Genomic DNA, 72,089 nt, shown 5'->3' with positions numbered 1-72,089 from the left:
TTTGTTGAAGTGTAGCTGGGGACTATCTTATGCCTCCTTTTCATTTTATTTTTTTCAAACTACAATCCATTGTTAGTTATGAGCACTTTTAGTTTAGTCCTTTGTTGATTACCAATCTGGGGTGCCACTCTTTAAATCTCTGAAAGTCTTAATCTTTTGAAGATATAAATCCACACTGTCCATGGGTAACCGTCTATGACAGTGAGGAAATAAAACCCTCCGCCGTAAGTTTGAGTTAGTGTTGAGCACCACAATGTGCATGGCCATACTCAAATAGTATAATTAGGAATGACAATTTGGGACCAGCTAGGTGGGCTTGCCTCTAGAAAAACGTGGGGCGACCTTGGATAATGAACTCGTTGACCCACACAAGTCTGCAACTTACACAGGCTAAAGGCGGGACGGGATGTGTTAATTTTCAAATGGTGAGTTTAGTCAAGAAGGGGGAGGGGGTTTAATTGGCTTTATAAAACTTTTTCGAAAGCTTAAACCTCTTTTCAATTGAATCTAATGGACTGAAAGTTTGGATGTAAATGCAGCAGACCAGTACACTTTCAGTCGATTAAAATATAGAACAACAGACTAAATTGTTCTTGATGCTATGAAATAGTTGATTAAAAAGACAAATCAGTCGGCTAAAATACTGGAGAATTATGCAGAATGCAGAATTTGCGAATTCAACTCAAACAACAATCTTTTACATACAAGACTTGTTCCAATAAGTATTTATAACAAGTCACACAAAAATCTAGACACACAAACTACAAGAATCACACTTGCAGACCTGAAATCACATCAGGCAAACCATCCAGAGACACAAGAACATCCAAACTTGATGGTGGTTGTCCCTAGCCAACCATACATGTGTTCTTAAAGCTACTCAGAAGCCAAAATGCCTCCAAGATCAACCAAGATCTTCAAAATACGAGTTCTAGTTGTGTATTGCAGAGAGAGAACGCTTCCCAAAGATGAATGACAAGGTTTCGTTCAGAAAAACTCATATTCGCACCTCTGCTCGCAGCTTATATAGTCTGGTTTAAGTGAAAACAGTCGATTGAATTTTCCATACAGTCAGCTGATTTCACCTGACTTAAGTGAAATCAGTCGATTGAAAAATAATTCAACTGACTAAATGCATTCATACCAGAAACTATATACAACAAGCCTTTTAACCTATTAAAACCCATTTTAACAGATTAAAAGAGACACACTGAGGCACACAAGACATCTAACCTATGTCATATAGCCTATCAACAATGTATAACATTAACACATTACATTTAACATGTTATATACAGATTTAACACACTAAAACTTAATCTTCAAGAGGATCTTCATCAATCTTCATCAAATACTTAATATCTTCATGCACATGGCTTTATCAATTCTTTGCTTCAAGCTTGCTTGTGCCAACAATCTCCCCCTGAATTGATGAAGCCAACACCCTCGAGTTGAATTGATGAGCTAAGATCCATAGAGAAACTTGAAAAAGCTTTTGCATACAAGATACAAGTATTCCAAATATACAACCAAGCAAAAGCACACAAGCATACATACATATCACATATGCATATGCTCCCCCTATCACTAATAATATGATTTAACTTCAGATTTTAGATTAAGTTTGCAGTATTATATGATTCCAGTAGATTTATTTCAGGTTTTCCAAATCTAACACACTTTTACTCATTTTAACTCATTTTTCTTCCCCTTTGGATTCATCAAATGAAAGTAAATGCATAAATCAATTTGGAAAGATGAAAATTTTCATTAAAGCAGTAACATAGGCACTAGTGCATTTTAGAGTTTTTACATCGCAGTATATGCCTCGGTTCCTGCACACCCGCTGCATATAAACATGCGGTGGCATTTTTGTAATTAAAGGCACCTTTTATGCCTCGGTTAGTATAACAAAATTTTACGAATTCGCGCTATCCACAAAATTTGAAATTTTTTAACTGCTGTTATGCCTCGGTTACCATAGAACCGAGGCTTAATAGCTTTTTTGCTTCAGGTTTTTTTTACCCGATATAGTTACTTGGTTGTATTTAGAATATGCCTTGGTTCTTTTATAACCGAGGCAGTAAGGACCTTTTTGCTTCGGGTCTATTGCCAACCGAGGCATATAGTAAGACAATATGCCTCGGTTTCAAATTAACCGAGGTAGTATGGCTTCGTAGGGTTAAAAAACCCTAAATCCTTTTGCAACCGCACCAACCATCTCGATTGTCTTCTTCTCCGAGCATCCCCACACAGCATCCAAATCTTTTCTTCTTCTTCCACTACACCCCAGCCTTCGTTCCAGCTTCACCACTACTGCACCGTGGAGGAGGTGGTTTTGTGGCCGCCGCTACATCTTCTTCATTTTTGAGCAACTCCACTATGCCGCTACTGCGTCATTCCACCAACGTCGCTGCTGGGTTGTTCCACCAGCGCCACTGCTGCGCCGTTTCACCAACGTCGTTGTTGTGTCGTTCCGCCTGCACCGCTACGCTGCCACTTCACCGTCGACGAGATTGTTCCAGCGTTGCTCCTTCTTCGTCTTCTCCAAGCAACCATCACGAAGGTTCTATTGCACGCAACCCTTCATTCCGCCTGCACCGCCATTTCACCGTCGAGGAGGTTGTTCCGACATCGTCGACAATATTTTTTTTTAATTTCTGATACACAATTAGGTAGTAACTACTTTTTCTGCCTCGGGTTAATAACCGAGGCATAAACGAGAGTCTTTTGACCTCGGCAGTATATGCCTCGGGTGCGAACCCGAAGCCAAAAGTGCAAAATAACCCCTGTCGTTTGCCTTCCCTGCACCAGTGAGGGGTATACCAGGGCACTTGGTACGGATACAAACACACCAAACCAGAAACAGAAATGACAGATACATCATGAAGCTATCGTCATGGCCTTCAAACCATATCTCAAGTCTTCCTTGATTCATAGCATTTGAAGAGGATGGAGTAGGTGGAGTTGAACTTTCATCATCTGAGGGGGCAACTCGTGATCTTCTAGACATGGTGAAAAGTAGGTTTGGCTCTTACTAGCAAATGAGAATGCCAATGCATGATGCTTATACAAGTATTTATAGAAGCAACATGTTGATTTCAGATTTCACAAAATTCACACCAGATCAATTTGAATCAAATGTATGTGCTATTTTGTGAGATTTAGCAGATTGAAACAGTTCCAGAACACAGATTATGCAGATTTTGACATTTTAAATGAAATCTATGTGTTGAAATTATAAATTTAGCTGACTGAAATACTAGCAGTTTTCAAATTATGCAGATTTCACCACTTTATAATGCAGCACACACATGATCTAATAAGATTAACAAGTCAAACAGATATCAACATACATTCTTCATGTCAAGAATACCTAATTCAGTTCTAAGCTTATTGAATCTATCACGTGCAAGTGGTTTAGTGAATAAATTCGCCAATTGATTTTCAATTTTCACAAACATGATTTCAATATCACCTTTTTGAATGTGATCTCTTATGAAATGATGCTTGATTTCAATGTGTTTAGTTTTAGAATGATGGATTGGATTCTTGGTTAGGTTGATTGCTGTTGTATTATCACAATAAAGAGGTACCTTCTCTAGCTTTACACCATAATCCATAAGTTGATGCTTCAACCATATGCTTTGAGCACATGCATGTCCAACTGCTATGTACTCAACCTCAGCTGTAGAGAGTGCTACACATGATTGCTTTTTGCTATTCCACGAGATTATGCTTGATCCAAGTAGATGGCATGTACCACTTGTGCTTTTCCTATCCAATTTGCACCCTGCATAGTCAGAATCTGAAAAACCACTAAGAACAATGTTAGATTCATTAGGATACCATAATCCAACATCAGTTGTACCTTTCAGATACTTGAGAATCCGTTTTGTAGCTTTGAAGTGCGATTTCTTTAGATTGGATTGAAACCTTGCACACAAAGCAAACATCAAACTGTATATCCGGTCTACTAGCAGTTAGATATAGCAAGAAACCAATTAACCCTCTATATTTGGTTGAATCAACTTGGTTTCCAGCCTCATCTGCATCCATAAGGCAGTTTGTAGCGATTAGAGTGGCAGCCTCTTTGCAATCCTCTATTTTGAAATCAAAACAATATTTTGACTGGCTTAAAAATGTTTCATGCTTGAGTTGCTTCACTTGCAGCCTTAGGAAGTAGGTTAGCTCAACCATCATACACATCTCAAATTCTCCCTGCATAGCTGCAACAAACTCTTCACACATGGAGTTATTATTTGATCCAAAGATTATATCATTTACATATACTTGAACAAGTATTACATCACTTGCATGCTTTCTAATGAAAAATGTTTTATCAACAACACCTCTAATGAAAAATGTTTCTTAACCTCTCATACCACTGTCGTGGTGCTTGCTTCAATCATATAAAACCTTTTTCAATTTGAAAACATGATTAGGATAGAGGTGATCTTCAAAACCAGGAGGTTGTGATACATACACTTCTTCATTTAAGAAACCATTCAAGAATGCATTTTTCATATTAATTTGAGAAAGCTTGAAATTACACATGCATGTATATGCTAACAATAACCTTACAGCCTCTAGCCTAGCCACATGTGCATATGTTTTATCAAAATCAATGTCTTCCTCTTGATTATAACCTTTAGCAACTAGCCTAACCTTATTTCTAACTATATTACCATTTTCATCCATTTTATTCCTAAACACCCATTTGTACCAATCATATTCATTGCATCAGTTTTAGGAACAAGAAACCATACATCATTCCTAGTGAATTGATTAATTTCATCTTGCATAGCAACAACCCAATTACTATCACACAATGCATCATTCACATTCTTAGGTTCAATTTGAGAAACAAATGCAACATGTTGAAAGAATGCAAGCTTGCGTCTAGTGGATACTCCTTGTTCTATGTCACCAATTATGTTGTCCTTTGATAATCCTATGGGTTCAATCCACTCCTTAGGTAAGTTATTGTCTACAACTTTTTCAGTCGACTGAATTTCCTTTTCAGCTGACTGATTTCCTAGAACTGATTCCAATTCTGCAGCATATTTCTTTTCCAATGTTGTTTCTTCTTCATCTTCAATCTTAGGCACATGATCTTGCAATTTTGGGTTAGTTTCATCAAATATAACATGCATAGACTCTTTAAAAGTCATCAATCTCTTATTATAGACTCTATATGCATGACTTTGTGTAGCATAGCCTAGAAAAACACCTTCATCCACTTTTGCATCAAATTTTCCAAGACTTTCTTTGCCTTTATTTAAAATGAAACACTTCCAAATACTTTTAGCTGACTTAAAACAGGCCTCCTCCCTTTGAAAAGTGCATAGGGTGTTGTGTTCAAAATTGGCCTAATCAACACTCTAACAGGCCCGATGACCCGTACGGACCCTACGACCCGTACGGGCCCGATGACCCAAATGGGCCCGATGACCCAAACGGGCCCGACGATCCAACCAGGCCCAACGACTCGGATGGGCCCGATGATCTAGATAGGCCCCACGACCCGAACAAGCCCCACGTCCGGGTCATCGGGCCCATTTGGGTCATAAATCTTGTCTGGGTTGTCGGGCCAGTCCAGGTCGTCTGGCCCGTCTAGATCATCGAGTCCGTCCGGGTCGTCAGGCCCATCCTTGTCGTCAAGCTCGTCCGTGTTGTTGGGTTTATCCTAGTTATCAAGCCCGTCTGGGTCGTCCGGGTTGTCCAACCCTTCCGGGTTGTCCGACCCGTCCGGGTCGTCGGGCCGTTCGGGTCGTTGGGCCTGTTTGGATCATCGGGCCCATTCGAGTCGTCGTTCTTGTCGAGGTCATCGGGCAGGTCCGGGTCGTTCGACCTATTCGGGTCGTCGTGCTTGTCCGGTTCGTTGGGCTTGTCCTACAGATAATAATATATTTTAAAAAATAATATATTTTTCATGTGGAAGATGAAAGCCCATGGGTTGGCCCTGACCCACAGGACTTTTGTAGGGTTTTTGGCCCCATGGGCTTCTTTGCTGGGTCAAATTGACACCTCTATTTATTATTATTATTATTATTATTATTATTATTATTTTATTATTATTATGTGTAATCATTGTACATATAAGATAATGATTTTAGTTCTCGAATATGGAATATCATTTTATGTATTTTTAGGTTAACAAATATATATGTCTTGTAAGGTGATATATTGTTAGTGTACTTTAGTTATAATCTTTGTTGCTATTGTTTCTTGACTTTGATTAGTTAGATTAATTGAAATTATTTCGATAAAAAATGAATATCAATTATTATGAGAAGATAAAAAAGTTTTTATTTTGCTCATCACAAAGATTTTATTTTACTCATCACAAATGCGGATCAAACCACGAGATGGGACAAACTAGAAAAATAAACCTCATTTTAAACGGAGGCTTACTCGATCCTCACTTTGCATGCCAAAATGCAGGGCGAACCCCACTTTGCCATCTCTAAGTATAATAGACTATCATTACTAGCCTCAAACTTCAATCTATGAGACTTTTCAAGTACACAATGATAAAAAAACTTCAACTAATTTAACCTTATCATCTCCTAGAAAACATACTAATTGACAAAAGATTATTCTTGATCTCTTGAACGTACCTCACATATTGCAACAACGTCTTCATGTTCTCAAACATTTACACTCAACACATGTAATAAGTTCATCTTGGGTCCATGATCCAACTTCTCTGTGTGTCTAAAACCAACGTCACCAACACTCCAATATTAACACAACAAGCACTCCTTTTCAACTTCTTTAAATCCATTATCCTTATTTTTATCTCCAAAGACGGCGACAAATGTTGGATAAGTCAAGTGGACATATTCGAAAGAGTTGGTACCTAATTGATGAGATTTAAATCTCAGAAGTCACTCGAAGAGCTCCAAACTAAAACCTTGAGATAATACATTTGAATTTTTCTCTTTAGATATGGTTTAATCTTTTCTCCATTCAGACACACAATACGACACTTAAATTTCTCACCTTCGTATTATTATTATTATTATTACACAATCCAATGTTTCATATGATGTCATAGAAAGTAATATAACAGTGATTAAATTATGGTGCCAATTATCTTATTATCCGTACCAAATAAGTCTTTATGTCAAGAGTTTGTACAGGATAAAGTTTCTTAAAGAGACCACAATGGATAAGAATGTACAGGACAGTGAGTCATAAAGCACGCTCTTCCTATTTCATTGTTAACACATATTTTCGTAGGAACTGCTCTTTTAATCCCTCTCAAAAGCGTCTATGTTTGTCATCTTTCTACAAATTACAAATTTTAAAGAATTTTATATTTTTATTTTACATTACTTACAACATTTCATATAAATTATTGTACATGCAACATTGTTTTTAATAATGGAGACTTTATGTTTTTTTTTTCTCTCGTGTCTATTCTTCGGATGAGTGATCACAATTGCCCATTAATTTTCTAACTTTGGTTGTTGTTTTTGTTTTTTTTTATTCTTTCTATAATTATTAGAAAAAAATCTTTATAAAAATAAGATTTTTTTTTAATTAAGATTATCTTAAACACATTTAAAATAAAGAATGTAGAGAAATTATATACAATAACTTTTCCAGGTTACTTTATATATAAGTCAATCTTAATTGATAAAGAAGTCAATTTTGAATTTTGTATTTTAGAAATGGTTAAATAAAGTCGCCCAAAAAGTGTAAAGTTAATTTTGTTGGGGTTTAATTTCCACCTTTGGCTGTTGTCGTTCCTGTCTTGGCTTTATTAAATTTACCTTTTTATTTTTTAATGCTTAGTGTTGCATATCAAAGTGGCATCACTGTGTGGTTCTGCATTATATAGCTGAGGATACTTTCTGCACGTCATTTTCTCTAGCAACTCAAATAAAATGTCATTGCATAACAATTTCCTTTAAATAATATGGTTTAAAATTTGCACCACAAATTCAAGATTGCAGATCTTGATACCACTGAGTGGTGTGTGTGTGTGTGTGTTATTGGAATATGTAGAATATAGGATTATCCAATGCAACTTAGTTTTCAATCTCATAAAACCAACTTAACTATTATCTCATCCTATTTTTATCTTTCCTTAAAATAAAAAAAACATCCTATTTTATATCTGTAGTTGTTTTTTTATACCTGTCAGCCTTATCTAGTACAATAGTACAACTATAGAAAAAGTTATTCGAAACCACTGAAACTTGAGAACAAATGAAGTTAATGCTTCTACATTTTGCAATGTGAATTCAATATTATGTTTTTTTTTTTTTTTATCAACAAATATTAATTGTGAGTTGTTAGTATTACGTACGATTGGATTTGTGGTTGAGAATTACAAATTCGAAAACTTGGTTATATATATTTTGATCATTTTGGTGGTTGAGTTCTTTATAGAGTTTCATCCTACGATATTTTGGAATCGATAACACACTTAGGAAAGGTATAAAGAAAAAAAAAAAAAAACTTAGAAGATCAACTCAATTAGGCTTATAATAAAATAATAAAGGCTTCATAGAATATTTTATCCTTATATTTATAGAAATAAGTTTATGTTTTTCCTCTATATTTATTTTTTACTTAATGTGATTCCTATATTTTTAAAAATATTTAATGTTGTTTCTAACGTTAGAGCAATGTTAACGTTGTTTAGATGATATAACATCTACTAATACAATCATCCACTTTTTTATACGTTTATTGTCCAATCATAGAAGCAAAATGGAAGAAGTGGCCCTAATCTAACGGAAGGAATAATTTTCTTTACGTTGAGTCAAAAACAAATAAAAGAAAAACACTGAATCATTGCTACAAATATAGGAACCAAAAATATTATTAAGAAAAATACAATATTATAACTTAGATGTTAGGATATTTTATTCGAAGTAATTCGGGGAAATTCACCACTTATTAATTCTACTAATTGCTAGCTTTTAATCATAACCTAACCTAGTCTCTTTTGAAGTATTTTACGGGGAAAAGATTCGAAAAATTCTCTGCTAATAACTGAAAGTAAACTCATAAAATATTAAATAACATTTTCAACATAAAACTTTACAAAGTATAATGTTTGTGTGTTTTTTTATAAGCCACTCAACTTTCTTATTTTTTATACTTAAATCTTTATCGTTATTTTATGTTTGATTATTGCTTATCTTTTATTGTTTTTATTTTATTTTATTTTAATGATTGTGCATGGTTGAACGTGCGAACAAGGACAAGCCTCGGATCACATGCATGGTTGATTTCTTTGATGGTGATGTAGATTAATGTAGAGCTGGTATATAGAAACTGGTGGATATAAGAAAATGCAAGTGTTCTTTCTCTTTTCACCACTTACTCAGATTTTAGTGTTGAATCAAATTAATGGTTTGTAATGTAGTGCAGAAACATCCGTTATAGATATGCATGCAACTGGGTAGTGTTTCTCCACCTCAAATAACAAATTTCCCTAATATTTACTCAAATTTTACGACCTTTATCTACACTAAAAACATATCACTACAAACTCACAACAATTCAAACTTTAGGCTGGGTTTCTCAAACATAAGATACACTAAAAGAAAAGAAAAAAGTAAAAATGTGTTTTTGTTTCTGATTTTTGAATTAGAAAAAAAAAATATTGTCGTTCTTAGATTTTACATGCTTGAGTCCATATTACATTGATTTCGTAAAATTGCAATAAAAAATAGTGCGATAGATTTTGTAAATAAATATTTCATATACTATATATTGTTTATAATATATATATATATATATATATATATATATATATATATATATATATATATATATATATATATATATAGTGTGTGTGTGTGTCCGGTTAATAATATTGTACTATCAGAACCAATGTAATTTGTGCTATTAATATGGAAAATCTATTTTACTTTATTAAATAATATCATTTAAGTTTAATTGATTTGTATAAAAATATGATGATATATTGAAATTATCAACAACTCATTTTATATTATTTTCTTGGATGAGCCACAGGTTATTCGCTTTTTTACAAATTTGGTATAATTCCACGAAGAAAAAGCCGTGACGAAATGAGACGACTTCATATTCAAGAAGTCGTGCCAAAATGAGAAGATTACTATTAGATTGAACTAAAGTCATGCTAACAGGACAAAATTTTGCTATAAAAATAAAGTCTCTCCATATTGATAAGATTTCAATTAAATTAATACTTGCTTAAGTAAATTCGTGCCAACACGGCACAACTTCAATTTTAAAATTTTATAAAGAAGTTGTCTGAAGATTGCACAACTTCAACTCCACTAATTTTTTTTTTTCACATTCTGAATTGTTACTATTAAAAAATTTAGTTGAGTAATTAATTGAAGAATAAAGTAAATATGTAGATGAAAGAAAAAAAGATTTCTTTAATAATAAAAAGATTTTCCACCATATATGGACGCATCACAACCAATGTCTTCATAAACTCCATTCCAGCAAGTTCCATAAACATATGTCTTTCCTCAACAACTAGATACTTTTTTTGGTCCTATACAAAATTTCTTTGGAACTTCATCATCAACACCTTCATTCGCATATCCCACATCCTTTTAGCGATATTATTGGCCTACCTCAGCCACAAATGTCGGAAGATGTCAACCAAACGCAATAACATGAATATAATGATGATGACCATCAACCTCAAGCCCTTCAGATTACACCTAGATGACAAAAAAAAAAAAAGACCTCCTTGTGGCATGGGGTCTCATAGATAGCTTTTACGCCATTTTGTGAAAAACAAATCTTAATAAAAAATTTCAATAATTATATTTTAGATTTAGTGAATATGCTTTATTATTTTATTTTATTATTTAACTAAATAAAAATATTTCATTTTTAGAATTTTCTAATTTTCTGACACTAAAGTCATGCCATATTCAGATGACTTCATAAAATTTTAAAATTGAAGTCGTGCCATGTTGGCATGACTTTACTTAAGGAGGTATTAATTTCATTAAAGTCGTATCAATATGGAAAGACTTCATTTTTTATAGCAAAGTTTTACCATGTTGGCACGACTTCAGCTCATTTTAATAGAAGTCTTCTCATTTTCGCAAGACTTCTTCGTAATGAAGTCGTACCATTTTGCCACGTTCCCTCTTTGTGAATTTTTTAAAAATCTGCGCCATTTTTGGAATTCCAAGAGTGAATTGCACCAGATTTATAAAAAACCCTAGGTTATTCCTACTGCTAGAACACGTAGAGCGTCTACTTATTTAACCTCACACTAGCATAACATTAAACTATATAAAGTTTTTATCTATATAATAGTTTAAAGAGACTTTATTTTTTATTTTTTAAATTATATATGCTCCTGCAGACATGTGAATTAGTCCGGAGTCATATATTAAAATTTTAAGATCAATAATTTATTTTGACAATTTTTTAACATGTAGATGATAAAAGATATTCATATTGCATTAATTACTTTTTACCAATCAATTTTTAAAATTTTCTCTAAATTTTATATCGTAATCCCACAAAATTTGAAATAATTTCTTATAGTAATTACTCAACGGAAGGTAAATTTCTATAAATTTGAAAGTGTTAGTCATCAAATATGTTCTCTTCAACATTATATTACACCATCAGAGGTCAAGGGTGTAAGGGTTTAAAAGTAAAAAACACAAAGCTTCTCGTAACAATGACAATGGTTGGAGGTTAGGGTTTATTTCTTTTTTCTCTTTAGGTTTATCGCAAGGTATCAAAGCAAGGTTAAATACCTTTTCCTTTTTTTCATATGTCACAGTTATCCTTTTCGACTCTTTACTTGTGTTTCCCTTACGCTTATTGTTGGACTAACATTGTAACATTCCGATCGGATATTACTAATTTTAATGAAATAATATAGAATAAATAATAAGATTGCATTAATTTCAACTACCTTTCCCAAAACGTGGAAAAAAATTAAACATTTATTAAACTCGTATATTTAAACTCATAAACCAATTGAAATACTGTTTACAAAAAACATAAAAGAAAATCCCTAAATAAAAGCTTTCCCAATATAGCCCTTCTCCAACTTTATGCCTCACAACACCATATATATATATATATATATATATATATATATATATATATATATATATATATATATATATATGTGTGTGTGTGTGTGTGTGTGTGTGTGTGTGTGTGTGTGTGTGTGTGTGTGTGTGTGTGTATAGAAAATTACAAATCAATGTACACACACACACACTCATCAGAGAACACTATCCTCTGATTCCATAAACCTTGGTCACCACCATGTTTATCCACGTTCTACGTCTTTGAAATGATAACCTTAAGATATTCTTTGCTGCCTCCACCAACAAACCCCAACTTGTAGAACACGTGAGGAAATCATGGTATGGACAACACTCCGCAACGCTAGGTGGAGTTCCCAATATGAACCACAACTCGTACTCTCGACACAAGATTAACACATCACCGGCCACAACCTACGATTGCTCAATCGAGTGGATACCCTCTATATGAGCCACAACTCGCACACTTACACCAGTAACTCAAGGAATGTCCAATGTTCATGCTCCATCCCGAGCCACAACTCAAGAATGTCATTCCGAGCCACAACTCAAGAGATGCCATTCTGAGCCACAACTCAAGGAATGCCACGTGTTTACCCTCCATCCTGAGCCACAACTCAAGGAATGTTCCAGCAAAGTCCATCCTCAAGGTATCACCCAAAGCCTTATAGACCATGCACATCCAAAGAAACAAGCCACACAACGTGTAAAACTCTAAATCTCCTTTTGCACATGAAACCATTATTCCAAGCATACCATACAAATACTTGACCATGGACCCAGGATAAACATGCTTCCATGAATCTGCCTGCTCGTGGTCCTGGTTCTAGAACCTCCCCGCTCATAGTCCAACTCTATGGACCTCCCCGTCCGTAGTCCAACACACATGATCCAAAAGCTACGAACCTCCCCACTCGTAACAACCTTCAAGTGTGAGCACAGAACATATGAACCTCCCCGCTCATATCCTCACACGAGAACATCATAATATGAACCTACCCGCTCATGACACAGTCAAGCATCTCCTGGTCCAAGCTTAACATCACAAACATGCAAAACAAGAGCCAACAAAATACACTGCTATCTACTCTATCACTTGGCGCTGCCTAAACGCCACCAGGTGACATTCCAACGTAGATCACCTAGTGGAACTCTCTCGTTGCCAAACGCTAGATAGATTCCAGAGCCACTGTTTAAAGGCTATCGCTTGGCGGTTCGCACCTCACCGCTAGGTGCCACTCGCTCCAAGGACATCCCTGGTACTTCTATCGCCTAATGGCCTTCCCCGTGCTGCTAGACGCTATACCAATAACGTGCCAGCTACTAGTTTAGCACCCCAAACCATTTTTATATCCTCAAACAGTCCACGCATAAGTCTAGTTTACTATTTTACAGGTCTATATTTAGCAACTTAACTCAAGATTACACTCCAACATATTATATAGTTCAATAATATAAATTCACAGTATGCACAACCATGTACTCTCATGCCAACACTTAAGTGAAACCAAAATCATCATGTTCTGATACTTGCCCAAAACCCATCATGATCATGCAACACTCGATCATTGTGATATCATCATTAGTGACTTTTTTCACACACTTATAACATCATACATTCAAGCTAACATATATAAATTTATATATTCAACATGGCTCAGTTGTAACATCCCGTTAGGATATTACGGGTTTAAACAAAAAAATAAAACAAGAAAATAAAAACCCATTAATTATAAATCCATTTCCCAAAAACGCGGGAAATTTCAAATAATTTATTTCATAATAAAGATAACTCTGAGTTCAAATCTTCTCAAAATTCAATGAAATACCAAAACAGTCTCATAATAGATGACATCTTTAATCCAAAACCATAAATGATAAAATTCTATAAAACTATTCCCATGAGTTTTCCCCACTCCGCTGCTAAGCCTCACCAGATCCACCTGCAACATCATCTGCTCCCGTGTACCGCGTACACGATCATCGCCAAACACAAGCAGATAGGGTGAGCTAACAAAATAAACATATATATATATATATGACACAAATATACCAATCACACAATCACACCAAAGGAATTCCATCCTTTGATATCACATCACATGGCCGCCACCATGTTATTCGTGTTCTACATCTTCTAGTGGGTACCTCAAGGTGTCTTGCTGCCATACCTATCAGCCACAACCGATAGAGCACGTGCGGGTAACCATGCTACGGATCATACACCGTGACGCCAGGTGTAGTTCCCGTATACGAACATAATTCGTAACGTCCCAAGACTACCAAACTCGTCAGTCAACTACTGAGGAGGGCAATCTATCTGGACCCATCCGTACTGGCCACAACCAGCACACTCATACCGGCAACACTCGCCAACCCGAGCTCAACTCAAGGGTTCCTCGTGTTCATCTGCCATCCCGAGCTTAACTCGAGGGATGTCATTTCAAGCTCAACTCGAGGAATGCCACATGCTTAACCCCTATCCCGAGCTCAACTCAAGGGATACGTTCCGAGCTCAACTCAAGGAACACCAGCAAGCCAACCTTTAAGATATCCTAGAAGCCTTGTAGATCACACACATCATAGCAAGCATAACACCAATCTGCTACAGCAAAATCGCCTGGCGGGGGACACATACCGCTAGGCGCTGCTGCTTCCAGATTGCCTGGCAAGGGACACGTACCGCCAGTCGTTACACCAGTACTTGCACATTACTGGTTTTAGTTCAGGTTCAAGCACACCTCACATAGGTTGCTCTCATTTGCTCTCATTCTAGAGTACCCCTAATGAAAAGCATTGCCATCTATAATGTTCTAGGCCTTATAGCATCTCACATGTGCATTCATCCCCTAGTTGTATAGACCATCCCAAGCATGCTCAAACAAAATATAAGCAGCGACACTCTGACAATTTTAAGCACATGATCTTATGCACCGATGCAATTTAATATTGACACCCATGTCGTCACCAAACCAATTCTCCAAATGTGACTAACCCAAAGGAACATTCAAATTGATAGAGACTTACCACATAACCAAATTATGCTTCATTAGAAGTTACTTGAACTAATCAAGGGCTTATTCGTGTATTTTACAAACTCCAAAATTAGCAATATTAAGTAATGTATATCTCTAGCTACTGACCTCCAAATCCAATCTGCACAGTTCAAAGTGAAGAACCACATGTTATGGACCACCTGTCAAAATTTTCACCTAAATCGGACGGTTCACGAACCCGGGAAATGCAGTTTTACGAAAACTGCGCGAACCAGAAAAATTGGTGGCGCATAGCGCCCAGAATTAGACGACTAGCACCCGGCGGGACTAAACTACCGCCCGGTGGTTACTGTTGCGCGAAAAGTAGGAAAAACAACGTTTTACATGAATCAACACACCACGCACCTCTGGTGTGGTGCCTGGCGGCCAATTCGGTGTCGCCAGGCGGTTCCTGCAGTTCCAGGAACCCAGCAACTCTTCCCTTGCGCCTACGAACCTCAACTAGCCCAACCATCCCGATTTCCTTTAGTTTCGACTCAATACTCACCACTCAAAGGTTTAGGATCACAACTCATCTAATAAGTTTGTAGTTTATTACGCAATTTGTTATACAATTTCTGAAAACCCCAATTCTTCCATCCTAACATTCATTCATAGCCAATCTCATTTGATTCCTTCGCAGTACCATGACTTTTCACAATTAATCCCTCTCTTTTGGTCCAAATGTTGTTAAAATTCCTTTTCCACCGAACCAAAGCAACCCAGAACATGCAGAACCCGAAAATCGAATCAAAACGAAAAGCATCGCCTGGCGGGTGTTCTTCACCGCCAGGCAATTCATGATCAACCCAGAAAACTGGGTGGCGGGGCTTGCGTCGCCTGGCGGCACTAAGCTCACCGCCAGGCGGTTCCTATTAGGAACCCAGAAAAATAGGCAAAATGCATGTGTCGCCTGGCGGCAGTTCATCACCCGCCAGGCGATTTCTGGAAAAATTCCCAGAAACTCGAAATTCAACAAAAATAGACATTGATCATGCAATAACATACGATACAACATACATTTAATTATTAACCAATTAAAACGACGTTAATCATCTCTCCTAACCTGGACTCCTTAGCTTAATTTAGAATTGTTGTGAATTCTTTCTTGATCACCAATGATCTCCCTTTTGCTTTCTCTCCCAATTCAGCTTCAAAGCTTCACTCCAAGCTCCCTACTCTCAAAATTCGTGCATTGTTTTCTGAGTGCACTCACAGCTTGCCAAAACCTTCTTCTTACCTCACTTTGGCCTTTTAAAAGGTGCCTTAAAGCTAAGTAATTACCCAAAAACGAATTTAAGGTTTAATGGTAATGTTTATTACCATTCATCGTTTCTTCATGGTCCATTTTGCAACCACCCTTGGCTGCCAGTGCATCTAGGGTTTACGTTAACCCTTCACATTCAAGCCAAAACCAAAAATAGCAAAAATAAAGTTTAATTTGGGTTCTCCAAGGCATGAACCCATAACCATACCAATGTCAAATCAATGCTAAACCATCATGTCAATTCATGTTTCTTACTAATTAATATAATTCAATTATTATATTATTCCAAAACATGATCAACATATATTTAAAACAATAACAAACAAAATAACACACAATTAGCATAAATAAGACTCAAACCCAAGTCCTCTCACATAATTAAAGTACTCTCAACCACTTGAGCTAGTACTTTTCCACATCATCAAGTTAGAAGTTAATGCCATAAAGGCTATCACTATCCGCATTTATTAATTAATTAATTAATTTTCCCAGATCTTACATTTCCCCCACCTTAAAAGTTTTCGTCCTCGAAAAGTAGGACTTACCAGGGAAAAGGTGAGGATATGGCTTCCTCATGACATCTTCCATCTCCCACATCATTTCTTGAGTTGCCTCGTTCCAAAAAAACCTTCACAGTCCGGATCTCCTTCCCTCTGAGTTGCTTAACTTGAGAATCCAGGATTCTCACTGGTCCAACTCTGATAATGAAGTATTCACGCACCTGAACATCATCCTCTTACAACACATGAGTGGGATCCGCAATGTACTTCCTCAACTGTGATACATGGAAGACATTGTGTAGGTTTGCCAGGTGGGGTGGCAAAGCAACCTCGTACGATGCTGGTCCAATCCTCCTCGTGATCTGGTACGACCCGATGAATCTAGGAGTCAGCTTCCTCAACTCGAGAGCTCTCCTAATACCTGCGGTCGGGGTGACCCTGAGGAATGCATGATCGTCAACTTCAAACTCAAGTGGCCTTCTCCTCTTATCTGTATAAGACTTCTACTGACTTTGAGTTGCACGCATTCGATCATGTATCACCTCCCTTACCATCCAATGCCCCTTACGGTACCAGTTCTGCCTTTGTCAAAATACTTCACTTGTATGGTTTACTCTCTGACTTCTCCTTAGCGATCCATTAGGTATTGCAATCCTTCTAGTGTTTACATTGATTCTTTATCATTATGTCTTCGAGATCTTGTTTCACCCACTTCTCTTTCTTCTCCTTTTCATTTCGTTTTGTTCAACTCTACGCTCCTTTTTACTCGGTCATACCATGGAATGGTTTAACATATCACTACCCTTTTTGTTTTAATCTTCGCTTCATACTTTTCACCACTTACTACCTCCGACTTTAGACCTATGCTAGGATGTAGTACCAATTTAACTTCCCAAATTCACGATGCTAGTAGTCGTTTGAACACCTCTCCTCATTCTAACCTTTGAATTCAATTCCTCTCGCAAAACTTGTGTTATTAGTCCCAAGAACTCATCCTTGAAGATCCCCTTGCCTAACATGTTGCTTCTGGGTTCCAACATCGCTCTTAAGGCTCATCAAACCAACTTAGCTTTCCTTGCCTACTGGGATATCCTTATATGACTCGCATCTTCAAATTGCAAAACAAAGAGATCAAGGTTATCCTTGATTCTGTAGTCAACCACTACAGATAACACACACAAATAAAAAAAACACAAACTTAACAAGAAAGGTATAGGAGAAAAACTCAACCTATCACCTTTCTCTCTTTTACCAAAACCTTTAGAATTAAGAAAGGAAACTATCTCAGATATAGTCATGAGTGTGCACCCTCATCACTCTACCAAGACATTTTCTGTTCTTAATACTTCTAGTTCACAAGTTCCTTTCCTGCTCACCAACGCTTCTTGGAAAGAACCTCTCCCCTTGCGCACCAACACATCGGGAAAGACAAGTAATACCCCTTACTTGCTCGCCAAAACCCGGTAAGAGCATTACTTTCCTTAGGTCTTATAAGCAAATTCCCTTACTTGCTCACCAAAATCCAGCAAGAGTACCACTCTTACCTGCTCACCAAAACCTAGTAAGAGTGTTGTTTCTACTAAGACTCGTAAGCAATAACTCTTGTCTGCTCATCAAAACCCAGCAAGAGTATCACCCTTACCTACTCACCAAAACCCGATAAGAGCGTTGCCTATCCTGAGACTCAAAAACAACAACCCTTGCCTGCTCATCAAAACCCAGCAAGAGCCCACCTCTTACCTGCTCACCAAAACCCGGTATGAGTGTTGTTTTCCTTGAGCCTCACAAACACAACTCTTGTCTGTTCAAAAAAACCTAACAAGAGCCCCACCCTTACCTGTTCACCAAAACCCGGTAAGAGCATCACATTTTCCTAAGCCTCACAAGCAACATTCCTTGCCTGCTCAACAAAACACGGCAAGGACAATGATACTAAGCTTAGCAATATAGAGTTAAGCATTAGAACTTAACCACAACACACAAGTTACAACCGAAACGCGTCAAGCTCACTCCCCGAGGCCCAAAAATCTTTGGAAAACCATTGCTTTGATACCAAATGTAACATCCCGTCCGGATATTACGATTTTAAATAAAATAAAATAGAAATAATACGTCAGCATCATTTATTAAATCTCATTTCCCAAAACGTGGGAAAATTCTGAATACTTCATTACATAGTCAAATAAACTAAATCCAAATCATAAACTTGATTAAATCATAAGTATCACAAAGTGTTTACAAAATTATTCCAAATCATAAAACAATAAAACTCTGAGAAAACTCTTTATCCCAATCTAGCCCCGCTCCGGCTCTATGCCTCACCAGATCCACCTAGAACATCATTTGTTCTCGTGTACCACGTACACGATCATCGCCAAACACAAGCAGATAGTGTGAGCTAACAAAATAAACATATATATACATATATAGTACAGTTATATATAATACAATCACACCAAAGGAGTTCCGTCCTTTGATTTCACATCACATGGCCACAACCATGTGAACCGTGTTCTATGTCTCCTAGTGATTACTTCAAGATGACTTGCTGCCATACCTATCGGCCACAACCAATAGAGCACGTGCAGGAAACATTGCTACGGATCATACACTGTAACGCCAAGTGGAGTCCCCATATACGAACATAGTTTGCATCGTCCTAAGACTACCAAACTCGTCAGCCAACTACTAAGGAAGGCAATCTATCTGGACCCATCCGTACTGGCCACAACCAGCACACTCACACCAGCAACACTCGCCAACCCGAGCCACAACTCAAGGATTCCTCATGTTCATACGCCATCCCAAGCCACAACTCAAGAGATGTTATTCCGAGCCACAACTCAAGGAATACCACGTGCTTAACCCCTATCCCGATCCACAACTCAAGGGATACGTTCCGAGCCACAACTCAAAGAACACCAACAAGCCGACCTTTAAGATATCCTAGAAGCCTTGTAGATCACGCACATCATAGCAAGCATAACACCAATCTGCTGCAGCAAAATCGCCTAGCGGGGGACACGTACCGCTAGGCGTTGCCGCTTCTAGATCGCCTGGCGGTGGTGATCGACCCGCCAAGCGAAAATGTACAAACATGGGGTTCTAGATCACGGTGGCTCCTGGCGATAAGGTACGGTGCGTCAGGCGGAGTCTGTAGTTCAGTAAATACTAAGGCACGTGGCGCCTAGCGGCAAAGGAAGTTCCGCTAGGCGATAGTTGCAGTGGCAGTGAAGACTAAGGCACTTAGCACTTGGCTCTTGGCGGTACGTGTCCCCCGCCAAGCAATTTTGCTGCAGCAAATTGGTGTTATGCTTGCTATGATGTGCGTGATCTACAAGGCTTCTAGGATATCTTAAAGGTTGGCTTGCTGGTGTTCCTTGAGTTGTGGCTCGGAACGTATCCCTTCAGTTGTGGCTCGAGATAGGGGTTAAGCACGTGGTATTCCTTGAGTTGTGGCTCAGAATAGCATCTCTTGAGTTGTGGTTCGGGATGGCGGATGAACACGAGGAACCCTTGAGTTGTGACTCGAGTTGGCGAGTGTTGCCAGTGTGAGTGTGCTGGTTGTGGCCAGTACGGATGGGTCCAGATAGGTTGCCCTCCTCAGTAGTTGTGTTTGGTAGTCTTGGGACGATGCAAACTATGTTCGTATATGGGGACTCCACCTAGCGTTACGGTGTATGATCCGTAGCAATGTTTTCCGCACGTGCTCTATCGGTTGTGGCCGATAGGTATGACAACAAGTCATTTTGAAGTAATTACTAGGAGACGTAGAACACGGTTCACATGGTTATGGCCATGTGATGTGAAATCAAAGGACGGAACTCCTTTGGTGTGATTGTATTATATATAACTGTACTATATATATATATGTTTATTTTGTTAGCTCACCCTATCTGTTTGTGTTTGGCGATGATCGTGTATGCGGTACACGGGAGCAGATGATGTTGCAGGTGGATCTGGTGAGGCATAGAGCCGGAGCGGGGCTAGATTGGGATAAAGAGTTTTCTCAGAGTTTTATTGTTTTATGATTTGGAATAATTTTGTAAACACTTTGTGATACTTATGATTTAATCAAGTTTATGATTTGGATTTAGTTTATTTGACTATGTAATGAAGTTTTTAAATTTTCCCGCGTTTTGGAAAATGAGATTTAATAAATAATGCTGACGTATTATTTCTATTTGATTTTATTTAAAATCGTAATATCCGAACGGGATGTTACATCAGTAAGTAGTAACAAAAAATATACTTATCAATCACACACACACACACATACACACACACACACACACACACACATATATATATATATATATATATATATATATATATATATATATATATATGCATTCACTAATGAAGGCCATACCAACACTTAAGCATCCAATATTAATCATACTCTTAGGGAAATCAAACCAACAATCATGAGTAACATATATCTCTAGCTACAAATCTCCAATTCAAATCTCCACCGTTCAAAGTAAAGAACAATATGTTATGGTTAACAACCAGGAAACACAGTTTTACGAAAACTACGCAAACAAGAAAAATGTACTCGCCCAACAACTAGATCTTGCTGCCTAGCGAAACAAAATTAGAGACGTAGCGCCTAGCGGTAGGAAACCACCGCTCGACAGTCCCTACTGCACAAAAAAATACCAAAAGCAATGTATTTGCGCCTACTTTGATCAATTTAAAGGCACTCAAACATGTAGAATTTAACAAAGGTTCATCTATCATGCATAAAACTATCCAAAACCAAAGGTGTGCGTTCAAACAGAAACCACAAAGTCATAGAAAACGAACCAATCTAGTTCGTATTGCCTGGCGGGCCTTCATTGACGCAAAGCAATTATTGGGCAGAACCTAAAATCTTAGTTCAAACATCATGCGTCGCCTAATGGGCCTTCATTGCCGCCATATGGTCTTCGGAAAATTCCAGAAACACGAAAAATCTATAAACTTGGAAGAAAAAAAACACACAAATGTTATTTTGTTATTAAATAGATTTTCTTGTGTCCAATTGCATGCATCTAAGAATTTCTATTTTATCTTTTCTTTATATAATTGTGCTCTTATTTTTTTTATTCTAGTTGTTATTCCACTCTCCTATGCAAAACTTACACTTAATCTTATGAATTAAATCTATGTTTAGTGGTGAGTATCTTTGATATTCATGTCGTTTATTTTATAATTTTGAAAATATAAGAAAATTGAAGTTTCAATACTAAATCATGATAAAACATATTTAGACAGTCGTAAAGAAAACTCCGCCTATAATACACCGTCAACCCAAACCTTATTCTCCAATAACAAAAATTCATTTTATCAAACAACTCTGAAATCCACCCATCATATCACAATTAACACAAAAATATTGCTTGAAAATAATAAGAGTTATTCCATCTCATACATACCAAGGATGGCTTACTTGAAACTTGAACCAACAATAGTGGAAAAAGAGTAACCTGTATCAGAAAAGTATTGTCTAACACAAAAGAACATCACTAAAAAAATGTGTACTAATATATGTTGTAATTAAAATCAATTTTTTTACATCCGTCGTCCTAGCATTCGATAAATATTTTAAATATACATGATGTAACATTATTGTTTGTCTTATATTTTAAGATTTACTTCAGAAGTCTGGCCTAAATTTGTTTATATCTTTGGATGAAACTCATTTCCGACTCATTTCTCCCTCGCGTTGTCGACATTTTGGCTATCTTCCTTGGTTATTGCTCCGACGAATGTGCTCCTTAGTACATTGGTCATCTATAGTGTATTTTTCTTTCCTTTCAGTGAGTGGTTGTTTCTGTTCGTTTGGGTTATAGGTCAATAGTTTTCATCGAGGTTAATGATCTAAACCTCCATTTAGTATTTTAAATTTATATTGCGGTTGTTTTAGGGGATCGCAATCATGATAATGTATAAATGTCTTTACTAAATTGTTGTTGATTTTATAACGTGTTATATAGATGTTTATATTTGATATCAAAATTAATTGCTAAAATTAAGTTAAATAGATAAATGAAATTAGATTTTTAAAATTTAAATTCAAAATATTAGGATAGTAAAAATTAAAAGGACTACTTAATTATGTAAGTCCTTAGGAGTGATAATTAAAGTATCTAATTTGTAGTAAGAATATTAATATATGTGTGTAGTTTCAATACGTAAGATAAATAATAGAAAGTCTTGCAACATTATAAATTTTTATAAAAAATTAAATAATTCAATTTGTTATATAAATCAATATCAATATTATTATACATCAAAATTATTGTTAACAAAAAATGCATTTATTTAGATAGATGTGCACAAAACAATATTGAGCTTTCATGATATAGAGGATGATTGATTCATATTCAATTTTTCATTTATTTCTTTTTTCCTAATGTTCATTTTGGTGTGATTTGCAACTCACTCTACACAAGTGTTTTTATTGTTCTGGAACTCCCATGGACACTTGATTCACAATATCTTTTAAATTATAAGCTCAATTAGTAGACCGCATTTTCTTAGTGTATTCTTAGCATGACAATAATTATATATATACCAAACAATGCATCAATCAAATACTACAACACAAATAAAACCATCATAAACTAAGTGGTGGTTAAAAGTAAAATAACAATAATACTCATAATAATAATAATAATTTAGAAATGATATTTATGTAATGAACCTATTTTTCAAATTAAATATGCAAAAACTAAACTTAGAATTGATGCATTAAGGTAGCTAATTTTTTAAAAGGATATAGAATTTATTAAGAAATGTATTACTAATTAATAGAAGAAGTGCAAAAGGTTTAACGAAACTTTATCAATAGGAATAATCATCCTAGATATTTTGATTTCCCTTCTACAAAAGTGACTTGTAAGGATCTCTACATGGATGTAATAACAATTAGCTTGCATAATACGAGAGAAAAATTACTATTTTCCACTTTTCTTGCTTATTCTTTTCTTTTAATCTTCACTTTGGTGTGATTTGCATTTAACTTTGCAAATTCTTTTGTTATTAATAGATCCAATTTGAATAGGAATAATCATCCTAGATATTTTGATTTCCCTTCTACAAAAGTGAATTGTAAGGATCTCTACATGGATGTAATAACAATTAGCTTGCATAATACGAGAGAAAAATTACTATTTTCCACTTTTCTTGTTTATTCTTTTCATTTAATCTTCACTTTGGTGTGATTTGCAATTAACTTTGCACATTCTTTTGTTATTAATAGATCCAATTTGACACTTGGTTCACAAAAATCTTTATTTTTAATTTATGGACTCAATTAGCACAAAAATGATTGTATACCATATAACTCACCAAGAGAACACAATCATAAATCAAGTAGTGGATTAAAAGTAAGACAACATCGTTTATGTTGTCTTAGATTGTAGGTTAACGATTTTCGTTGAAGTTAATATTATCTATGGGAAAAATCAACCTCGATATTTAGATTTCCCATTTAAAAAGTGAATTGTATAGATCATTTCGTGGATGTAAAAAAAATAGTTTCCATAACATAAGAGAATATCTATTCATTTTCAACTTTTTTTTTCTTTTATTCCTTTCACTTCATTTTCACTTTAGTGTGATTTGCAATTAACTCTACACATTATTTTGTTATTAATGGATTAAATATTACACACAGTTCACAAAAATCTTTATTTTTAATTTATAAACTCAATTAGCCTAAAAACGATTGTATATCATATAACCCACCAAGAGAACACAATCATAAACCAAGTAGCGGATTAAAAGTAAGACAACATTAATACACGTAGTGATGATTTGGAATTGGTATTGATGTATTATAGTTATACTACAAATTATACAAGTCATTTAAGAAAGACGTGTAAGTAGTTTTACATCAAATTTCCTTCAAATACTTGTTTGGTATTTGTTCTGCCAAGTAAATGTAGAAATGCCCCATAGCTCCGGTACGAAACTTGTTTTCATATACGGATTCTAGTGTTAGAATTTCACCATCTTCGATCTTGATAGAGCCGGGTTTAGGATAACAAACTGACATCCCAACTAGGTAACCCTTTTCATTTCCTGCTTCTTTTCCAGTTCCGTATTTTGGATTTGAAGTGCATAAAACCCTTCCATCCTAAGTTAAGCATAATCATAAATACAGAGATGATTCACTAAACCTTTTAATTCCTTATAAATATATAGAAGTACCAACAAAATTTATTCCTAATGAATATATGAATTACACAAAATTTAACGTTAGTTTATCTACATGATACAACTTATATGGGAACAGAAAATATCAAATATTACCTGTCCATATAGAGTAATATTGACAACACCAGTGTGCATATGAGCAGTGCCATATATAAGATAACCACCTTTTGTCATTGGAATGTTTGCTTTCTTAACATGAGGGAAGTCATTGTGATGATTTCTCGGGATCTTATACTCTGCCTATAACAAATTGAGAAATTTATTTTACTCACATACCGGCGAAAAAAGTAATTAATAGCCTAATACTTTTTTTTTTGGAAAATAAATGAATTTCAAAAGTTTGCTTATGATTTGTAAAGTATTGTATGTATTGAACAAATCATCTACCTGACAATCATGAATTAGTGTAGAACCATTTGATCTTACACGATCAGTTGAATCAAGTATATAGAACTTAAGAGGCACTTGGTGTTCATCCCAATCAACCCACTTTATTTTGTATCTTAGGGAAAGCTTTCTTGTTGGGCCACGAAAACCATTTCTTAATTTGCATTGTACGTTATCTTGACAACAAAAGAGTCCTCCTTTATAATTTCTAGACAACAATTGACCATTAATGCCCGTTGTGACATTGTAAAAGTCGTTTGGGAGATTCATAAGCTTACACCTACACTCTGTACAACCTTTTCTATCTTGTGTTCCACGTGTATCAATAACCATGATGCTAAACAACCATTTTTCTTTAAACCCATGCTTTATTTTTGTAGGATTACCTAATTCAACTGCAAAAGGATCTGGAAGATTTGAAGATGTTCCTCGCGATTCTGCTCCCAAGCCCCAATAATGTGGAAGCAAAAAACCTTGGCATGCACCATCATTTCTTTCGAATTCGATACCATTGCGAAGGTCGTGGGATTGTTTAATGTACTGTGACATGGTAATGTTTTCAATATATTTTACAGCAAACCAATGATGAAGGTAAGTTTCATACAAAGGTACTGAATTACCATCTTCATCAACTACTTCAACATCAAAACTCTTGACCCCAATGTGACCTCTTGGAAATTCAATATCTAATAATGTTTTCACCACAATTTTTCCAGGCCCCACTTCAAAATTTTCAGACAAAAAAGTAGCTGACTTTATATGATTTTGATCAGACTCTACAACAACTGAGACAGTTGTGTCAAAGAGCAGCATCATTATTGATAATAAAATTATTGCTCCTTTAGAGATAGTCCTCATATGAACCTACAAGAAAATCGTTGCCATTAGCCATGAAAATATGCATGTAGGGTCATTCATTTGATAATCTTGTAGATGATTTAAAATGTAGTGAAAACATGGGAATTCGATGAAAAGAAAAGGTAAAGTAATAGAACGTTGATAATAAAAAGTTCATACCATATAAGAAAACGATAATGTGTTGATCATGGTGATGATTCGTTCTTAGATGGAGATGTATGATGGTTCAAATGTTAAAGCAGGTAAGTTTATACATAGATGAAATTAATTGCTAGTTTTATATATGGGGATCACTAAATGATGATTAATCTGGCATAACTAAATTTAAATGGATGTTAGTTGTCTCTTTTTAGTTGGTTGTACAAGGTGTTTCGTAATGTATTTAAACCTAAATTAACATGTATTGACATAGTTTTACAAATCTACAAAACTATTTGAAAACTTTGTAACTGTTTGTAGATGTAAAAACAACTTGATTAATGATTTGTTTGGGCAAACTTGACATGGTTTCACTTTTATAGGTTTTTTTTTTTTTAAATAGCAACATTCTAATATTACATGATAATAAATTTTGGGTTAAATTATGCTAAAAAGATGAAAATAAAAAATACCAATCATATAAATTTAACCAAAAGAGGTTTATTCAAATAAACAACTAAGAAATAGAAAAAAATATAATTTTAATAACATTAATTAACACACTTAAGACATAGAATATATTAGAAAAAAACAATTGTATATGGTGATAATTATAATATATAATGTTGATTGAGTATGCATGGTATTTCTATTATCACTATTTCATAGTATTTTAGTAAGACATGAAGTGATATTTCTATATGATTTAAAGATATTCTAAATACCTCATAATTTATATAAGTTAATTATATTTTAATATTGTGCTTTAGAAGTTGATTTTTTGAATGATAAATTATTAGAAATAAAAATGTTTACAACGTAGCTATTACAAACAACATAACTCATCTTTTATAATCACAATAAACAAGTAACTCATCAGTGGAAGGTTGTGTACTTTTTATTATGCAAATTTTACGGTTGTGATATCATTTGTATCAAATACTGAAAAGTTAACTTCTGAATAATCCAATGGAAGAAAGATTATAAGGAATTTATCATCTTAAAAACACATATGCATGTTGCTCAATGTAATGCGACTCAACAAACATGGACAACATATGTATAAACTAAAACGAAAAATTGTGAATGTACGTCAACAAATTTATTTTAATAGTTTTATTCTTATAAAACATAAGCATGCAAAAAAAAAATCATTGGCATCTTATTATTAAGAAAAAATGGGTTATTCAAAGAGAATTGCAATCTTCATTAAAGAGGGACCATATGAAGATTTGAAAATCAATCGTATAAAAACTACATTGAATCTAAAACAACATCACTCTTGTTCTTGTCTAAAAGCTTATGAAAAAGGAAGAAAAAAACATGATTCTTTATTCCTAGAATTTATACTCATTTGATGTTGACTTTTGTTTGGAGTAAAGTGTCGAAAATCAAATTAAAACAATTTGTTGGTCTATTGACTCTAGTGTTATCATCATCGTGCCAAAGTAATTTCTTTGCCAACCAATCAGGGGTACCTATAAAAGTTGCTCTGATGCTAAAGTCAACTCAGGTTCCAACTATTTAAACAATTAATGCTATAATAAAAGCATGATGATTGTTCGAACAACCATACCTTTGATCTGTATTTATAGTTTTCTTCATGGGCTTTTAATTAGATATGACTTAATTACAACCCAATTCTCTTTAAACTTGCTTATTGGCATGTTTATGTTAATTAAATGTTTAGCAAATTTTAGTAATAACCGATCCGTTTTTTCAACATTCGAACAGTTGGTTATACTTCATTGTGCAAGGTTTGTACTGTTGATACATACAATACAATGTTATTCATCTATTAAGACGCTTATTGGTATTTACAAGAGAAAGAAATTTCTATTCGTACTTGAATCTTATCCTGAATCATATGATCAAGGGCCTACTAAATGTACCTCTTATCTTTAAACATCTTCAAGTGGCATGGCCTCTACCATTGAATCATAAGTTCTTCCCCTTCATATTATCTTCTCTCCCTTTCAATTTTTTAATTGAATTGTTGTTTCCCTTTCAAATTTTTGATATTCTTTTACCATGTACACACACATAATACATATATATATACATACATACATACATACATACATACATACATATATATACATATATATATATATATATATATATATATAATTTAAGTTCTTCCACTCTTTTAGGTAAGCTTTCACATTAGTATAATTAAATCGATTTAACTTGTGTCCAATTGCATGCATCTAAGAATTTCTATTTTATCTTTTCTTTATATAATTGTGCTCTTATTTTTTTTATTCTAGTTGTTATTCCACTCTCCTATGCAAAACTTACACTTAGTCTTATGAATTAAATCTATGTTTAGTGGTGAGTATCTTTGATATTCATGTCGTTTATTCACTACAAAAAAATATTTCATTAGTAACCAATTATAGTGACAAAAAATTGTTAGTCACTATAGTGACCAATTTATATATCAATTTAAAAAATAAAAAATTATTGGTTACTAAAATAGTCACTATTATAAATAAAAAATTATAATTGGTCACTAAATTTATCATTAATTAATTAGAGACCAATTTAGAAACTAAGTCATTTTGGTAGCCAAAATCTAGGTAGCTAATTTTTAGTAACCAATTTCCTTTGGTAGCCAAAACCACGGTAGCTAATTTTAAAGACCAATTTAGTGATCGATTATATTTTTTTATTCATAATAGTGACTATTTTAGTAACCAATAATATTTTACTTTGTGAATTGGTATCAAAATTGGTCACTATAGTAACTAATACCTTTTGATCACTAAAATTGGTTACTAATGAAATATTTTTTTTGTAGTGATTTTATACTTTTGAAAATATAAGAAAATTGAAGTTTCAATACTAAATCATGATAAAACATATTTAGACAGTCGTAAAGAAAACTCCGCCTATAATAACACCGTCAACCCAAACCTTATTCTCCAATAACAAAAAGTCATTTTATCAAACAACTCTGAAATCCACCCATCATATCACAATTAACACAAAAATATTGCTTGAAAATAATAAGTGTTATTCCATCTCATACATACCAAGGATGACTTACTTGAAACTTGAACCAACAATAGTGGAAAAAGAGTAACCTGTATCAGAAAAGTATTGTCTAACACAAAAGAACATCATTAAAAAATGTGTACTAATATATTTTGTAATTAAAATCAATTTTTTTACATTGGTCGTCCTAGCATTCGATAAAAATTTTAAATATACATCGTGTAACATTATTGTTTGTCTTAAATTTTAAGATTTACTTCAGATGTCTGGCCTAAATTTGTTTATATCTTTGCATGAAACTCATTTCCTCCTCATTTCTCCCTCACGTTGTCGATATTTTGGCTATCTTCCTTGGTTATTGCTCCGACGAATGTGCTCCTAGGTACATTGGTCATTTATAGTGTATTTTTCTTTCCTCTTAGTGAGTGGTTGTTTCTGTTTGTTTGGGTTGTAGGTCAACAGTTTTCATCGAGGTTAATGATCTAAACCTCCATTTAGTCTTTTAAATTTATATTGCGGTTGTTTTGGGGATCTCAATCATGATAATGTATAAATGTATTTATTGAATTGTTGTTGCTTTTATAACGTGTTATATAGATGTTTACATTTGATATCAAAATTAATTGCTAAAATTAAGTTAAATAGATAAATGAAATTAGATTTTAAAATTTAAATTCAAAATATTAGGATAGTAAAAATTAAAAGGACTACTTAATTATGTAAGTCCTTAGGAGTGATAATTAAAGTATCTAATTTGTAGTAAGAATATTAATATATGTGTGTATTTTCAATACGTAAGATAAATAATAGAAAGTCTTGCAACATTATAAATTTTTATAAAAATTAAATAATTCAATTTCTTATACAAATCAATATCAATATTATTATACATCAAAATTATTGTTAACAAAAAATGCATTTATTTAGATAGATTTGCACAAAACAATATTTAGCTTTCATGATATAGAGGGTGATTGATTCATATTCAATTTTTCCATTATTTCTTTTTTCCTAATGTTCATTTTGGTGTGATTTGCAACTCACTCTACACAAATGTTTTTATTGTTTTGGAACTCACATGGGCACTTGATTCACAACATCTTTTAAATTATAAGCTCAATTAGTAGACCACATTTTCTTAGTGTATTGTTAGCATGACAATAATTATATGTATACCAAACAATGCATCAATCAAATACTACAACACAAATAAAACCATCATAAACTAAGTGGTGGTTAAAAGTAAAATAACAATAATACTCATAATAATAATAATAATTTAGAAATGATATTTATGTAATGAACCTATTTTTCAAATTAAATATGCAAAAACTAAACTTAGAATTGATGCATTAAGGTAGCTAATTTTTTAAAAGGATATAGAATTTATTAAGAAATGTATTACTAATTAATAGAAGAAGTGCAAAAGGTTTAACGAAACTTTATCAATAGGAATAATCATCCTAGATATTTTGATTTCCCTTCTACAAAAGTGACTTGTAAGGATCTCTACATGGATGTAATAACAATTAGCTTGCATAATACGAGAGAAAAATTACTATTTTCCACTTTTCTTGCTTATTCTTTTCTTTTAATCTTCACTTTGGTGTGATTTGCATTTAACTTTGCAAATTCTTTTGTTATTAATAGATCCAATTTGAATAGGAATAATCATCCTAGATATTTTGATTTCCCTTCTACAAAAGTGAATTGTAAGGATCTCTACATGGATGTAATAACAATTAGCTTGCATAATACGAGAGAAAAATTACTATTTTCCACTTTTCTTGTTTATTCTTTTCATTTAATCTTCACTTTGGTGTGATTTGCAATTAACTTTGCACATTCTTTTGTTATTAATAGATCCAATTTGACACTTGGTTCACAAAAATCTTTATTTTTAATTTATGGACTCAATTAGCACAAAAATGATTGTATACCATATAACTCACCAAGAGAACACAATCATAAATCAAGTAGTGGATTAAAAGTAAGACAACATCGTTTATGTTGTCTTAGATTGTAGGTTAACGATTTTCGTTGAAGTTAATATTATCTATGGGAAAAATCAACCTCGATATTTAGATTTCCCATTTAAAAAAGTGAATTGTATAGATCATTTCGTGGATGTAAAAAAAATAGTTTCCATAACATAAGAGAATATCTATTCATTTTCAACTTTTCTTTTTCTTTTATTCCTTTCACTTCATTTTCACTTTAGTGTGATTTGCAATTAACTCTACACATTATTTTGTTATTAATGGATTAAATATTACACACAGTTCACAAAAATCTTTATTTTTAATTTATAAACTCAATTAGCCTAAAAACGATTGTATATCATATAACCCACCAAGAGAACACAATCATAAACCAAGTAGCGGATTAAAAGTAAGACAACATTAATACACGTAGTGATGATTTGGAATTGGTATTGATGTATTATAGTTATACTACAAATTATACAAGTCATTTAAGAAAGACGTGTAAGTAGTTTTACATCAAATTTCCTTCAAATACTTGTTTGGTATTTGTTCTGCCAAGTAAATGTAGAAATGCCCCATAGCTCCGGTACGAAACTTGTTTTCATATACGGATTCTAGTGTTAGAATTTCACCATCTTCGATCTTGATAGAGCCGGGTTTAGGATAACAAACTGACATCCCAACTAGGTAACCCTTTTCATTTCCTGCTTCTTTTCCAGTTCCGTATTTTGGATTTGAAGTGCATAAAACCCTTCCATCCTAAGTTAAGCATAATCATAAATACAGAGATGATTCACTAAACCTTTTAATTCCTTATAAATATATAGAAGTACCAACAAAATTTATTCCTAATGAATATATGAATTACACAAAATTTAACGTTAGTTTATCTACATGATACAACTTATATGGGAACAGAAAATATCAAATATTACCTGTCCATATAGAGTAATATTGACAACACCAGTGTGCATATGAGCAGTGCCATATATAAGATAACCACCTTTTGTCATTGGAATGTTTGCTTTCTTAACATGAGGGAAGTCATTGTGATGATTTCTCGGGATCTTATACTCTGCCTATAACAAATTGAGAAATTTATTTTACTCACATACCGGCGAAAAAAGTAATTAATAGCCTAATACTTTTTTTTTTGGAAAATAAATGAATTTCAAAAGTTTGCTTATGATTTGTAAAGTATTGTATGTATTGAACAAATCATCTACCTGACAATCATGAATTAGTGTAGAACCATTTGATCTTACACGATCAGTTGAATCAAGTATATAGAACTTAAGAGGCACTTGGTGTTCATCCCAATCAACCCACTTTATTTTGTATCTTAGGGAAAGCTTTCTTGTTGGGCCACGAAAACCATTTCTTAATTTGCATTGTACGTTATCTTGACAACAAAAGAGTCCTCCTTTATAATTTCTAGACAACAATTGACCATTAATGCCCGTTGTGACATTGTAAAAGTCGTTTGGGAGATTCATAAGCTTACACCTACACTCTGTACAACCTTTTCTATCTTGTGTTCCACGTGTATCAATAACCATGATGCTAAACAACCATTTTTCTTTAAACCCATGCTTTATTTTTGTAGGATTACCTAATTCAACTGCAAAAGGATCTGGAAGATTTGAAGATGTTCCTCGCGATTCTGCTCCCAAGCCCCAATAATGTGGAAGCAAAAAACCTTGGCATGCACCATCATTTCTTTCGAATTCGATACCATTGCGAAGGTCGTGGGATTGTTTAATGTACTGTGACATGGTAATGTTTTCAATATATTTTACAGCAAACCAATGATGAAGGTAAGTTTCATACAAAGGTACTGAATTACCATCTTCATCAACTACTTCAACATCAAAACTCTTGACCCCAATGTGACCTCTTGGAAATTCAATATCTAATAATGTTTTCACCACAATTTTTCCAGGCCCCACTTCAAAATTTTCAGACAAAAAAGTAGCTGACTTTATATGATTTTGATCAGACTCTACAACAACTGAGACAGTTGTGTCAAAGAGCAGCATCATTATTGATAATAAAATTATTGCTCCTTTAGAGATAGTCCTCATATGAACCTACAAGAAAATCGTTGCCATTAGCCATGAAAATATGCATGTAGGGTCATTCATTTGATAATCTTGTAGATGATTTAAAATGTAGTGAAAACATGGGAATTCGATGAAAAGAAAAGGTAAAGTAATAGAACGTTGATAATAAAAAGTTCATACCATATAAGAAAACGATAATGTGTTGATCATGGTGATGATTCGTTCTTAGATGGAGATGTATGATGGTTCAAATGTTAAAGCAGGTAAGTTTATACATAGATGAAATTAATTGCTAGTTTTATATATGGGGATCACTAAATGATGATTAATCTGGCATAACTAAATTTAAATGGATGTTAGTTGTCTCTTTTTAGTTGGTTGTACAAGGTGTTTCGTAATGTATTTAAACCTAAATTAACATGTATTGACATAGTTTTACAAATCTACAAAACTATTTGAAAACTTTGTAACTGTTTGTAGATGTAAAAACAACTTGATTAATGATTTGTTTGGGCAAACTTGACATGGTTTCACTTTTATAGGTTTTTTTTTTTTTAAATAGCAACATTCTAATATTACATGATAATAAATTTTGGGTTAAATTATGCTAAAAAGATGAAAATAAAAATACCAATCATATAAATTTAACCAAAAGAGGTTTATTCAAATAAACAACTAAGAAATAGAAAAAAATATAATTTTAATAACATTAATTAACACACTTAAGACATAGAATATATTAGAAAAAAACAATTGTATATGGTGATAATTATAATATATAATGTTGATTGAGTATGCATGGTATTTCTATTATCACTATTTCATAGTATTTTAGTAAGACATGAAGTGATATTTCTATATGATTTAAAGATATTCTAAATACCTCATAATTTATATAAGTTAATTATATTTTAATATTGTGCTTTAGAAGTTGATTTTTTGAATGATAAATTATTAGAAATAAAAATGTTTACAACGTAGCTATTACAAACAACATAACTCATCTTTTATAATCACAATAAACAAGTAACTCATCAGTGGAAGGTTGTGTACTTTTTATTATGCAAATTTTACGGTTGTGATATCATTTGTATCAAATACTGAAAAGTTAACTTCTGAATAATCCAATGGAAGAAAGATTATAAGGAATTTATCATCTTAAAAACACATATGCATGTTGCTCAATGTAATGCGACTCAACAAACATGGACAACATATGTATAAACTAAAACGAAAAATTGTGAATGTACGTCAACAAATTTATTTTAATAGTTTTATTCTTATAAAACATAAGCATGCAAAAAAAAAATCATTGGCATCTTATTATTAAGAAAAAATGGGTTATTCAAAGAGAATTGCAATCTTCATTAAAGAGGGACCATATGAAGATTTGAAAATCAATCGTATAAAAACTACATTGAATCTAAAACAACATCACTCTTGTTCTTGTCTAAAAGCTTATGAAAAAGGAAGAAAAAAACATGATTCTTTATTCCTAGAATTTATACTCATTTGATGTTGACTTTTGTTTGGAGTAAAGTGTCGAAAATCAAATTAAAACAATTTGTTGGTCTATTGACTCTAGTGTTATCATCATCGTGCCAAAGTAATTTCTTTGCCAACCAATCAGGGGTACCTATAAAAGTTGCTCTGATGCTAAAGTCAACTCAGGTTCCAACTATTTAAACAATTAATGCTATAATAAAAGCATGATGATTGTTCGAACAACCATACCTTTGATCTGTATTTATAGTTTTCTTCATGGGCTTTTAATTAGATATGACTTAATTACAACCCAATTCTCTTTAAACTTGCTTATTGGCATGTTTATGTTAATTAAATGTTTAGCAAATTTTAGTAATAACCGATCCGTTTTTTCAACATTCGAACAGTTGGTTATACTTCATTGTGCAAGGTTTGTACTGTTGATACATACAATACAATGTTATTCATCTATTAAGACGCTTATTGGTATTTACAAGAGAAAGAAATTTCTATTCGTACTTGAATCTTATCCTGAATCATATGATCAAGGGCCTACTAAATGTACCTCTTATCTTTAAACATCTTCAAGTGGCATGGCCTCTACCATTGAATCATAAGTTCTTCCCCTTCATATTATCTTCTCTCCCTTTCAATTTTTTAATTGAATTGTTGTTTCCCTTTCAAATTTTGATATTCTTTTACCATGTACACACACATAATACATATATATATACATACATACATACATACATACATACATACATATATATACATATATATATATATATATATATATATAATTTAAGTTCTTCCACTCTTTTAGGTAAGCTTTCACATTAGTATAATTAAATCGATTTAACTTGTGTCCAATTGCATGCATCTAAGAATTTCTATTTTATCTTTTCTTTATATAATTGTGCTCTTATTTTTTTTATTCTAGTTGTTATTCCACTCTCCTATGCAAAACTTACACTTAGTCTTATGAATTAAATCTATGTTTAGTGGTGAGTATCTTTGATATTCATGTCGTTTATTCACTACAAAAAAATATTTCATTAGTAACCAATTATAGTGACAAAAAATTGTTAGTCACTATAGTGACCAATTTATATATCAATTTAAAAAATAAAAAATTATTGGTTACTAAAATAGTCACTATTATAAATAAAAAATTATAATTGGTCACTAAATTTATCATTAATTAATTAGAGACCAATTTAGAAACTAAGTCATTTTGGTAGCCAAAATCTAGGTAGCTAATTTTTAGTAACCAATTTCCTTTGGTAGCCAAAACCACGGTAGCTAATTTTAAAGACCAATTTAGTGATCGATTATATTTTTTTATTCATAATAGTGACTATTTTAGTAACCAATAATATTTTACTTTGTGAATTGGTATCAAAATTGGTCACTATAGTAACTAATACCTTTTGATCACTAAAATTGGTTACTAATGAAATATTTTTTTTGTAGTGATTTTATACTTTTGAAAATATAAGAAAATTGAAGTTTCAATACTAAATCATGATAAAACATATTTAGACAGTCGTAAAGAAAACTCCGCCTATAATAACACCGTCAACCCAAACCTTATTCTCCAATAACAAAAAGTCATTTTATCAAACAACTCTGAAATCCACCCATCATATCACAATTAACACAAAAATATTGCTTGAAAATAATAAGTGTTATTCCATCTCATACATACCAAGGATGACTTACTTGAAACTTGAACCAACAATAGTGGAAAAAGAGTAACCTGTATCAGAAAAGTATTGTCTAACACAAAAGAACATCATTAAAAAATGTGTACTAATATATTTTGTAATTAAAATCAATTTTTTTTACATTGGTCGTCCTAGCATTCGATAAAAATTTTAAATATACATCGTGTAACATTATTGTTTGTCTTAAATTTTAAGATTTACTTCAGATGTCTGGCCTAAATTTGTTTATATCTTTGCATGAAACTCATTTCCTCCTCATTTCTCCCTCACGTTGTCGATATTTTGGCTATCTTCCTTGGTTATTGCTCCGACGAATGTGCTCCTAGGTACATTGGTCATTTATAGTGTATTTTTCTTTCCTCTTAGTGAGTGGTTGTTTCTGTTTGTTTGGGTTGTAGGTCAACAGTTTTCATCGAGGTTAATGATCTAAACCTCCATTTAGTCTTTTAAATTTATATTGCGGTTGTTTTGGGGGATCTCAATCATGATAATGTATAAATGTATTTATTGAATTGTTGTTGCTTTTATAACGTGTTATATAGATGTTTACATTTGATATCAAAATTAATTGCTAAAATTAAGTTAAATAGATAAATGAAATTAGATTTTAAAATTTAAATTCAAAATATTAGGATAGTAAAAATTAAAAGGACTACTTAATTATGTAAGTCCTTAGGAGTGATAATTAAAGTATCTAATTTGTAGTAAGAATATTAATATATGTGTGTATTTTCAATACGTAAGATAAATAATAGAAAGTCTTGCAACATTATAAATTTTTATAAAAAATTAAATAATTCAATTTCTTATACAAATCAATATCAATATTATTATACATCAAAATTATTGTTAACAAAAAATGCATTTATTTAGATAGATTTGCACAAAACAATATTTAGCTTTCATGATATAGAGGGTGATTGATTCATATTCAATTTTTCCATTATTTCTTTTTTCCTAATGTTCATTTTGGTGTGATTTGCAACTCACTCTACACAAATGTTTTTATTGTTTTGGAACTCACATGGGCACTTGATTCACAACATCTTTTAAATTATAAGCTCAATTAGTAGACCACATTTTCTTAGTGTATTGTTAGCATGACAATAATTATATGTATACCAAACAATGCATCAATCAAATACTACAACACAAATAAAACCATCATAAACTAAGTGGTGGTTAAAAGTAAAATAACAATAATACTCATAATAATAATAATAATTTAGAAATGATATTTATGTAATGAACCTATTTTTCAAATTAAATATGCAAAAACTAAACTTAGAATTGATGCATTAAGGTAGCTAATTTTTTAAAAGGATATAGAATTTATTAAGAAATGTATTACTAATTAATAGAAGAAGTGCAAAAGGTTTAACGAAACTTTATCAATAGGAATAATCATCCTAGATATTTTGATTTCCCTTCTACAAAAGTGACTTGTAAGGATCTCTACATGGATGTAATAACAATTAGCTTGCATAATACGAGAGAAAAATTACTATTTTCCACTTTTCTTGCTTATTCTTTTCTTTTAATCTTCACTTTGGTGTGATTTGCATTTAACTTTGCAAATTCTTTTGTTATTAATAGATCCAATTTGAATAGGAATAATCATCCTAGATATTTTGATTTCCCTTCTACAAAAGTGAATTGTAAGGATCTCTACATGGATGTAATAACAATTAGCTTGCATAATACGAGAGAAAAATTACTATTTTCCACTTTTCTTGTTTATTCTTTTCATTTAATCTTCACTTTGGTGTGATTTGCAATTAACTTTGCACATTCTTTTGTTATTAATAGATCCAATTTGACACTTGGTTCACAAAAATCTTTATTTTTAATTTATGGACTCAATTAGCACAAAAATGATTGTATACCATATAACTCACCAAGAGAACACAATCATAAATCAAGTAGTGGATTAAAAGTAAGACAACATCGTTTATGTTGTCTTAGATTGTAGGTTAACGATTTTCGTTGAAGTTAATATTATCTATGGGAAAAATCAACCTCGATATTTAGATTTCCCATTTAAAAAAGTGAATTGTATAGATCATTTCGTGGATGTAAAAAAAATAGTTTCCATAACATAAGAGAATATCTATTCATTTTCAACTTTTTTTTTTCTTTTATTCCTTTCACTTCATTTTCACTTTAGTGTGATTTGCAATTAACTCTACACATTATTTTGTTATTAATGGATTAAATATTACACACAGTTCACAAAAATCTTTATTTTTAATTTATAAACTCAATTAGCCTAAAAACGATTGTATATCATATAACCCACCAAGAGAACACAATCATAAACCAAGTAGCGGATTAAAAGTAAGACAACATTAATACACGTAGTGATGATTTGGAATTGGTATTGATGTATTATAGTTATACTACAAATTATACAAGTCATTTAAGAAAGACGTGTAAGTAGTTTTACATCAAATTTCCTTCAAATACTTGTTTGGTATTTGTTCTGCCAAGTAAATGTAGAAATGCCCCATAGCTCCGGTACGAAACTTGTTTTCATATACGGATTCTAGTGTTAGAATTTCACCATCTTCGATCTTGATAGAGCCGGGTTTAGGATAACAAACTGACATCCCAACTAGGTAACCCTTTTCATTTCCTGCTTCTTTTCCAGTTCCGTATTTTGGATTTGAAGTGCATAAAACCCTTCCATCCTAAGTTAAGCATAATCATAAATACAGAGATGATTCACTAAACCTTTTAATTCCTTATAAATATATAGAAGTACCAACAAAATTTATTCCTAATGAATATATGAATTACACAAAATTTAACGTTAGTTTATCTACATGATACAACTTATATGGGAACAGAAAATATCAAATATTACCTGTCCATATAGAGTAATATTGACAACACCAGTGTGCATATGAGCAGTGCCATATATAAGATAACCACCTTTTGTCATTGGAATGTTTGCTTTCTTAACATGAGGGAAGTCATTGTGATGATTTCTCGGGATCTTATACTCTGCCTATAACAAATTGAGAAATTTATTTTACTCACATACCGGCGAAAAAAGTAATTAATAGCCTAATACTTTTTTTTTTGGAAAATAAATGAATTTCAAAAGTTTGCTTATGATTTGTAAAGTATTGTATGTATTGAACAAATCATCTACCTGACAATCATGAATTAGTGTAGAACCATTTGATCTTACACGATCAGTTGAATCAAGTATATAGAACTTAAGAGGCACTTGGTGTTCATCCCAATCAACCCACTTTATTTTGTATCTTAGGGAAAGCTTTCTTGTTGGGCCACGAAAACCATTTCTTAATTTGCATTGTACGTTATCTTGACAACAAAAGAGTCCTCCTTTATAATTTCTAGACAACAATTGACCATTAATGCCCGTTGTGACATTGTAAAAGTCGTTTGGGAGATTCATAAGCTTACACCTACACTCTGTACAACCTTTTCTATCTTGTGTTCCACGTGTATCAATAACCATGATGCTAAACAACCATTTTTCTTTAAACCCATGCTTTATTTTTGTAGGATTACCTAATTCAACTGCAAAAGGATCTGGAAGATTTGAAGATGTTCCTCGCGATTCTGCTCCCAAGCCCCAATAATGTGGAAGCAAAAAACCTTGGCATGCACCATCATTTCTTTCGAATTCGATACCATTGCGAAGGTCGTGGGATTGTTTAATGTACTGTGACATGGTAATGTTTTCAATATATTTTACAGCAAACCAATGATGAAGGTAAGTTTCATACAAAGGTACTGAATTACCATCTTCATCAACTACTTCAACATCAAAACTCTTGACCCCAATGTGACCTCTTGGAAATTCAATATCTAATAATGTTTTCACCACAATTTTTCCAGGCCCCACTTCAAAATTTTCAGACAAAAAAGTAGCTGACTTTATATGATTTTGATCAGACTCTACAACAACTGAGACAGTTGTGTCAAAGAGCAGCATCATTATTGATAATAAAATTATTGCTCCTTTAGAGATAGTCCTCATATGAACCTACAAGAAAATCGTTGCCATTAGCCATGAAAATATGCATGTAGGGTCATTCATTTGATAATCTTGTAGATGATTTAAAATGTAGTGAAAACATGGGAATTCGATGAAAAGAAAAGGTAAAGTAATAGAACGTTGATAATAAAAAGTTCATACCATATAAGAAAACGATAATGTGTTGATCATGGTGATGATTCGTTCTTAGATGGAGATGTATGATGGTTCAAATGTTAAAGCAGGTAAGTTTATACATAGATGAAATTAATTGCTAGTTTTATATATGGGGATCACTAAATGATGATTAATCTGGCATAACTAAATTTAAATGGATGTTAGTTGTCTCTTTTTAGTTGGTTGTACAAGGTGTTTCGTAATGTATTTAAACCTAAATTAACATGTATTGACATAGTTTTACAAATCTACAAAACTATTTGAAAACTTTGTAACTGTTTGTAGATGTAAAAACAACTTGATTAATGATTTGTTTGGGCAAACTTGACATGGTTTCACTTTTATAGGTTTTTTTTTTTTTAAATAGCAACATTCTAATATTACATGATAATAAATTTTGGGTTAAATTATGCTAAAAAGATGAAAATAAAAAATACCAATCATATAAATTTAACCAAAAGAGGTTTATTCAAATAAACAACTAAGAAATAGAAAAAAATATAATTTTAATAACATTAATTAACACACTTAAGACATAGAATATATTAGAAAAAAACAATTGTATATGGTGATAATTATAATATATAATGTTGATTGAGTATGCATGGTATTTCTATTATCACTATTTCATAGTATTTTAGTAAGACATGAAGTGATATTTCTATATGATTTAAAGATATTCTAAATACCTCATAATTTATATAAGTTAATTATATTTTAATATTGTGCTTTAGAAGTTGATTTTTTGAATGATAAATTATTAGAAATAAAAATGTTTACAACGTAGCTATTACAAACAACATAACTCATCTTTTATAATCACAATAAACAAGTAACTCATCAGTGGAAGGTTGTGTACTTTTTATTATGCAAATTTTACGGTTGTGATATCATTTGTATCAAATACTGAAAAGTTAACTTCTGAATAATCCAATGGAAGAAAGATTATAAGGAATTTATCATCTTAAAAACACATATGCATGTTGCTCAATGTAATGCGACTCAACAAACATGGACAACATATGTATAAACTAAAACGAAAAATTGTGAATGTACGTCAACAAATTTATTTTAATAGTTTTATTCTTATAAAACATAAGCATGCAAAAAAAAAAATCATTGGCATCTTATTATTAAGAAAAAATGGGTTATTCAAAGAGAATTGCAATCTTCATTAAAGAGGGACCATATGAAGATTTGAAAATCAATCGTATAAAAACTACATTGAATCTAAAACAACATCACTCTTGTTCTTGTCTAAAAGCTTATGAAAAAGGAAGAAAAAAACATGATTCTTTATTCCTAGAATTTATACTCATTTGATGTTGACTTTTGTTTGGAGTAAAGTGTCGAAAATCAAATTAAAACAATTTGTTGGTCTATTGACTCTAGTGTTATCATCATCGTGCCAAAGTAATTTCTTTGCCAACCAATCAGGGGTACCTATAAAAGTTGCTCTGATGCTAAAGTCAACTCAGGTTCCAACTATTTAAACAATTAATGCTATAATAAAAGCATGATGATTGTTCGAACAACCATACCTTTGATCTGTATTTATAGTTTTCTTCATGGGCTTTTAATTAGATATGACTTAATTACAACCCAATTCTCTTTAAACTTGCTTATTGGCATGTTTATGTTAATTAAATGTTTAGCAAATTTTAGTAATAACCGATCCGTTTTTCAACATTCGAACAGTTGGTTATACTTCATTGTGCAAGGTTTGTACTGTTGATACATACAATACAATGTTATTCATCTATTAAGACGCTTATTGGTATTTACAAGAGAAAGAAATTTCTATTCGTACTTGAATCTTATCCTGAATCATATGATCAAGGGCCTACTAAATGTACCTCTTATCTTTAAACATCTTCAAGTGGCATGGCCTCTACCATTGAATCATAAGTTCTTCCCCTTCATATTATCTTCTCTCCCTTTCAATTTTTTAATTGAATTGTTGTTTCCCTTTCAAATTTTTGATATTCTTTTACCATGTACACACACATAATACATATATATATACATACATACATACATACATACATACATACATATATATACATATATATATATATATATATATATATATAATTTAAGTTCTTCCACTCTTTTAGGTAAGCTTTCACATTAGTATAATTAAATCGATTTAACTTGTGTCCAATTGCATGCATCTAAGAATTTCTATTTTATCTTTTCTTTATATAATTGTGCTCTTATTTTTTTTATTCTAGTTGTTATTCCACTCTCCTATGCAAAACTTACACTTAGTCTTATGAATTAAATCTATGTTTAGTGGTGAGTATCTTTGATATTCATGTCGTTTATTCACTACAAAAAAATATTTCATTAGTAACCAATTATAGTGACAAAAAATTGTTAGTCACTATAGTGACCAATTTATATATCAATTTAAAAAATAAAAAATTATTGGTTACTAAAATAGTCACTATTATAAATAAAAAATTATAATTGGTCACTAAATTTATCATTAATTAATTAGAGACCAATTTAGAAACTAAGTCATTTTGGTAGCCAAAATCTAGGTAGCTAATTTTTAGTAACCAATTTCCTTTGGTAGCCAAAACCACGGTAGCTAATTTTAAAGACCAATTTAGTGATCGATTATATTTTTTTATTCATAATAGTGACTATTTTAGTAACCAATAATATTTTACTTTGTGAATTGGTATCAAAATTGGTCACTATAGTAACTAATACCTTTTGATCACTAAAATTGGTTACTAATGAAATATTTTTTTGTAGTGATTTTATACTTTTGAAAATATAAGAAAATTGAAGTTTCAATACTAAATCATGATAAAACATATTTAGACAGTCGTAAAGAAAACTCCGCCTATAATAACACCGTCAACCCAAACCTTATTCTCCAATAACAAAAAGTCATTTTATCAAACAACTCTGAAATCCACCCATCATATCACAATTAACACAAAAATATTGCTTGAAAATAATAAGTGTTATTCCATCTCATACATACCAAGGATGACTTACTTGAAACTTGAACCAACAATAGTGGAAAAAGAGTAACCTGTATCAGAAAAGTATTGTCTAACACAAAAGAACATCATTAAAAAATGTGTACTAATATATTTTGTAATTAAAATCAATTTTTTTTACATTGGTCGTCCTAGCATTCGATAAAAATTTTAAATATACATCGTGTAACATTATTGTTTGTCTTAAATTTTAAGATTTACTTCAGATGTCTGGCCTAAATTTGTTTATATCTTTGCATGAAACTCATTTCCTCCTCATTTCTCCCTCACGTTGTCGATATTTTGGCTATCTTCCTTGGTTATTGCTCCGACGAATGTGCTCCTAGGTACATTGGTCATTTATAGTGTATTTTTCTTTCCTCTTAGTGAGTGGTTGTTTCTGTTTGTTTGGGTTGTAGGTCAACAGTTTTCATCGAGGTTAATGATCTAAACCTCCATTTAGTCTTTTAAATTTATATTGCGGTTGTTTTGGGGGATCTCAATCATGATAATGTATAAATGTATTTATTGAATTGTTGTTGCTTTTATAACGTGTTATATAGATGTTTACATTTGATATCAAAATTAATTGCTAAAATTAAGTTAAATAGATAAATGAAATTAGATTTTAAAATTTAAATTCAAAATATTAGGATAGTAAAAATTAAAAGGACTACTTAATTATGTAAGTCCTTAGGAGTGATAATTAAAGTATCTAATTTGTAGTAAGAATATTAATATATGTGTGTATTTTCAATACGTAAGATAAATAATAGAAAGTCTTGCAACATTATAAATTTTTATAAAAAATTAAATAATTCAATTTCTTATACAAATCAATATCAATATTATTATACATCAAAATTATTGTTAACAAAAAATGCATTTATTTAGATAGATTTGCACAAAACAATATTTAGCTTTCATGATATAGAGGGTGATTGATTCATATTCAATTTTTCCATTATTTCTTTTTTCCTAATGTTCATTTTGGTGTGATTTGCAACTCACTCTACACAAATGTTTTTATTGTTTTGGAACTCACATGGGCACTTGATTCACAACATCTTTTAAATTATAAGCTCAATTAGTAGACCACATTTTCTTAGTGTATTGTTAGCATGACAATAATTATATGTATACCAAACAATGCATCAATCAAATACTACAACACAAATAAAACCATCATAAACTAAGTGGTGGTTAAAAGTAAAATAACAATAATACTCATAATAATAATAATAATTTAGAAATGATATTTATGTAATGAACCTATTTTTCAAATTAAATATGCAAAAACTAAACTTAGAATTGATGCATTAAGGTAGCTAATTTTTTAAAAGGATATAGAATTTATTAAGAAATGTATTACTAATTAATAGAAGAAGTGCAAAAGGTTTAACGAAACTTTATCAATAGGAATAATCATCCTAGATATTTTGATTTCCCTTCTACAAAAGTGACTTGTAAGGATCTCTACATGGATGTAATAACAATTAGCTTGCATAATACGAGAGAAAAATTACTATTTTCCACTTTTCTTGCTTATTCTTTTCTTTTAATCTTCACTTTGGTGTGATTTGCATTTAACTTTGCAAATTCTTTTGTTATTAATAGATCCAATTTGAATAGGAATAATCATCCTAGATATTTTGATTTCCCTTCTACAAAAGTGAATTGTAAGGATCTCTACATGGATGTAATAACAATTAGCTTGCATAATACGAGAGAAAAATTACTATTTTCCACTTTTCTTGTTTATTCTTTTCATTTAATCTTCACTTTGGTGTGATTTGCAATTAACTTTGCACATTCTTTTGTTATTAATAGATCCAATTTGACACTTGGTTCACAAAAATCTTTATTTTTAATTTATGGACTCAATTAGCACAAAAATGATTGTATACCATATAACTCACCAAGAGAACACAATCATAAATCAAGTAGTGGATTAAAAGTAAGACAACATCGTTTATGTTGTCTTAGATTGTAGGTTAACGATTTTCGTTGAAGTTAATATTATCTATGGGAAAAATCAACCTCGATATTTAGATTTCCCATTTAAAAAAGTGAATTGTATAGATCATTTCGTGGATGTAAAAAAAATAGTTTCCATAACATAAGAGAATATCTATTCATTTTCAACTTTTCTTTTTCTTTTATTCCTTTCACTTCATTTTCACTTTAGTGTGATTTGCAATTAACTCTACACATTATTTTGTTATTAATGGATTAAATATTACACACAGTTCACAAAAATCTTTATTTTTAATTTATAAACTCAATTAGCCTAAAAACGATTGTATATCATATAACCCACCAAGAGAACACAATCATAAACCAAGTAGCGGATTAAAAGTAAGACAACATTAATACACGTAGTGATGATTTGGAATTGGTATTGATGTATTATAGTTATACTACAAATTATACAAGTCATTTAAGAAAGACGTGTAAGTAGTTTTACATCAAATTTCCTTCAAATACTTGTTTGGTATTTGTTCTGCCAAGTAAATGTAGAAATGCCCCATAGCTCCGGTACGAAACTTGTTTTCATATACGGATTCTAGTGTTAGAATTTCACCATCTTCGATCTTGATAGAGCCGGGTTTAGGATAACAAACTGACATCCCAACTAGGTAACCCTTTTCATTTCCTGCTTCTTTTCCAGTTCCGTATTTTGGATTTGAAGTGCATAAAACCCTTCCATCCTAAGTTAAGCATAATCATAAATACAGAGATGATTCACTAAACCTTTTAATTCCTTATAAATATATAGAAGTACCAACAAAATTTATTCCTAATGAATATATGAATTACACAAAATTTAACGTTAGTTTATCTACATGATACAACTTATATGGGAACAGAAAATATCAAATATTACCTGTCCATATAGAGTAATATTGACAACACCAGTGTGCATATGAGCAGTGCCATATATAAGATAACCACCTTTTGTCATTGGAATGTTTGCTTTCTTAACATGAGGGAAGTCATTGTGATGATTTCTCGGGATCTTATACTCTGCCTATAACAAATTGAGAAATTTATTTTACTCACATACCGGCGAAAAAAGTAATTAATAGCCTAATACTTTTTTTTTGGAAAATAAATGAATTTCAAAAGTTTGCTTATGATTTGTAAAGTATTGTATGTATTGAACAAATCATCTACCTGACAATCATGAATTAGTGTAGAACCATTTGATCTTACACGATCAGTTGAATCAAGTATATAGAACTTAAGAGGCACTTGGTGTTCATCCCAATCAACCCACTTTATTTTGTATCTTAGGGAAAGCTTTCTTGTTGGGCCACGAAAACCATTTCTTAATTTGCATTGTACGTTATCTTGACAACAAAAGAGTCCTCCTTTATAATTTCTAGACAACAATTGACCATTAATGCCCGTTGTGACATTGTAAAAGTCGTTTGGGAGATTCATAAGCTTACACCTACACTCTGTACAACCTTTTCTATCTTGTGTTCCACGTGTATCAATAACCATGATGCTAAACAACCATTTTTCTTTAAACCCATGCTTTATTTTTGTAGGATTACCTAATTCAACTGCAAAAGGATCTGGAAGATTTGAAGATGTTCCTCGCGATTCTGCTCCCAAGCCCCAATAATGTGGAAGCAAAAAACCTTGGCATGCACCATCATTTCTTTCGAATTCGATACCATTGCGAAGGTCGTGGGATTGTTTAATGTACTGTGACATGGTAATGTTTTCAATATATTTTACAGCAAACCAATGATGAAGGTAAGTTTCATACAAAGGTACTGAATTACCATCTTCATCAACTACTTCAACATCAAAACTCTTGACCCCAATGTGACCTCTTGGAAATTCAATATCTAATAATGTTTTCACCACAATTTTTCCAGGCCCCACTTCAAAATTTTCAGACAAAAAAGTAGCTGACTTTATATGATTTTGATCAGACTCTACAACAACTGAGACAGTTGTGTCAAAGAGCAGCATCATTATTGATAATAAAATTATTGCTCCTTTAGAGATAGTCCTCATATGAACCTACAAGAAAATCGTTGCCATTAGCCATGAAAATATGCATGTAGGGTCATTCATTTGATAATCTTGTAGATGATTTAAAATGTAGTGAAAACATGGGAATTCGATGAAAAGAAAAGGTAAAGTAATAGAACGTTGATAATAAAAAGTTCATACCATATAAGAAAACGATAATGTGTTGATCATGGTGATGATTCGTTCTTAGATGGAGATGTATGATGGTTCAAATGTTAAAGCAGGTAAGTTTATACATAGATGAAATTAATTGCTAGTTTTATATATGGGGATCACTAAATGATGATTAATCTGGCATAACTAAATTTAAATGGATGTTAGTTGTCTCTTTTTAGTTGGTTGTACAAGGTGTTTCGTAATGTATTTAAACCTAAATTAACATGTATTGACATAGTTTTACAAATCTACAAAACTATTTGAAAACTTTGTAACTGTTTGTAGATGTAAAAACAACTTGATTAATGATTTGTTTGGGCAAACTTGACATGGTTTCACTTTTATAGGTTTTTTTTTTTTTAAATAGCAACATTCTAATATTACATGATAATAAATTTTGGGTTAAATTATGCTAAAAAGATGAAAATAAAAAATACCAATCATATAAATTTAACCAAAAGAGGTTTATTCAAATAAACAACTAAGAAATAGAAAAAAATATAATTTTAATAACATTAATTAACACACTTAAGACATAGAATATATTAGAAAAAAACAATTGTATATGGTGATAATTATAATATATAATGTTGATTGAGTATGCATGGTATTTCTATTATCACTATTTCATAGTATTTTAGTAAGACATGAAGTGATATTTCTATATGATTTAAAGATATTCTAAATACCTCATAATTTATATAAGTTAATTATATTTTAATATTGTGCTTTAGAAGTTGATTTTTTGAATGATAAATTATTAGAAATAAAAATGTTTACAACGTAGCTATTACAAACAACATAACTCATCTTTTATAATCACAATAAACAAGTAACTCATCAGTGGAAGGTTGTGTACTTTTTATTATGCAAATTTTACGGTTGTGATATCATTTGTATCAAATACTGAAAAGTTAACTTCTGAATAATCCAATGGAAGAAAGATTATAAGGAATTTATCATCTTAAAAACACATATGCATGTTGCTCAATGTAATGCGACTCAACAAACATGGACAACATATGTATAAACTAAAACGAAAAATTGTGAATGTACGTCAACAAATTTATTTTAATAGTTTTATTCTTATAAAACATAAGCATGCAAAAAAAAAAATCATTGGCATCTTATTATTAAGAAAAAATGGGTTATTCAAAGAGAATTGCAATCTTCATTAAAGAGGGACCATATGAAGATTTGAAAATCAATCGTATAAAAACTACATTGAATCTAAAACAACATCACTCTTGTTCTTGTCTAAAAGCTTATGAAAAAGGAAGAAAAAAACATGATTCTTTATTCCTAGAATTTATACTCATTTGATGTTGACTTTTGTTTGGAGTAAAGTGTCGAAAATCAAATTAAAACAATTTGTTGGTCTATTGACTCTAGTGTTATCATCATCGTGCCAAAGTAATTTCTTTGCCAACCAATCAGGGGTACCTATAAAAGTTGCTCTGATGCTAAAGTCAACTCAGGTTCCAACTATTTAAACAATTAATGCTATAATAAAAGCATGATGATTGTTCGAACAACCATACCTTTGATCTGTATTTATAGTTTTCTTCATGGGCTTTTAATTAGATATGACTTAATTACAACCCAATTCTCTTTAAACTTGCTTATTGGCATGTTTATGTTAATTAAATGTTTAGCAAATTTTAGTAATAACCGATCCGTTTTTTCAACATTCGAACAGTTGGTTATACTTCATTGTGCAAGGTTTGTACTGTTGATACATACAATACAATGTTATTCATCTATTAAGACGCTTATTGGTATTTACAAGAGAAAGAAATTTCTATTCGTACTTGAATCTTATCCTGAATCATATGATCAAGGGCCTACTAAATGTACCTCTTATCTTTAAACATCTTCAAGTGGCATGGCCTCTACCATTGAATCATAAGTTCTTCCCCTTCATATTATCTTCTCTCCCTTTCAATTTTTTAATTGAATTGTTGTTTCCCTTTCAAATTTTTGATATTCTTTTACCATGTACACACACATAATACATATATATATACATACATACATACATACATACATACATACATATATATACATATATATATATATATATATATATATATATAATTTAAGTTCTTCCACTCTTTTAGGTAAGCTTTCACATTAGTATAATTAAATCGATTTAACTTGTGTCCAATTGCATGCATCTAAGAATTTCTATTTTATCTTTTCTTTATATAATTGTGCTCTTATTTTTTTTATTCTAGTTGTTATTCCACTCTCCTATGCAAAACTTACACTTAGTCTTATGAATTAAATCTATGTTTAGTGGTGAGTATCTTTGATATTCATGTCGTTTATTCACTACAAAAAAATATTTCATTAGTAACCAATTATAGTGACAAAAAATTGTTAGTCACTATAGTGACCAATTTATATATCAATTTAAAAAATAAAAAATTATTGGTTACTAAAATAGTCACTATTATAAATAAAAAATTATAATTGGTCACTAAATTTATCATTAATTAATTAGAGACCAATTTAGAAACTAAGTCATTTTGGTAGCCAAAATCTAGGTAGCTAATTTTTAGTAACCAATTTCCTTTGGTAGCCAAAACCACGGTAGCTAATTTTAAAGACCAATTTAGTGATCGATTATATTTTTTTATTCATAATAGTGACTATTTTAGTAACCAATAATATTTTACTTTGTGAATTGGTATCAAAATTGGTCACTATAGTAACTAATACCTTTTGATCACTAAAATTGGTTACTAATGAAATATTTTTTTTGTAGTGATTTTATACTTTTGAAAATATAAGAAAATTGAAGTTTCAATACTAAATCATGATAAAACATATTTAGACAGTCGTAAAGAAAACTCCGCCTATAATAACACCGTCAACCCAAACCTTATTCTCCAATAACAAAAAGTCATTTTATCAAACAACTCTGAAATCCACCCATCATATCACAATTAACACAAAAATATTGCTTGAAAATAATAAGTGTTATTCCATCTCATACATACCAAGGATGACTTACTTGAAACTTGAACCAACAATAGTGGAAAAAGAGTAACCTGTATCAGAAAAGTATTGTCTAACACAAAAGAACATCATTAAAAAATGTGTACTAATATATTTTGTAATTAAAATCAATTTTTTTTACATTGGTCGTCCTAGCATTCGATAAAAATTTTAAATATACATCGTGTAACATTATTGTTTGTCTTAAATTTTAAGATTTACTTCAGATGTCTGGCCTAAATTTGTTTATATCTTTGCATGAAACTCATTTCCTCCTCATTTCTCCCTCACGTTGTCGATATTTTGGCTATCTTCCTTGGTTATTGCTCCGACGAATGTGCTCCTAGGTACATTGGTCATTTATAGTGTATTTTTCTTTCCTCTTAGTGAGTGGTTGTTTCTGTTTGTTTGGGTTGTAGGTCAACAGTTTTCATCGAGGTTAATGATCTAAACCTCCATTTAGTCTTTTAAATTTATATTGCGGTTGTTTTGGGGGATCTCAATCATGATAATGTATAAATGTATTTATTGAATTGTTGTTGCTTTTATAACGTGTTATATAGATGTTTACATTTGATATCAAAATTAATTGCTAAAATTAAGTTAAATAGATAAATGAAATTAGATTTTAAAATTTAAATTCAAAATATTAGGATAGTAAAAATTAAAAGGACTACTTAATTATGTAAGTCCTTAGGAGTGATAATTAAAGTATCTAATTTGTAGTAAGAATATTAATATATGTGTGTATTTTCAATACGTAAGATAAATAATAGAAAGTCTTGCAACATTATAAATTTTTATAAAAAATTAAATAATTCAATTTCTTATACAAATCAATATCAATATTATTATACATCAAAATTATTGTTAACAAAAAATGCATTTATTTAGATAGATTTGCACAAAACAATATTTAGCTTTCATGATATAGAGGGTGATTGATTCATATTCAATTTTTCCATTATTTCTTTTTTCCTAATGTTCATTTTGGTGTGATTTGCAACTCACTCTACACAAATGTTTTTATTGTTTTGGAACTCACATGGGCACTTGATTCACAACATCTTTTAAATTATAAGCTCAATTAGTAGACCACATTTTCTTAGTGTATTGTTAGCATGACAATAATTATATGTATACCAAACAATGCATCAATCAAATACTACAACACAAATAAAACCATCATAAACTAAGTGGTGGTTAAAAGTAAAATAACAATAATACTCATAATAATAATAATAATTTAGAAATGATATTTATGTAATGAACCTATTTTTCAAATTAAATATGCAAAAACTAAACTTAGAATTGATGCATTAAGGTAGCTAATTTTTTAAAAGGATATAGAATTTATTAAGAAATGTATTACTAATTAATAGAAGAAGTGCAAAAGGTTTAACGAAACTTTATCAATAGGAATAATCATCCTAGATATTTTGATTTCCCTTCTACAAAAGTGACTTGTAAGGATCTCTACATGGATGTAATAACAATTAGCTTGCATAATACGAGAGAAAAATTACTATTTTCCACTTTTCTTGCTTATTCTTTTCTTTTAATCTTCACTTTGGTGTGATTTGCATTTAACTTTGCAAATTCTTTTGTTATTAATAGATCCAATTTGAATAGGAATAATCATCCTAGATATTTTGATTTCCCTTCTACAAAAGTGAATTGTAAGGATCTCTACATGGATGTAATAACAATTAGCTTGCATAATACGAGAGAAAAATTACTATTTTCCACTTTTCTTGTTTATTCTTTTCATTTAATCTTCACTTTGGTGTGATTTGCAATTAACTTTGCACATTCTTTTGTTATTAATAGATCCAATTTGACACTTGGTTCACAAAAATCTTTATTTTTAATTTATGGACTCAATTAGCACAAAAATGATTGTATACCATATAACTCACCAAGAGAACACAATCATAAATCAAGTAGTGGATTAAAAGTAAGACAACATCGTTTATGTTGTCTTAGATTGTAGGTTAACGATTTTCGTTGAAGTTAATATTATCTATGGGAAAAATCAACCTCGATATTTAGATTTCCCATTTAAAAAAGTGAATTGTATAGATCATTTCGTGGATGTAAAAAAAATAGTTTCCATAACATAAGAGAATATCTATTCATTTTCAACTTTTCTTTTTCTTTTATTCCTTTCACTTCATTTTCACTTTAGTGTGATTTGCAATTAACTCTACACATTATTTTGTTATTAATGGATTAAATATTACACACAGTTCACAAAAATCTTTATTTTTAATTTATAAACTCAATTAGCCTAAAAACGATTGTATATCATATAACCCACCAAGAGAACACAATCATAAACCAAGTAGCGGATTAAAAGTAAGACAACATTAATACACGTAGTGATGATTTGGAATTGGTATTGATGTATTATAGTTATACTACAAATTATACAAGTCATTTAAGAAAGACGTGTAAGTAGTTTTACATCAAATTTCCTTCAAATACTTGTTTGGTATTTGTTCTGCCAAGTAAATGTAGAAATGCCCCATAGCTCCGGTACGAAACTTGTTTTCATATACGGATTCTAGTGTTAGAATTTCACCATCTTCGATCTTGATAGAGCCGGGTTTAGGATAACAAACTGACATCCCAACTAGGTAACCCTTTTCATTTCCTGCTTCTTTTCCAGTTCCGTATTTTGGATTTGAAGTGCATAAAACCCTTCCATCCTAAGTTAAGCATAATCATAAATACAGAGATGATTCACTAAACCTTTTAATTCCTTATAAATATATAGAAGTACCAACAAAATTTATTCCTAATGAATATATGAATTACACAAAATTTAACGTTAGTTTATCTACATGATACAACTTATATGGGAACAGAAAATATCAAATATTACCTGTCCATATAGAGTAATATTGACAACACCAGTGTGCATATGAGCAGTGCCATATATAAGATAACCACCTTTTGTCATTGGAATGTTTGCTTTCTTAACATGAGGGAAGTCATTGTGATGATTTCTCGGGATCTTATACTCTGCCTATAACAAATTGAGAAATTTATTTTACTCACATACCGGCGAAAAAAGTAATTAATAGCCTAATACTTTTTTTTTTGGAAAATAAATGAATTTCAAAAGTTTGCTTATGATTTGTAAAGTATTGTATGTATTGAACAAATCATCTACCTGACAATCATGAATTAGTGTAGAACCATTTGATCTTACACGATCAGTTGAATCAAGTATATAGAACTTAAGAGGCACTTGGTGTTCATCCCAATCAACCCACTTTATTTTGTATCTTAGGGAAAGCTTTCTTGTTGGGCCACGAAAACCATTTCTTAATTTGCATTGTACGTTATCTTGACAACAAAAGAGTCCTCCTTTATAATTTCTAGACAACAATTGACCATTAATGCCCGTTGTGACATTGTAAAAGTCGTTTGGGAGATTCATAAGCTTACACCTACACTCTGTACAACCTTTTCTATCTTGTGTTCCACGTGTATCAATAACCATGATGCTAAACAACCATTTTTCTTTAAACCCATGCTTTATTTTTGTAGGATTACCTAATTCAACTGCAAAAGGATCTGGAAGATTTGAAGATGTTCCTCGCGATTCTGCTCCCAAGCCCCAATAATGTGGAAGCAAAAAACCTTGGCATGCACCATCATTTCTTTCGAATTCGATACCATTGCGAAGGTCGTGGGATTGTTTAATGTACTGTGACATGGTAATGTTTTCAATATATTTTACAGCAAACCAATGATGAAGGTAAGTTTCATACAAAGGTACTGAATTACCATCTTCATCAACTACTTCAACATCAAAACTCTTGACCCCAATGTGACCTCTTGGAAATTCAATATCTAATAATGTTTTCACCACAATTTTTCCAGGCCCCACTTCAAAATTTTCAGACAAAAAAGTAGCTGACTTTATATGATTTTGATCAGACTCTACAACAACTGAGACAGTTGTGTCAAAGAGCAGCATCATTATTGATAATAAAATTATTGCTCCTTTAGAGATAGTCCTCATATGAACCTACAAGAAAATCGTTGCCATTAGCCATGAAAATATGCATGTAGGGTCATTCATTTGATAATCTTGTAGATGATTTAAAATGTAGTGAAAACATGGGAATTCGATGAAAAGAAAAGGTAAAGTAATAGAACGTTGATAATAAAAAGTTCATACCATATAAGAAAACGATAATGTGTTGATCATGGTGATGATTCGTTCTTAGATGGAGATGTATGATGGTTCAAATGTTAAAGCAGGTAAGTTTATACATAGATGAAATTAATTGCTAGTTTTATATATGGGGATCACTAAATGATGATTAATCTGGCATAACTAAATTTAAATGGATGTTAGTTGTCTCTTTTTAGTTGGTTGTACAAGGTGTTTCGTAATGTATTTAAACCTAAATTAACATGTATTGACATAGTTTTACAAATCTACAAAACTATTTGAAAACTTTGTAACTGTTTGTAGATGTAAAAACAACTTGATTAATGATTTGTTTGGGCAAACTTGACATGGTTTCACTTTTATAGGTTTTTTTTTTTAAATAGCAACATTCTAATATTACATGATAATAAATTTTGGGTTAAATTATGCTAAAAAGATGAAAATAAAAAATACCAATCATATAAATTTAACCAAAAGAGGTTTATTCAAATAAACAACTAAGAAATAGAAAAAAATATAATTTTAATAACATTAATTAACACACTTAAGACATAGAATATATTAGAAAAAAACAATTGTATATGGTGATAATTATAATATATAATGTTGATTGAGTATGCATGGTATTTCTATTATCACTATTTCATAGTATTTTAGTAAGACATGAAGTGATATTTCTATATGATTTAAAGATATTCTAAATACCTCATAATTTATATAAGTTAATTATATTTTAATATTGTGCTTTAGAAGTTGATTTTTTGAATGATAAATTATTAGAAATAAAAATGTTTACAACGTAGCTATTACAAACAACATAACTCATCTTTTATAATCACAATAAACAAGTAACTCATCAGTGGAAGGTTGTGTACTTTTTAATATGCAAATTTTACGGTTGTGATATCATTTGTATCAAATACTGAAAAGTTAACTTCTGAATAATCCAATGGAAGAAAGATTATAAGGAATTTATCATCTTAAAAACACATATGCATGTTGCTCAATGTAATGCGACTCAACAAACATGGACAACATATGTATAAACTAAAACGAAAAATTGTGAATGTACGTCAACAAATTTATTTTAATAGTTTTATTCTTATAAAACATAAGCATGCAAAAAAAAAAATCATTGGCATCTTATTATTAAGAAAAAATGGGTTATTCAAAGAGAATTGCAATCTTCATTAAAGAGGGACCATATGAAGATTTGAAAATCAATCGTATAAAAACTACATTGAATCTAAAACAACATCACTCTTGTTCTTGTCTAAAAGCTTATGAAAAAGGAAGAAAAAAACATGATTCTTTATTCCTAGAATTTATACTCATTTGATGTTGACTTTTGTTTGGAGTAAAGTGTCGAAAATCAAATTAAAACAATTTGTTGGTCTATTGACTCTAGTGTTATCATCATCGTGCCAAAGTAATTTCTTTGCCAACCAATCAGGGGTACCTATAAAAGTTGCTCTGATGCTAAAGTCAACTCAGGTTCCAACTATTTAAACAATTAATGCTATAATAAAAGCATGATGATTGTTCGAACAACCATACCTTTGATCTGTATTTATAGTTTTCTTCATGGGCTTTTAATTAGATATGACTTAATTACAACCCAATTCTCTTTAAACTTGCATAGTCTTTCTTTTATCACTATTCATGGTAATTTACTAAGACATATATTTCTATATGATTTAAATATATTTTAAATACCTCTAAATTTATATAAGTCAATTATAAAAGTTGATTTTTGAATTGATGTGGTGTTGAAAGAGAAACTACTAGAAATGGAAAGAAAAATGTTTATAGGAAAGCTATTACAAACAACATAACTTATCTTTTCTAATCACAATAAACAAGTAATTCAACACATAGCAATGGAAGGTTGTGTATTTTTTAATATGCGAATGCTATGATTGTGATATGTAAAAATGAAATATGACTTATTATTTAAAATTTTGAAAGTTAAAATTAACAAAATCATATTAAAATAAAATGAGATAGGTAAAAATTAAATTGAAAAGAAAAATAAGAATGACTAGTTAAAATAAAATTAAAGAATAACTTTTGTATTTAAAATTATTATGATTATTATTAATTATATTATTATAAGTAATAAAATGTGTGGGTGATGCTGATAAAATTAAGGCATATAAGCAATACTTCCAGTGCCACTCTGGCTTTCTATTGTGGTATCGTCTATGATGTATTGATCCAAGATTCAAGAAATATATAATCAACTAAGATATTCTATAAGCTAGAAGTTTAAGAATATAAGCTTGGAGGTACTTATGATTGTGAAAAGGCTAACAATGAGCTAAAGCCTAGCAAAGAAGGAACGTCTTATTTCCTACAAGCTGGTGCATTAGAAGATCATGTAAATTTTGCATACCAATCTATTTCCGTAAGTAATTTTTTTTTAAATAATTTTTATATACTTTTTTATAATATTATTTTTCTACACTCATTTTCGTGTATAATTTTTCATATGAAAAATTCTGGTTATATTTACCTATGAAATTTGAGTATGTAACTTTTTTTTATCATTATCCTCTAATTTTAATGTTATCTACGATTTTTTTCGTAGATAATAGACAATTTTTTATAGTGGATGTTGTAGACCTATATTATGTTTAGTGTTTTCAGACAAAAATGTTTCCCAAAGACTATGTTCAACTAGTGTTGGAAGACCAATCGGGAGAAAGTAATTAATTTAGGTGGAATATATGTTCATAGCTTAAATACATAATTGATTCTAATATTTGTAAATTTTGTTTATTTTATCCTTTTTTTTTTTTTGAAATGTTCAAAAAGGTTATAATTTTTTTAAATTGTGGTCAATTTGATCCTTTTTGTAGACTTCGTTTAAAATGTTAAATGATGGTGAATAGTAACTGTTACGTGTTACTTTGTGGTTATTTTTTATTTTTTTAATTTATTGTTTACTTTTTTATTTTTTTATATTTTCAATTTTTTCAATTTTTTTTAATTTTAAAAAAATTGTTCATGTGTCAAGTCAGCATTGTGACATGTGACAATGTCAGTGCCACGTGTCAATCTAGTGTCACTACCACGTGTCAAGTTATTATCATTACACATGACTTATATTCAATTCAGTCCCAATTTTTGTTATTTTTGTTCAATTTAGTCCCAATTTTCAATCATAATAATATATAGATTAAATTTTAACTACATTGGCATATCTAGTTAATGCTAGGTGTAAAAACATTGAACAAATAATAAAAGAATAAATGGATATACCTTGTTGATTCTTCTTTCGACAGTCAAATAAGTGAATATTCCACACAAAAAGGTATTGAAAGCCTTTTTTTTCAAATCCACATGTAATTAATTTACTATTCAGAAATTATGTTGACTTATATAAGGAGAGACTCAATTCGTATTAAACCTAAAGTCTATTCCAAAGTAACAGAAATTTCAGAAAAGAAATTTAGCATCCTGATTTTTTTTTTTCTTTCTCTGATCTTATCCTTTATTCTATCCTTTTTATATTTTCAATTTGGACTTAAATAATATCTTTTATGTTGAGTGTGTAGAGTATAAGATTTAAGAATGTGAGATTATGATTACTCAGACTGTTCCTTTCAATTATTATATATGAACATAGAACATTAAATTATTGTATGATGACATCTTATTTGGTGATTGAAGTGATGTGTAAAACAAAGTATTTTCTATGGGATAATTATATGCACACAATAACAAGTAAGTAATTGTAATAAATTAGTATTATATATTGTGTTCCTTTTATTTCATTGCACAAGTATTCTTTAATATTTTTAGGTTTACCTATAATTTTGGTGCATATTTTTTACAATATAATATTTTTGCCCTTAAAGTCTTTTAAGCAGTCTTTTATCTTTATATTTTAAAAAATTCATAACCTTTATTATATAGTTTTAGTGTCTTGATTTTAATTATTCACAATTTTTAGTGTTGATTAATTAAATCCGGTAACTGGAAAACCAAATTCATAAATATTTTAATTAATTGAAATGTAGAAAAAATAATATTAAAAAAAATATTTTGTAGGTACAATTATTATTATTTTTCAGCTAAATCATTATGATTTTCTTTTCCTTTCTATTTATTTGGGTGCACCTATCCTTATAAATAAAAAAGAAACATTCTGATTCAAGTCTATATGTTAAAATGCTTGCAAAGATAATTCATAATTTATTAAAAACTAAGAAAAAGTAAATTACAATCCTTTTTTTCTGTTACATAATAAAAAAATTAAAATAAAAAAAGGCATACAACCCATTCAATCCTGGAATGAGTAAAACAATCAATTAAATTCTTTAAAGAATGACAAATTTAAATGAGTCTATGACTGTAAAAAATAAATTAATATCTAATAATGATACTTTTATAGTTAAAGAATCTTAATGTTCTGTCAAATTGATCTTAAAATCATATTTTAATAACAAAATATTAGTCTCTAAGTTAATTGTAATCACACTAGAACTGTAAAAATAGATCGGAACCCACGAGCCAACCCAATTCATCACAGATTCGGGTCGGGTTGGGTTGAAATTTTTTATAAATTTCAATACGGGTTAATTTTTAACCCGGCTCATCTAGAACCCGGCTCATCCGGGTTGAACCCGTGATGAGCCGTGTTGGCTCACCAGCTCGCAGATAGAAGGATCACACAAGTGTTTTTTATTAAGTTGGGGTTTACATTTAGGTCATGTCAAGTTATTTTTTTTAGCCAACACATAAATAATTTATATTTTTTTATTTTGGTTTGTATTTGGATTGTATTAAAGTTTATTTAGATTTTAATTAGAATTATAATTTAGTTTTGACTGAAAAATAAATTAAAAAATTGTATTTTTTTTAATTAAGTGAACTCGTAAGGTAACCCGTTTAACCCACTAACCCGTGGTGGGTCGGACCGGGTTCGAATTTTTTTGGATCGCTAAAAAGTGAGCCGGGTTGGGTTGACTCACTAAATCATCAATCCGTGATGGGTTGAGCCGGATCGAGCTGGGTTACCCGTTTTGACAGTTCTAAGTCACACACATTTAAGAAATAAAACTATCATTTATGGAATAAAAAACTTAAATAAATTAGGAATAATTAAAAATTAAGAGAGAGAAATTGTGAAAAAAATTTATAGGCCAAAAAACATGGATTGTATAAAACACTTAATGGGAAAGTTTATGGACTAAAACTATGGATTTTAGTAGAATATGAAACTAAAAATTATACCATTACGTCTCACTAAAACAGCTACATTTTTGCGTTATGATCTAAGTAGATTTTTTTATTATTATTCTTGTTTGAATAATTTAAATAGTGCTGTTTTTCATTCTTTTGCTCTTTGAAGAAGTTTGTGTCATGAGATGCAATATGCCACAAAAAAGCACAAAATTTGATATGAATGTTGTTGATTCAGGAATATTAGTAAAACAACAACTGAGAAACAAAGTTATGTTTGTCACTGTCACTAGTTGCGTTACCAAAATTCTCTTTTACATGGAAATATAGCAGAACTTGCTTGTTCTTTCTTCTTCTTTGTTTTTTGTTTTTTTTTTTTTCTTTTTCCTTTTCTCTTGCTTTTGGTTTTACTTAATTTGATATCAAATTCAATTTAGAAATTTCGTAGTGTGAGAAAGTAACAGTTTTAAATTATAGTGTGAACGAAAATTCGTGAGTTAATAAGAATATATATAGTCCAATATTCTCTAGCAAGTTGTTTTGGTGATATCTATTTTTCTAGCTTTCAAAATATATTAACGTTAGTGTATTAAAATTAATGTATATCAATATATTTTAAAAATTAGTAGAAAAGAAAAACCTTAGAAGAGTGTATATTAAGAAGCACGTCACAGGAAAAAAGAAACTGTCGAAGAAAATTCCAAATGCTATTAATCCAAATGATGATAGGTTTGGTGTCTTTAATTTTATGATCAAAATTTGAATTCTGGCATATACGTATATAGAACAAAAAAAATGAATTCTAACATACGTAGATAAAAAAAAAATATGTCATTTGTATAGAAGAAAGAGGCTGAAAATAATCACTTAGAAACATAACTATTTAACATCTATCTTAATTAAATTTGGATTATTTCACTTGTTTAAAGTTGTCAAAACGGGTCACCTGACCCAAACCGGTTCAGCCCGTGACGGGTTGACCACTTAGTGGGTCAACCCAACCCAGCTCACTTATTAGCAAGCCAACAAAATTAGAATCCGACCCGAATCATCACGGGTTGGCGAGTTAAACGGGTTGGCTCATTAGCTCACTTAATTAAAAAAACACACAATTTTTTTTCTTCAATCTCAAGAAAACTAAATTATAATTCTAATTAAAAATCTAAATAAACTTTAATACAATCCAAATAAAATCTCAAATTATGTTAAACTCCAAATACAAACAAAAATCACAAAAATATAAATTACTATCTAACATCAAATCATTATTGTCACTTATCAAACTATAGTATTAGAATCTTGAATGAATAAATCCACAACATTTTCATCTCTTAAAACATCTTCTTTATCCCCATCTACAATAAATAAATATATATATATATATATATATATATATATAATATACATATATAATATACATATATAATATATATATATATAATATATTATAAATATATATATATATATATATATATATAATATACATATTATATATTATATATAATATATAATATATACATATAATATATATATATATAATATAATATATAATATATAATATAATATATATATACATATTATATATTATATATTATATATAATATAATATAATATATATATAATATACATAATATATATATATATATATATATTAAATATTTAAAATTTATTGGCGGGTTGGCTCACCAACCCGGCTCATCACGGATTCAATCCGAATGAGCTGGGTTCTTAATAGGTTGGATTCATTTTATTCCAATTAGTTGATTTTATTTAATTTAATTTTATTTTAATTTTTTAAGTCGCATTTTAATTTATGTTAAATAGATTTAATTTGGTCAATAAATTTATATAATCAGTGTAACATCGTCTTGTAGTATTTTTGTTTTATTTTAATTTTTTTAATTTTTTTATTTAATCGAGTCTTAATATTTATTTTTTTCTCAATTGAATACCAAACTTTTTTATAAATCAAGCAATGTTGTCCTTTCCAAAGTATAATTGAATTAAACTTACTAACTGATGAAAAAATAAATTACAAAACTTATTCTATTATCATAAATATTATTTAATTTATTCAATTGATTTAAGTAAAAAAACTAAGTTAAAAGATGTAAAATATATTAATAGTATAATTTAAATTTCATGAGAAAAATAATTTTTTTTGGTAGAAGAATTAAATTTATCAATAACCTAACAAAGAAAAATACATTTTTTAATTATTTCAAATATTATAATTTAAAATTACAATAAGAAGTTTACATTTAATTTTCAGTGTTTTATTTTTTTATTTTTCTTTAAAGAGTGAGTCGGTACTTGTAGTCGTTAATCAACTTAATTGTTAGATTAAACAAAGTGGATATGAAACATTTTTTATCAAATTATTTTTTTAAAAATTAAGTTTAAAATAGGTATTCTCTTTAAATTGATAAATAAAATTAATTTAAATGTTTAAATGGAGTCATTTGACGTATAAATTTTAAAAAATTGTTTTAATATAAATCTGTAACTTATAATTAGACTTAATTTTTAATTTCAAATATATTTTGAAAAGGAACAACATTACTCACTTTAAAAAAAATTGAACTAATTATATAAAAAATAAATATAAAAATCAATATGAATGCAAGACATCTCAGACACATGGCAAAAAAAACTTAAAAACATGAAAAAGAAATTAATAAAAAATACAACCATGACATGTATAAATAAAGACGATGTTAATGTCATTTATATAAATCTTACATAAATTATTAAATTAAATCTATTTAACATAAAATAAGATTTAATTGAAAAAAAAATAAAGTGAAGTAATTAAATAAAAATAACATGAACAAAAGAAAATTTTAACCTTGATATTTTTTCTTGAAAGCATGATATTTATAGTATAAAGAAACGTGTTGAAACTTACAAATGTATTAAAGATAAATTTAATTTTTAATATATAAATTTAACAAATCTCGTTTTATTAAAACTAATTTATAAAATAAATATCAATTTATTAACTGATTTAGTAAAGTTCAATTAAGTTTAAATTTTATTTTCGAATAGAAGCCTAATATAGCAGCAGGTTTGGCTTCTTGAGGTTTGTGATCAAAATTTTTCTAACAGCATTTAATTTCAGGATATTCATAGAAAAATAGAAAGTAATTTCATTATGGTTTCTCCTTAAAGTTCATGTACTTTTCTTTTTACAGGATATAGGAATTGAATATTCACTTGAGGACCTTTGATTAAGAAAATTACACAGATGGAAAAAGAAAAGAAAAAAGCCAAAAGGGTACACTTTCCAATATTGCTTGGAGCTTTTGGGGGCCTTATCAACAAGTTGAACATGACATGGCACTGATTTTAATAAGTGTGGATTTTAAAATTAGATTCCATTTATTTTTAGAACGAAGTTAAAAAATGTATAATCCACTCAGGTATTAATACGTTCTTAGAAAAATATCAAGTTATAATAATAATTTTCACAATATAATATTTATTATAATAAATTTATTTATTTTGAAATATTTACTATATAACCTATGTGATCTTATAAGATTATTATTTATCATGTTCAGGTAAGTATTTTCTTAGTTAAATTTTTTCTTTTTAAAATTTTGTCAAGTTTTGTCAGTCCTAATTTTGTTTTCTTGTTCAAATAGATCATAATTTTCGTTAATTTTGTTAATTTGGTTATTTTTTGATAACACCGTTTAAATCATTAACGTCTATGAACATTGACGGTCCCGTGTCACTTTGTGATTTTTTTTTATTTTTCTTTAGATGTACACGTGTCAACCTAGTAACATGCCACGTGTTAAAGCCAATGTTTTATATTCAATTTGGACCTATATTTGTTATTTTTGTTCAATTCAATCCCAATTTTGTTTAAAATTAACCAATTTTGTCTCTATTGAAGATGAGACCAAATTTAATTTTTATATAAAAATTATAATGATGTGAATTTTAATATATTAAATAAAAATATTTAATAAAAATGTGAATTTTAATATAAAAATTAAATTTAGTTTCAATTTGGAGAGGGACAAAATTGGTTCATGTAAAAAAAATTGGGATCAAATTGAACAAAAATAACGAATATAGGGACCAAATTGAATATAAAACATTGACTCTGACACGTGATACACTAATGGGTTGTTGAAACGTGGACATTTAAAAATATTTAAAAAAATTAAAAAAATTAAAAAAACCACAAAGTGATACGTGACAGTCAATGTTCATAATCATTAATGATTTAAACGGTATTAGCAAAAAATGACTCGATTACTTGAAATTGAGCAAATTATGATCTATTTGAACACAAAAACAAAATTAAAACTAATTTGACAAAACTTGACGAAAATTGGGAGCAAAAAGGTATTTTAACCTATTTTCTTTTACTACTTGAGATTTGTTTTAAAATTGTTAAAGAAAAAGTTTAATATTAATTTTGATTAAGTACTAAAAATAATTAAATAAAAAGTATGATTATGTTTCGATTGAAAGATGATTTAAACGAACAACAAATTATATAAAACATAAGTATTTAGTTTGATAAATGATACAACATAGTAATGTGTTGGATTATATTTGATAAAGCATGAAAGCACTTTGACAAATAGAAGTAAGTTAATCTTGTATAACACGAAAAATGTATATATTACTTTCATGTCAAAAAGATACATACATCAAAAGATAAGACACATAAGAAGATCGCTTAAGCAATAAGTTAAAAGTTGTTTTATTTCATTAAATCTTCAACAAAGCATTGTCAACTCTGGAAGAACTGCTAACTCCATAAGCTAATTCTAAGAGATGCACGTTACTCAATAAGGAGATTTGCACATTCAACTAGTGAGATATTGCCTAAATGAAGGAAAAACATTAATTATTGCATGAACTGTATTAAAAGCATCCATTACTATCATCCATTACTATCAAACATTCAGCTTACTCCTTCTTTATCTTCTATACCATAGTTATTATGATTAATCAGACTCAATTTACAAACTTTGAAATGTAATGACCAAGGTGATCTATATCATCTCAACCTATAAACATTATACACAACATTAAAATAATATATTATATTAAAAAGTTGAATTGATTAAATTTTGTCTCATTTATTTCCCATTAGAATTGTCTCAAAGTTCAAATAATTTGCCGAATCATAGTTTTAGATCGAGTGAGAACAAAAAATAAACTTGTTCCTTCATTATCCCTACATATGAAGAATACTTGAGACTTTAACTCCCCTAATGGAGAAGTATCATGCGTGTTCTTCAAGTTATTTGACCAAAACATAGAAGCTAGGTATCAACCCACTCACTACTTCTAAATTTATTTATTTATTTATTTATAAAATTTCACTTTTGGGATGGCTTGGCAAGTTGAAAGTGGTGTCCACCACAAATGAAATTAATTAATTCTGAACACTAATTATATATATATATATATATATATATATTGGAATTTATTATGCTGTCATAAAAATAAATAAATAAATAAATGATATATTCAGTTTTTGTTTCGTGCCCTCTATTATTGTTAGTCTTTTCAGTAGTGTGTCAATATCTGTAATTAGATGTACGTATTATAACTAGAATAATTAGACATCAATTTGGTTAATTTAAAAATAATAAAATAGTTATTGAGATTGAGTTAATATATTTATTAAATGTTAATATAAAAAATGCTATTTAATCTTAATTAAATTATGCTTTCTCCATCACATGTACCTGTCTCAGTCAACCAACTCCACCTACTTAAGCCAAATTCACTTTTACCTTTTTTTTTTTTAATTCTTTTTCACTAAACAAATCGTCAAGTGGAGGCTGAAGAGCTCCAATAATTGGCACCAAAGTTGAATTGAAACTAAATACAGAATCCAATGGTCTCAACAAAGTGCTATATGTCTACCTTTTTCAGTACTTGTCTCTGCATTATTTTAGTTTTCTTTTTATTTGGCTATTATTTTTCATAATATGAATTTAGATGTTTTACTGAATTTTGAGTAGTATCATTCTATTAAACTTTTAAAATACATTCATATATTAAAAAAATAATATATTTTAAAACATCAAAATCATTACATATTAATGTATTTTTAAAGTCCAGTATAGGAACAGTACCAGAAACACTTTCAGAAAACCTAATTCGTATTTTTATATCTCTAAAATTTGCTAAACATAGGTGAAATTAAATTTATATACCTATATTTATATATTTTAAAACTGTATATTTATATTTATATTTTGTGAACTTCCACCCAACTTTACATTTTATAATACAATGCAACAAATGAGAATTTCTTGAGAGAAACTTAGCATAGGTAATCTTGGCTTTTGTTAAAAAAAAAAAAAAGTGTATATTGCAACTTGATAATAAAATGACATATATCCAAAAGTTAGTTTCAAAATAATGGATGATGATGTTGCATATGCATCTTACGTCACTATTAAGTTAAAGAAAAAAAATCCTTTTCAAATTTTAAATAACGAGAAAAACACATTACTAAAAAAACTCATATTTCATACAAATTTTGTTTTGAAAATTTTTTTCTACGAAATACTTACAAATTTTGTTGTAAAAAAATTTGCAGGAAATTCCTACCAATTTTCTTGAAAAATATTTTGTATAAAACACTTTTCGTAACAAATTTTGTAGAAAATATTTACAAATTTTATAATTTCGTAGGAAATGATTACCCACGAAGAAATTACTTGCCAATTAAAATTCTTAGAAAAAATAGTAGAAAAAAATTTTTTTTTACAAATTTTCTTAACAAATTTGCAAGAAAAATCTCATATAATATGAAAATTTATAGCAGTGACAGTTCAAGGCTCAAATTAAATTAAATTTAACTATGTTTACATATAAATTGAAATTGCTTTGATTTAATATCAATTTTACAAGTTCTTATACCTAATTTATTTAGAATATTTGACTCTCGATAAAATCTTAGAGGACTTTCGTAAACTATGATTTTTTTTTGGTGAAATTTCAGACTAATTATTAATCAAAGACTCAGTAATATTAAAATTTTGAGCAAATTATATGAACACTTTCTAATTTTGTTTAAATTATATTTACACTATTATTTTAAAATTCTATACATATCTCTAGTTTGCTTTCAATTGACATTGATGTGTTATATTATTATATTTTTGCCGTTATTAAGATTTTAAAAAATCAGTTACACTTTTACCCTAAAAGTTGTTTCCTTTTCAATTATATATGTGCATTAAGTGATAGCCTCAATTTTAGAATTTAGTGAAAACCATCAATTCTTGAAAGAGCTACGAAGATCTCATTCAATTTCCAAATGTTTCAAAACATAAATTTGTTACATTATTGTTCGAAAGCATGATATTTTACGATCAACATAAAGAAAAAAAAAAACACTCATGAGATGATTTAAAACATATTTTAATTATTATTTTTAATTTAAAATACTAATATACATTATTATATTATTAAAGTGAGTTATATAGTGGGTGTTCTTCTTTTATAAAGGTGGCAAACTATATTTAATATAAAATTCAAAAGAACCTTCAAATTGTATTTTAATAATAAAAATGTGCTACCTTTTATATATCAAAGACTTTAAAGAAAACCCATCATTGTTTACTTAATTAAAATGCATATACTAAATCTTATCTCCAATTTTTATCAAATTTTTGTTTTCTTCTAAACACACATTTAATTGCGGTAATAAATTTAACCTAAATGTTTTGATGTCATCTTGACCTTGTGTACTTAGACATTCATAAATTGTGAAAATAAATGTTTATTAAACTTTTGTCCTCCAACTTCTCATATTTACAATGGTATATATTTTTTTAAATACTTTTAATATGGTTTAGTTTGTCCTTCATACTTTCTGGTTTTTATATTTTTCAATAAATTTTCATATGATATAAATGTCAGCATAATTAAAATGTCAAAATACATAATAATATCTAACATAAATTTAATAATAAAATAAAAAGTCATTTTGTGGTATGATGAAAGATTAAATTGATGGTTTATTTAATAAGAAAAAAAATGGAGAAATATAATAAAATGGGGTGTCCCAATCAGAGGCAACCCAGGTGGTTGGAATTATTGAGGGAGGGAAAGAGTGAAATGGAGCTTTCAAAGACACAGAAGAAACAGTAGAAGTAACCCACTTCCCACCGCAAGTGCTTATGTTTTGACAAATACGTAACCATCTCCTCTCTATATTTTAAGGATTCATCACACATAAACAAAACTCTACCCACCTCTTTTCATCTACTTAACTTTCTACTTTTCCTCCCAATCAATTAAATAACCCACCAAGATCTACCATTTTCGATCTTCATTTTCACTAAATTATTCATGCCACACTCACTTTATTATATTCTATCAATAATATTATTAAATCTTTCCTTATGTTCTTATCTCAATTTGTTTAGTATTTAAATATATTTTTCTTCTTCTAATAATTTTTAAAGACAGAATTGTCACAAGATTATTAATTGTTAACTAGATATTCAATCAAGTTTCCTTTAGTAATATGAGAAAGAAAATAACAAAAAAACATTATAAAATATACTTTAGATTAAGGATTATTAATCTTTAAAGAGTTGTTTTTAGAGTTACCGTCACAACTCAAGAGATCATTTAAGATAAAATCATGACAAGAGATTTAGACTCCAAAGCAAACAATATCTTAAATGTAATGATGATCATAACGACGTCATCTAAACAAACTTGAGATCTGAACATTGATGTTGCTGTAGAAATAAAAATGGGATTCCAAAATCAAAGCCTCATTGTATTAACCCTTAATTGACAGATTTATTGTGATACATCCAATAATCTTACGGTATTTATAAATCGAAGTTAGAGATTTTCAAATAATCTTCCATTATATAAAAATCAAAGCTAAGAGTAATATATATTGTTAGGACAAAACGTTTACCACTAGGTCAAAAGTTATAGCTATTAGTCAAGGTACAACTCTTTTTACTTAAGAGTGTAACAGTCAAGCATCACGATTCGATTGTGACTCGTCCCACTTAATCTCCACTACGGGATCATTGATGCCACCCATAACAATCTCTCCCTCAAAAGTTGTCTTAATAGAAATTTCACTCTTAAATTGTAACTTGGCTCACCTGACCTCTGCCACAGAACAATTGTGCAATATTCATAATAATCTTTCCTTTAACAATTGTCTGCCATAAATCAAATTCATAACCTTAATTCTAATACTAATTGTTATTATTATACATTCAATAATCTTCCATTATTTAAAAATCGAAGCCAAGAGCAATCTACATCGTAAATTCAATAATGGAAAGAATATGAAATATTATATATATAAATATAGGAAGCAGAGGTGTTAGAAGTGCAAAAGGTTTTGGAGTATATATATAATAATTGATTGAAAACTATGGTGTTCTGAAATCTGTACTTGAGAGGCCCTCAATCATGGAGGGCATAATCTAAAATTCTTAAGATAATTATGCAATGATGGATACTGACATGTATGTTGCTGAAATTGCTTGATGGATTTTTATCGGATAATTACTACAATTGTTTATGAGTTTGGGTTTTGATGCATACGTGTAGGCACTGCATTGTGGGTCGTTGCACAAATAATGCTTCTTCAGACATACGCATACATATGTCACATAATAAATAAACCTTATTAGTCTTTCGAGTTTGGCACTTTCATCACCAATAATCACTCACATAAACACATGGAAATTCATAATTTGACCATCTCTTTACCTTCTCATCCACTCCAAAAGATAATACAATTCATGAAAATGAAACATACAAGACATTTAACCATTTCGGCATTTTAATAAAAAATAATTTTTTTTTTATTATGCAGAGTTTCATGTAAATTCTAGAAAGATACACCTCAATAAAATCTAAATTTGTGGATCTCTATACACCGTTTCTTAAATAAATTTGTGGATCATGTAGTTGGAATCTTTTCCCTGTATAATACTTTCTTTGTCTTTCTCTCAATTTAATAATGAGAACCATTACAAATTATGATGTAGAACTACCAAAATTTTATTTCGTTAATAAAAAAGATGAAATAACACTGAAAACATTTTTTCACAAAAACCTTGCTATGTGCGATATAAATGGATAAGAACAAGAACAAATAATGTGGTTGAGATTTTTCTTAGAACAAGATCTCAATGTTACGTGTATAGAAAAATTAAAGAAGTTCAAACTAGGAAGAGTAAATTTGAAGACGTAGAACTTCTTATATTTAAAATGTGGGAAATTTTTTATTGAAATAAATCAATTCTAAAATACTAGTTGTTTATATAAAATATATTTAAGTATGAGTTAGATTTTATCACGAATTTCTATAGTAATAAATATATTTGTCTTATTTATTTCAAAATACTTTTCGGTTTCAACTCATCAATTCGAACATGTTTATTTATGTTTGAACCAAACACCAAAATAAACCATCGATTATGATATTGTTATTGAAAAAATAATAGTAACCGTAGAAATTAATTATTTCTAAAATATAAGTTGCCTATATATATAAGAGATCTATCGTGACCTTCTTAAAGTTCAATATATAATATATAAGGTTTTTATAGGTCATTCATTTTATTTATTTTATTGTAGAACTTTCAATATATTACACGATTTCCTATTATTGTTAATATTCTCATAATGAAACTCTAGTGTGAGTTTCCTCCTCACTAACCAAACACATGCCTAAGATCTTTGGAAGAAAACAAGAATGAATATTTTAACTTCATCTAAGATAAATAAATTGAGTGCTGTTGAAGAACATTGGGCATGATGTAAAAGATCACATTAAAATAACAACAATTAAAACAAGTGATAAAGCCTATTATTGACTTGGTGTGTTTCCTAGAAAGATCAAAAGAGAGTTTACAAACCAAAAATCATATTATATATGGGGCGAGGTGGCCAATAATCATTACCATGACTCAGAATATTTTACCATAAAAGATGTGATATATTAAGAAGTAGACTTTAAGATTAAGTTAATCTTATAAAATCGGTATGTAAAGTGAGATTTATATTTTAAAATTGTATTATTTTTAATAATTTTTGGTATAGTAGTAGATTTTGGTTTGGATCTAGAAAAAGAAGAAAATAGGTGGTGATGAATAATCTGATAGCCGAAACCGTAAGTTTTGTCCTAACACAAAGGACATTGAAAGTGGAGGTGTTATTAGCTGTAAGGTGTTCGTTAAAAGTCCACTTACGTGCACCAAGAATCCAGAAGTGTGTAGTGAGTGATGATGGTTTGTGGAAGCAGAACAATATTTTTCTCCTTTGACGAAAACACCCTAAAATATCTTTGGTGAAGGAAAAAGCCTTTAACAAAGTTCAGTGCCCCAAATCTGTGAGGGTAGTAATGTTCATCATACACTGAGCTGTATGCGACTTGGTTTTGTCATTTCTTGGTTTGCAACTGTTAGGAATCCAAGTGTGATTCTAAAGTCCCACATTGGCTAGAAATGAGAGAGTAGAGCACTATATAAGAATAAAGACCCATAAACCCATTGCCTTAAGGTTTTGGGTTGAGAGTGGTGTCAATGTCTTATGTGATTGGGCTCAGGTCTCATT

The 72,089-nt window shown here is 30.2% G+C and overlaps 5 protein-coding genes across 5 annotated transcripts; all 5 read right to left on the bottom strand.

Annotated features, from left to right (window-relative positions):
• Positions 1-24,743: 24,743 nt before the first annotated feature.
• Positions 24,744-26,551, bottom strand: LOC114165188. The gene is made up of 4 exons (XM_028049851.1): positions 26,471-26,551; positions 25,454-26,317; positions 25,163-25,306; positions 24,744-24,986 (listed from the first exon to the last, which is right to left on the bottom strand). Exons 1-4 carry the CDS (start codon positions 26,498-26,500, stop codon positions 24,744-24,746), a joined length of 1,281 nt encoding a protein of 426 aa, XP_027905652.1. The 5' UTR covers positions 26,501-26,551.
• A 5,399-nt stretch (positions 26,552-31,950) lies between these two features.
• Positions 31,951-33,758, bottom strand: LOC114165187. The gene is made up of 4 exons (XM_028049849.1): positions 33,678-33,758; positions 32,661-33,524; positions 32,370-32,513; positions 31,951-32,193 (listed from the first exon to the last, which is right to left on the bottom strand). The coding sequence occupies exons 1-4, from the start codon at positions 33,705-33,707 to the stop codon at positions 31,951-31,953; spliced, it is 1,281 nt and encodes a 426-aa protein (XP_027905650.1). The 5' UTR covers positions 33,708-33,758.
• Positions 33,759-39,156: 5,398 nt separating this feature from the next.
• Positions 39,157-40,964, bottom strand: LOC114165186. The gene is made up of 4 exons (XM_028049848.1): positions 40,884-40,964; positions 39,867-40,730; positions 39,576-39,719; positions 39,157-39,399 (listed from the first exon to the last, which is right to left on the bottom strand). Exons 1-4 carry the CDS (start codon positions 40,911-40,913, stop codon positions 39,157-39,159), a joined length of 1,281 nt encoding a protein of 426 aa, XP_027905649.1. The 5' UTR covers positions 40,914-40,964.
• A 5,401-nt stretch (positions 40,965-46,365) lies between these two features.
• LOC114165185 lies at positions 46,366-48,172 on the bottom strand. Its single transcript, XM_028049847.1, has 4 exons — positions 48,092-48,172; positions 47,075-47,938; positions 46,785-46,928; positions 46,366-46,608 (listed from the first exon to the last, which is right to left on the bottom strand). Exons 1-4 carry the CDS (start codon positions 48,119-48,121, stop codon positions 46,366-46,368), a joined length of 1,281 nt encoding a protein of 426 aa, XP_027905648.1. The 5' UTR covers positions 48,122-48,172.
• A 5,405-nt stretch (positions 48,173-53,577) lies between these two features.
• On the bottom strand, positions 53,578-55,385 carry LOC114165183. Its single transcript, XM_028049846.1, has 4 exons — positions 55,305-55,385; positions 54,288-55,151; positions 53,997-54,140; positions 53,578-53,820 (listed from the first exon to the last, which is right to left on the bottom strand). The coding sequence occupies exons 1-4, from the start codon at positions 55,332-55,334 to the stop codon at positions 53,578-53,580; spliced, it is 1,281 nt and encodes a 426-aa protein (XP_027905647.1). The 5' UTR covers positions 55,335-55,385.
• Between the last annotated feature and the right edge of the window lie 16,704 nt (positions 55,386-72,089).

The sequence above is a fragment of the Vigna unguiculata genome, chromosome 10 (assembly GCF_004118075.2).
Source record: "Vigna unguiculata cultivar IT97K-499-35 chromosome 10, ASM411807v1, whole genome shotgun sequence".
In the NCBI taxonomy this organism is placed as follows: domain Eukaryota; kingdom Viridiplantae; phylum Streptophyta; class Magnoliopsida; order Fabales; family Fabaceae; genus Vigna; species Vigna unguiculata.
The sequence above is the reverse complement of the archived record's forward strand: the minus strand, read 5'-3'. Positions and strand labels throughout refer to the sequence as shown.

Coding starts and splice junctions, on each gene's coding strand:
- LOC114165188 (XM_028049851.1), bottom strand. CDS start 26,500: ATGATCAACACATTATCGTTTTCTTATATG. Junction 26,318..26,470: donor CATTATCGTTTTCTTATATG/GTATGAACTTTT, acceptor ATTTTCTTGTAG/GTTCATATGAGGACTATCTC. Junction 24,987..25,162: donor ATATTACTCTATATGGACAG/GTAATATTTGAT, acceptor TGCTTAACTTAG/GATGGAAGGGTTTTATGCAC.
- LOC114165187 (XM_028049849.1), bottom strand. CDS start 33,707: ATGATCAACACATTATCGTTTTCTTATATG. Junction 33,525..33,677: donor CATTATCGTTTTCTTATATG/GTATGAACTTTT, acceptor ATTTTCTTGTAG/GTTCATATGAGGACTATCTC. Junction 32,194..32,369: donor ATATTACTCTATATGGACAG/GTAATATTTGAT, acceptor TGCTTAACTTAG/GATGGAAGGGTTTTATGCAC.
- LOC114165186 (XM_028049848.1), bottom strand. CDS start 40,913: ATGATCAACACATTATCGTTTTCTTATATG. Junction 39,720..39,866: donor CACTAATTCATGATTGTCAG/GTAGATGATTTG, acceptor AATTTGTTATAG/GCAGAGTATAAGATCCCGAG. Junction 39,400..39,575: donor ATATTACTCTATATGGACAG/GTAATATTTGAT, acceptor TGCTTAACTTAG/GATGGAAGGGTTTTATGCAC.
- LOC114165185 (XM_028049847.1), bottom strand. CDS start 48,121: ATGATCAACACATTATCGTTTTCTTATATG. Junction 47,939..48,091: donor CATTATCGTTTTCTTATATG/GTATGAACTTTT, acceptor ATTTTCTTGTAG/GTTCATATGAGGACTATCTC. Junction 46,929..47,074: donor CACTAATTCATGATTGTCAG/GTAGATGATTTG, acceptor AATTTGTTATAG/GCAGAGTATAAGATCCCGAG.
- LOC114165183 (XM_028049846.1), bottom strand. CDS start 55,334: ATGATCAACACATTATCGTTTTCTTATATG. Junction 55,152..55,304: donor CATTATCGTTTTCTTATATG/GTATGAACTTTT, acceptor ATTTTCTTGTAG/GTTCATATGAGGACTATCTC. Junction 53,821..53,996: donor ATATTACTCTATATGGACAG/GTAATATTTGAT, acceptor TGCTTAACTTAG/GATGGAAGGGTTTTATGCAC.